Source organism: Narcine bancroftii, chromosome 5, assembly GCF_036971445.1.
Source record: "Narcine bancroftii isolate sNarBan1 chromosome 5, sNarBan1.hap1, whole genome shotgun sequence".
Taxonomy (NCBI): domain Eukaryota; kingdom Metazoa; phylum Chordata; class Chondrichthyes; order Torpediniformes; family Narcinidae; genus Narcine; species Narcine bancroftii.
This window is the reverse complement of record NC_091473.1, coordinates 9,292,661-9,364,749: the sequence shown is the minus strand read 5'-3', so window position 1 is coordinate 9,364,749 and position 72,089 is coordinate 9,292,661. Positions and strand designations below refer to the sequence as shown.

The 72,089-nt window shown below is 42.6% G+C and overlaps 1 protein-coding gene across 4 annotated transcripts; it reads right to left on the bottom strand.

Moving 5' to 3' along the window:
* Window positions 1–40,370: 40,370 nt before the first annotated feature.
* Window positions 40,371–71,883, bottom strand: ogg1 (8-oxoguanine DNA glycosylase). Of its 4 annotated transcripts, XM_069936735.1 has the most exons (9): window positions 71,792–71,883; window positions 69,216–69,256; window positions 65,826–65,959; window positions 61,963–62,405; window positions 55,016–55,195; window positions 46,599–46,777; window positions 43,764–43,911; window positions 42,910–42,959; window positions 40,371–40,841 (listed from the first exon to the last, which is right to left on the bottom strand). In XM_069936735.1, exons 3-9 carry the CDS (start codon window positions 65,933–65,935, stop codon window positions 40,782–40,784), a joined length of 1,170 nt encoding a protein of 389 aa, XP_069792836.1. In that variant the 5' UTR covers window positions 65,936–65,959; window positions 69,216–69,256; window positions 71,792–71,883; the 3' UTR covers window positions 40,371–40,781. The 4 variants fall into 4 exon arrangements, with proteins under 4 accessions (XP_069792836.1, XP_069792835.1, XP_069792838.1 ...); XM_069936734.1 differs by lacking the exon at window positions 69,216–69,256; XM_069936737.1 differs by lacking the exons at window positions 43,764–43,911; window positions 69,216–69,256.
* Window positions 71,884–72,089: the final 206 nt, after the last annotated feature.

Below are 72,089 nucleotides of genomic sequence, written 5' to 3'. Positions count from 1 at the left end.
TGAGGTGCTATAATGCAGAAGGCAGAGTGAAACAAGGTGGGGAAGACAGAAGAGGGAAGCTGAAAGACCAAATAACAAATCAAAATGAGATTGTGATATTCCCGATCATTTATTTAATCTACCATGTACCAAGAAACTGTATCCCTGCTTTTCTTAATACTCCAAGAAAAATCTTCCCTTATATTGATTAGGGTACATAAAATTGCTGAAACAATGTGGGCAGTTAGGTATTCTGGTTTGTACTGAACACTACCAACAGATGCATGGGAACATCGAAAATGGAAAGCGCATTTCATTTTTTAGTGTTTGCGGATTCAAAAGTTTTGCATCTCCTCAGACAGCTGTTCTATCAATCTCGCTTACTTGAACAGATGTGATTCATTGTGGGAAGATGGTATGTCTAAAATTAGTCATAGATAATATTACCTTGTGGTCACCAAGCAGCTGCGGGGAGTTCAGCACACATTACAACAAGAACACTCAAAGACGCTCTGTTGTTTGGCTGCAACTAATTTGAAGACTGGGTGGAAATTTGGATTGGACTCCAAATTAGAGGAGATCATTCCATTGGCCAAAAATTCAAATGAAGTCCACATCTGATATCCCCTCAAAATATTGGAAAGTTGAAACCATGGTCTTTCAACTCCTGCCTCAGTAGGATGTCATCCATATTCGTCACTCAAGCTAACAGCCCCTGTACAGTGGTTCTCAACCTTTTTCTTTCCACTTACATAGCACTTTAAGTAATCCCTATGCCATTGGTGCTCTGTAATTAGTAAGGGATTTATTAAGGTGGGATGTGGGTGGGAAGGGAAGGTTGAGAATCACTGCTCTAGACCCAATTGTGACTGAAATATTTTACTTGAGAAAAATTGTCATTGGCCCATTTCCTTTGGAATTACGAAACCATGCACATAACGAGTCAATGAGGTACGATTAAAACAGGGGTTCTCACATTTTTTCTTTCCACCCACATCCCACCTTAAGCAATCCCTTACTAATCACAGAGCACCTATGGCATAGGAATTACTTAAAGTGGGATGGGAATGGAAAGAAAAAGGTTGAGAGCCACTGCACTAGATATTCAAAGTTGACTGCTTTCTACCAATCACCATACATCTCCAGCTGACACAGAACAAGTGATAGAACCAAGTACTTCTATCTTTAAGAAAGCCTAATCATTAGCTGAAGACTGATGACTGTTTATCTTGGATGAAATACTCTCAGTTTCTTCCAAATAAAATATGCTGTTGGAGCTGTTGTGTTTTTTTCTTTATTAAATTATGCATTTTAAAATTAAACCATTAGTTTGGTTGGAACCCAAACTGGATGGGTCGTAGTCAAGCCAAAAAAAAACCCTGTGTAATTTAACTCATTGAGAAAGACTTTGTTGACTGTGTCATGCCACTTTGAGCAGGGAGGAGAAATCAGGTTTAGGACCAACTCAATCAGCTGCACCAACTAATGCTCAAAGGGCTTATCACTTTTAAAATTTCATTGACCATCAAGGAGTTGTGGCTAAAGGATGGATGTCATTGGAAGCTGAATGCTCAAGTGTATTGATAGGTCAGGCAGGGAAGCAGAGAGGGTTGCGTGGCTCTGTTAGTAAGGAATATAGATGACACTTTCGAAGTTACAGAATTTCTCAATTTCAAAACATGTCATCTTCAAAGAACATAAGCGACGATATTCCGAATTACTATCTCATTAATTCAATAAATCATTTTGTAGTTGCAGCTGTAAGTAGCTTTAATTCGTTGATAAAATGGTTAAGCATTTTGCATAACTTTGCATTGAGATTTTCATAATGATGAGTAAACAAAGCATTCTGTATAATAACGATATTCAACTTTAAACAAATAAAAAATAAATAAACAAAATAAGATGAAATAAGATTAAAATAAAATGAATTCAAAGAAAATTATCTCAAGTTTACGTCTCTGTCATGATTCTTTGAAGAATAAGATACAAACTATGACATATGATGTCATAGTAACTATGGTAACACTACAAATAACAATTTTCCTTAAAGGGATAGGCACAAAATTAGCAAAAATCAAAAGCACAGGATTTGAACCTTTACATGCAATAACACTAGATAGAGGTGACAATGGATCAGAATTATTGTCAAGTCACCTTTATTTATCATTCAATTCATGCTTACAAGGTAAAGACAAGATAACATTTCTCTAGGACCATTGGGGGTTGAATTAAGAAATAGCAAGGCCAAAAAGTTACATACAAATCTCCAAACAATAGCTGGGATGTGGACAACAAATTACAATAGCAAATAGAAAAGGTGTCAGAAATGTAATGACATGTTAGTCATGGGGGATTTTAATGTACCTAACCCTACCCCTAATGCTGACTAGATAGGTCTTAGAACAGCCTGTGGCTGAACTGACCAGGGAAATGGCAATTTTTGATTAGGTATTGTGTAATGAAGCAGAATTGATTAGGGAGCTGGAGGCAGTGATCATAAAATGTTATAATTCTCCCTGCAGTTTGAGAGGGAGAAACTAATATCAGAGGTGACAGTAAACGAGTAGAACAAGGGGGTACAAGAGAGGAACTGGCCAAAATCGATTGAAAATCGATTGGAAAGGCACATGAGCAGGGAGGACGCCAGAGCAGCAATGGCTGGAGTTTCTGCCAGAAGTAAGGAAAATGCAGGACAGGTATATTCCACAAATGATTAAATACAGGTTGACCCCGAGTTACAATGTTCCGACTTACAACACTCCAAAGTTATGATGGTCAGAATCCGTACCTTCGATTTTGAGATCCGATGTTTCCTCGCACTTGTGAAACGCAATGCTTTCCCCCGGCCGTCCACACATCAAGTTCGTGGCCACGAGTCCTATCCCCGGCTGCCCACGCGTCCCAGCTCCCAACTTCCAGTCCACCTGTGTATCCAAGCTCCCAACCGCGGATCTTTGCATCGGCTGCCTGTGCATCCAAATACAAAAATGACCCCACTGTGGCTGATAAGAGAAGTCGAAGTCAAAGCCAAAGGCAAAAGGCAGGGCATGCAAGGAAGCAAAACTTAATGGGAAGGCAGAGGACTGGGAAGCTTTTAAAAGCTGACAGATGATAACTGAGATAGTCATCAGGAAGGAAAAGATGAACAATGAAAAGATGCAAGCAAATAATATCAAGGCGGATACAAAATGCTTTAACAAAATATATTAAGAGTAAAAAAAGTGAGAATAGATATTGAAAATGATGCTGGAGAAATTTTAATGGGAGACACTTTAAGATCAGCCATGATCTCATTGAATGACAGAGCAGGCTCAAAGGGCCGAATAACCTACTCCTGCTCCTATCTTCTATGTTTCCATGAGACAGAGGAACCAAATAAGTATTTTGCATCACTGTGAAAGACGTTAGCAACGTACCTGTCAATGGAGAGAGGAGCATGCAATCATGATCACCAAAGAAGGTTCTTGGTAAGCAGTTGTGTGGCCTGTGGAGGGTTATGTGACCTCTGTCTGGAACCTGTTCAGAATGTGGATTGTGGAGGGTCATGTGACCTCTCAGGCCAGAACCTAATTGGAAGTCACCTCACCTGACAATCAAGGGTTAGATCTGCCCACCTGTGAGGCTGATGCATGATTGGTCCTCACAGGTCATGTGGATGGGCCCTGCTTTGAAATAGCAGCATGTGGAGATTCTCTGGTTTCTCTCTATTTTTGCTGATACAAGTCAGAGCCCATCACTGAACTGCAGGCAGAGGCAGCACTGGAGGACTGTATGCTTAATGCTGGGGTCATTTGATACACCTGTTAGTTATAATTAATTACTGTTTGTTAGTGTGCTGTGATTGCTGGAGTTAGAGAGGGGTGGCGAGTATTGTGTGTTTAAGCCTTACGTTCCCTATCAGGAATTGAGGATGTTTAGCAGCAATTTATTTGCACCTGATGTGTAGTTATTTGTGTATTCTCCGGGTTGGTCTGTGTGAGTGTATACCTTTTGTGATTTCCCCTGTGCATAATTAAAGACCACAGCTTGTTCATAACACATGTCTAGCCTTGATTCTCTTTGAACCCATTGAACTATTCTGAACACAACATTTCACACTGCAAGCAGAGTTCAAGGAGTTTCAACGGGACCCATGTAGTCATGATGTTTTTACACAATACTAACCAATGTAACATTTGCCTGTAATTATTATGTGTGTGTTGTCTCCCTATTGTGTGTGGGTGTCCTGTGGCGTACCCTTGCTGAGAGGTGGGCAGGTGGAGCGGCCCGTGGGCAGGTCGGGTGGTGCTTGGGCAGGTGAAGCGGGGCGTGGGCAGATGGAGTGGCCTGTGACAAGGTGGAGTGGCATGTAGTCAGTGGAGCAGCCTGTGATCAGGTGGAGCAGGCAGAGTGGCCTGTGGACAGATGGAGCAGCCTGTGGTCAGGTGGAGTGGGGAGTGGTCGGGTGGAGTGGAGCGGGCTGCGGGAATGACCAGTGGGCAGGTGGAGAAGGTGTGGTCAGGCAGAGTGGGGCGTGGTCGGGCAGGGAATGGTCAGGTGGAGCAGGTCGCGGGGGGGACAGAGCAGCCTGTGGTCAGGCGGAGCGGGCAGTGAGGAGATGGAGCGGGTCATGGGTAGGTGGAGTGGCCTGTGGATAGATGGAGTGGGCTGTGGGCAGGTTGAGCGCTGAGTCTCCTGGCTGGGAAAGGGGGAGGTTTGCAGCACACGGACAGGGAGATATGCAATGGGTGGCATTACCGGGAGAAATGGGAATGACCACACAGATTAACCCGGAGAGAGTGAGTTTCCTTCCTTGACCGGATGACATATCTGCGCGTGCTGGAAGCCCTGATGGTGGCCCTGAGCAGTGGTTGGGCATATGGCTGATGAATCTGTTGAGAGCCAACAACTTGAACCCCACTGAAGGACTGCTGCAAACACTGATCCCTGTCCACACTGAAAACAGAGACCCTGGTGAGGCCAACTGTCCAGCTCCACGGATTTCGACATTCCTGTGATGGGGAGGTCATGATCGCCAACCACCTTCGCCCCACACCAGAAACAGGTGGTGGGGCAGGTCTTTCCCTGTGCACAATCTGGCCAATACAAAGTCCTGACTCTCAGAGTGAGACCCCGAACTGTGAGCAGACGGTACAAGCAGCACTGCTCCAAGCAATCGGTGGGAGTGCGAGCAGCAACAGTATCCAGGCATGACAGGGTCTGCGGCTCACAGCCTAGCAAAGGTGGGTGCTCCCTGGGAACTAACTGGTAACTCCTGGGGGTGTGGTTTGAAGGCCACCCCTGATGGTACAGCGGCTGCTCTCTGGGATGCAAGCCACCATATGCCTCGTAAATGTGAGGGAGCACCAGAACAAATGGCCGATGCTGGGAAATGAGGTAGCACTTTGGCATAAGGAGGTGTCAGGGTGGCCTTGGACGAACTGCTCATGGACAGAGGTGGTACCGTTGCTGTTGTCGGTAAGAAGTGCAGCACTTGCATTTCGGGTCAGTTGGGGAATACCACTCACTCGTCACACATCTGAGTCAGCAAATAAATTAAACAAGCCAGAGACCAGTCCCTTGAACATAACATCCCATAGGGAAGCTGGGGAGAGGTTGGCCATTAGTGGGCATGGGCTGTGCATAATGTAAATACATCCAAGGGGTGTAAGCATGGCATGGTGTAGTGACTTCCCAGGGTGGAATGCAGTATGGATCGCAGAGGGTCAAGTGACCTCTCCATCGGGAACCTGGTGGGAATCTGGACTGTGGAGGGTCACATGACCTTTCTATCTAGATCCTAGTCGGAGGTTACCTCACCTGCCAATCAAGGGTTACTTCTGCCTGCCTGTGAGGCTGATATGTGATTAGCCCTTGTAGCTGATGTGTGATTGGTGCTCCAGGTGCCAATCAATAGTTAGAATCTACCCACAGATGAGGCAGACACACGATTGGTCCTCATGGGTCACATGGATGGGCCTTGCATTGAAAAAGCAGCCCAAGGAGTTTCTCTGGTCTCTCTCTGTTCTTGCTGTTAAATGGAAACCATCACTGAATACCATGCTGCAGGCCAAGGCAGTCCCAGATTCTGAGCCATGGGCAATTCTGGAGACAAGGTCTATTTGATGTACTTGTTAGTTTAAATTAACTCAGTTTATTAATGTGATGTGATTGCTAGAGTTAGAAAAGGGTGGTGGGTATTGTGTGTTTAATCCTTGCATTCCAATTGGGAGTTGAGAATACTTAGCAGCAATTTATTTGCACCTGATGTGTAGTTACTTGTGTATTCCCTGGGTTAGTCTGTGTGAGTGCCCTTTTGTGGATTCCCCTGTGTGTAAATGCAGACTACTGTTCACTAATAACATATCCAACCTTGATTCTCTTTGAACCCATCAAACCTGTTCTGAACACAACAGAAGTTGAAGGTGGATAAGTCTCCTGAAGCAGATGGAATGTGCCCTTGGGTTCTGAAAGAATAACTGTAGAGATTGTGGAGACACTAATAATGATCTTCTGACATATTTCGGAGGACTGGAAATTTGCAAAGGTCACTCCAATATTTAGAAAGGGAGGAAGGCAGCAGAAAGAAAATTATAGACCTATAGCCAAACATCGGTGGCTGGGAAGTTGTTAAGAGTTATTGTCAAGGATGACAATCCTGGACCCAACACAATAATAGCATCATGAAGAAAGCACGTCAGTGCCTCGACTTCCTCAGGAGTTTGTGGAGGTTTGGTTCGATACCAGAAACCCTGGCAAATTTCTAATGTGTGGTGCAAAGTGTGCTGACTGTCCTGGCATGGGAACTTCAATACCCCTGAGTGTAAAATCCTGCAAAAGGTAGTGGACCCAGCCCAGGACATCACAAGCAAAACCCTATTGAGAACATCTGCAGCAGTGGTTCTCAACCTTTTGCTTTTCACTCACATACCACTTTAAGTAATCCTTATGCTATCAGTTTTCTGTGATATGTGAGTGGGAAGGGAAGGCTGAGAATCACTGGTCTAGACTCAGTTGTTACTCAAATACTTTGCTTGAGAAAAATTGTTATTGGCCCATTTCCTTTGGAGTTATGAAACTGTGCACATAACGAGTCAATGAGGGACGATTAAAACAGTGGTTTTCAAACTTTCCACCCACATACCACCTTAGGCAATCCCTTACTAATCACAGAGCACTGATGGCATAAGGATTACTCAAAGTGGTATATGAGTGGAAGAAAAAGGTTGAGAACTATTGATTACAGGGAACGCTGCCATTGGACATCAGCAGCAATCATCGAGGATCCACACCACCCATCTCACGCTCTGTTCTCACTGCTGCCATCAGGAAAAAGGTCTAGGTGCCACAAGACTCACACGACCAGGTTCAGGAACAGCTGCTACCCTCCACCATCAGACTCCTCAACGACAAAGGCAATCAAGGACACATTTAAGGACTCTTACTTGTGCACTTTATTGATTGTATTTTTTCTCTCTGTTTTGCACAATTTGTTCACAGTTCTCTATTTGCTCCCATGTGTACAGTTCTTTTTTGCACTACAAATTAGTGGTAATTCTGCCGCACTTGCAGGAAAAGGAACCTCAGGGTTGTATGTGATGTCAAGTATGTATACTGCCAATAAATCGGAAATCTGAAGTTACGGAGTACCTGGAGGTGCATGACAAGACAGGCCAAAGTCAGCATGGTTTCCCTTAGGGCTATGGTTCTCAATTTTTTTCTTTCCACTCACATCCCACTTTAAGTAATCCCTCTGCCATCAGTGCTCTGTGATGAGTAAGGGATTTGCTACCACGGGCAGCTGTGGAGGCCAGGTGTATTTAAGGCAGAGATTGATCAGTATCTGAAGAGTCAGTATATCAAAGGTTATGGGGAGAAGGCAGGGGAGTGGGGCTGAGTGCGAGAATGGATCAGCTTATTATTTAATGGTGGACTGGATTTGATGGGCTGAATGGACAGCTACTTCCCCTGTATCTTGTGGTCTTATTTTGTTGGATACATGCACTTGGAACTATAGAACATTACAGCACAGAAACTGGCCCTTTGGCCCTTCTCATCTGTGCCAAACCATTTTTTTTGCCTAGTCCCAGTGATCTGCACCCAGTCCATGGCCCTCCATACCCCTCCCATCCATGTACCTGATCAAGTTCTTCTTAAATGTTAAAATTGAGCCTGCATTCACCACCTCAGCTGGCAGCTCATTCCGCACTCCCATCACTACCTGTGTGAAGATGTTCCCACTCATGTTCCCCCTAAACCTTTACCCTTTCACTCTTAATCTTTGTCCTCAGGTCTATATCTCACCTACCCTCAGTGAAAAAAATCTACCCACATTTACTTTGTCTAACCCCTTCATAATTTAAATACCTCTATCAAATCTCCTCTCATTCTTCTATGCTCCATGGAATAAAATCCTAACTGGTTTAACCTTTCCCTGCAACAGTTCCTGAAGTCCAGGCAAAATCCTAGTAAATCTTTTCTGCACTCTTTATACCTATTTACATCTTTTCTGTAGTTGGGTGATCAAAACTGCGCACAATTTTCCAAAATTTGGCTTCACCAATGTCTTGTACACCTTTCACATAACATCCCAACTCCTATGCTCAGTACTTTGATTTATGAAGGCCAATATGCCAAAAGCTCTCTTTACAACCCTATCCACCTGTGACACCACTTTCAGGGAATGATGTATCTGTATTCCCAGATCCCTCTGTTCTACCACACTCCTCAGTGCCCTACCAGTTCACCATGTATGACCTTGGTTTGTCTTCCAAAATCTCACATTTGTCTGCATTAAATTCCATCTGCAAGTTTTGAAAACCTTCTTCGCTGCCCACACCTCCAATCTCATCTGCAAACTTGCTGATCCAATTTACCACATTATCATCCAAACGACAAACAACAATGGCCCCAGCATTGATCCCTGAGGTACACCACTAATCGCAGGCCTCCAGAGTGAGAAGCCACTACTCTCTGGCTTCTTCCGTCTAGCCATTGTTGAATCCAGTTCATTACTTCACCTAGCGTCTGAACCTTCCTGACTAACCTCCCATGAGGGAACTTGTCAACGGCCTTACTAAAATCCATGCAGGCAACAGCCACTTAGTCAACTTTCTTGGTAGCCCCCTCGAAAAACTCTCCAAGATTGGTGAAACATGACCTACCAGGCACAAAAGCTATGTTGACTATCCCGAATCAGTTTCTGACGATCCATCATCTCATAAAAAGTCAGTTCACATTACACCTCCTTGAGAAATTGGCTCGACTGTAAAGAAATGTAGCCATGTAGGTATTTCCAAGAAAAGCAATGGCATTTAGATGACTGTTCTGACAAGTCTATGGAAATTCTAATAAACCCTTAGCCCCCCCCTCCCCACGCCCCCCCCCCCCAGTTTAATTTGGTCTTGATCACTTGTGGTTTTGCAGTGTCCTGAGTCACATCCAAACACATTTCAGATTGAGTCAGTATGTTGACGTGCTTCAAATTAATGTGAACTGCATGTTGTTGGGATCCTTGTACATATTCTTAAACTCTGTTCATAAAAGAGGAAATGAAATGCCTTTTAGTTGGGAACCTGATCTGCTCCACAATGAAGTAAGTTGTTGGAAAATCAGACCGGCAGATGTTTTGGAGATAAATAGGAGAGCAGATCAGGACAATAACCCATCACATGATGTCACCCTAAAGGTTCAAGCTTATTTTTCCCATGTGGATTCTGCCTGACTCAAAGCACTTTCAACATTCTGAACATGGTACTTCTGTAAAACAAAATGATCTTGAGGGCTTCGTTTACTTTCTCTCCAAGTATTACTCCAATATTCAAGCTTCATATAATCTGGGACAAATCTGCTCCTTTGGTGAGTGACTCATTCACATTTAGCCCCTCAAGGGACTAAGTCCTTGTCCATAGGGATGAGGCAGAGGTGGAAGGTGTTAGTATCTGCAAGTTCCTGGGAGTCCTTTCCTGGAGCCAGCACACCTATGCCTCTGTTTCCCACACCAGAAGAGATTTAGCACATCGTCAGATATCTAACTTCCGCAGGTGTATTCTGGAAAGTTTATTGACCGGTTGCATCACCAGCCTGGTTTGGCAATACACATGTCCAGAAAGGACAGAAGGCTGCAAAAAGTAGAAAACTTCCTCATGGGCTCTAACCCAAAGGCAGCAGCCAACAGCACCACAACCTTGTCTCGCTGCTAACTTTGGGCAAACATACAGAAGCCTGAAGTGCAGCAGTTTTTAACCCCCACCACCCTGAACCATTATCAGGCTCTTTGTATCTCCTTTTACTACCTGAATCATTCTTCATAAGACCTGCCTGCATTATTGAAGCACCTTTTCTATTCTTGCACCAACAGTGAATATTTATCATCTCTTTCCATACAATGGGATGATGCATACCATTTGAGTTGTATTTTACTTTTAACCATTTGGCTGCAACAAAGATTTTGCTGCACATATTGTACATGTATGACAATAAAATCATCATTAGGAGTGAATTAGAAAGCACGAAGAGCAGCCAAGTTTCAACAATTATCTCCCAAACCTGCCAACATCCTGTGGGGCCACAGCTGTAGCCATATTGAACTCAAATATTCCCAAGTCATACAGCATCCCAAATTCACAAGACACAAAGGAGAAGTGGGCCACTCGGCCCGTCAGGTCTACTTGCCATTTAATCATTAGCTGATCCTTATCACTCTGTCCTACTCCCCGTAACCCTTGATGCCCTGACTCATCAAATACCTGTCAATCCCTCCCTTAAATACACCCAACGATCTCTCACCTGTGGCAACAAGTTCCACAGACTCACGACCCTTTGGCTGCAGAAATTTCTCTGCATTTATGTTTCAATTTGACACCCTTTTATCCTGAAATTGTGGCCTCTTGTCCTGTACTTCCCTGAAAGTATTATTCTTCATTATTGATGCCAGGTCAAAAATGTTGGAACAACATCCTTCACAAACAAGCTTTCTTCTGGTACTTGATTCAAGCAACACCTCACCAACACAAGGTGAATTAGTATTGTGTTACATTAAAACGTTTCCGTTTCTAGAGACACCAGTATCATAAAGTGATTGGCTCCACAAAATGATGTAGAGGTCCTACGACTACATTGAATGCTAAATATTCACTCTCAGACCAGGGAGCATTCCATTTAAAACAGCTGCAAACTTTATTAGAGGTTAGTGAAATTAGGAATCCTCTACCCTGGTGGTAGAGTTGTTGATACATTTCTGGATACTTGATCTACCACAGGATATGGCAGGAAGGTAGTTTGCAGATCAGTCATGATCTTTATCAAATAACAACAGGTTCATCGGGTTAAATGGTCTACTATTCCTTATAACAACGTCCACATGCAGCATCCATGTGGGACAGACTCTCACTGAAACATTCCAATTTAAAATCAACTACGCTTAAGGAGGAAGAATAGCATTCTTTTGACTCAAAGTAATGGGAAGTTAAGTAGATCTACAGCTTTCCTCAGGATCCTGCCACATTGATCAATGGAATAGATATAGGTTCAGTCAGGCTGGTCTCAGTGATGTTCATTGGTTGGTGTCTATAAGGATGGGGGGGGTGGGGGGTCCTCCTTAGACCAGTGGTTCTCAACCATTTTTTCCCCACTCACATCCCACTTTAAGTAATCCCTATGCCATCGGTGCTCTGTGATTAGTAAGGGATTGCTTAAGGTGGTGTGTGGGTTGGAAGAGAAGGTTGAGAACAACTGCCCTAGACCATGGAGGACATTTTGCTGCAAGTCCATTTACCACAGTTCTCATCTTCAAACTTTTGTTTTCTTAAGTAAACCTGTCGTAAAAAACACAGAAAGCTTTCTTTGTCCAACTCATGAAAAGGGCACAGCTGTCGCCACATCCCGACAAAAAGACTTACAGAGATGTACCAATAGATGGATTAATGAAAGTAATTATATAGACACTTACCGGAAATGCCAACACCACATCCAGCCCCACTCTTTCTCTCTCCTTTTTTTCCCTTTCTTTTTGTTTTCTCTGTCTTTCCCTTTTTGGGGGGGGATGTTGGGGTGGGAATGGGAGGGGGAGAAACACCAAATATATGTAGATTACTGGGAGATATTGATATAATCTGTAACAGTCAGTGATGTTATGTTATCTCCTTGTTTATTGATGAAAAACAAAAAATAAAATATTTTAAAAAAAAGAAAAAAGCCAGGTGGGCATAGTAGTTGGTGCAACGCCTTTATAGCACCAGTGATCAAGACCAGGGTTCGAATCCCACGCTGTCTGTGAGGAGTTTCCTCATTCTCCCTGTGTCCGCGTGGGTTTTCACTGGGGGCTCTGGTTTCCTCCCACCATTCGAAAACATACCGGGTGTGTAGGTTAATGGGGTGTAAGCTGGGCAGCACGGACTTGTGAGCCAAAATGGCCTGTTACCATGCTGTATGTCTACATTTAAATTTAAAAACAAGAGCAGAACCCAAAGTTAATATAACCTCATCCCATTTCTCACACAAGTCCAACCTCCTCCGAAGTTTGATATTAACTTCAGCTAATCCAACTGGTAATACATTCACATTACAATCAAAACAGCATCTTCTAGATCTCCAGCTGGATTTCTGCAATATGGCTAGTTTCCAATTATTTTCCTCCTTTCAAATGCTAGCATTAAGTATATCCACTAAGCCAGTAGATCAAAGATCACAAACAAAAGTTATCTTTAAGCCTTAAGAAAAGCAAATTTCTTCTGCAAAAGCATTTATGTTGTTGTCAAAACTATTCACATTTCAGAATCAACTCTGCACATTCCATAATATCCAGTAAATCTCAAACCTCTTGAAACAAATCTGACAAACACTTTTCCTTTTCATTTGAGCTTCAGCCCCAAAGCCAGTGATGAAGTATTTTTTCATTGAAGCCTGTCTAATGCACTTTCTAATTGGTTACAATGAAAAGCAAGGCTAGATTTTCCTCTGACGAAATCACTGCAGTAGGATCAACTCAAATGATCACAGCAGCAAGGATGTTACTGACTTCATTTCAACTTTTTTTTTAGCTGGTTGGTTAAAAATGTATCATCTAATTTTGGCCAGATGGTGACCCAAGGTCTGGTTCAATTACATTCTATTACTTCACAAACCTATCATTGCTAGACAGTCCAGACAGACAACAAATTTGCCCAGAGTGCATCCTAAAGGGACAAGCATTGTGCTACTACATTCCAGGAAATATGAAATCATTCAAGAGTTTAAAGTCCTCAAATACCTCTTCAGCCATCTGTGAAATTACTGCAATCGAATCCCAATCTCTTTTCTCTTTCACCTATATTCTCCAAGTTTGACTTTGGTAGATTCTTCTGTCAGATTTGGAAAGAGCATTTTCTCAAAAATTGCCGGGCATCTACAAGTTGCACAAGAACCATAAAACACTACAGCACACAAAACAGGCTATTTGGCCCTTCTAGTCTGTGCCATCCACCATTCCGCTAGCCCCACTGGCCTTCTCCCACTCCAGACCTTTCTCATCCATATATTTATCCAATCTACTCTTAAAACTCAAGATCAAGCCCGTAATCACCACATCAAATGACAGCTCGTTCCAGCCAACCCCTCTCTGAGAGAACTTTCCCCTAATGTTCCTCCTAAACCTTTCCCCCTTTAGCTTAAAACTATGACCTCTCGCATTTATCTCCCCCAATCTAAGTGGAAAGAGTCTATTCACATCTACTCTGTCTATACCTCTCAATCTTGTAAACCTCAATCAAATCTCCCCTCAGTCTTCTTCGCCACAAGGAATAAAATCCTAACCTTGGATTTTTTTTTAATTTATTTTAGTTTTTCAAAACGAGCATGGTGTTACTTTTGAAAACAGTCATTCTAACACATTCTTTTTGCTTCTGAGATTCAAGTACAATATCAATTCACTTGGAATTCCCCTCTTTCCCCACTAAGCATCAAAAGAAAAATAAAACAAAACTACTAAAGAGATTAAGAAAAGAAAATAAAAATTTGGCATCCTAACCTGTTTAATCTTATTATTATGGGGGGGGGGGGTGGCGTGATGGCATAGGTATAAGACGTGGGAAAACACCTCCCCCTGGCAGAACTATTAAAAACCCGATTTTAAAGTTTTTATACTTTTTTTTAGAAAATATAATTGCTGATATATTCTGAAAGCAATTATGAGGAAAACAAAAGTACAAGCAGTTAAAAAACAACTTCTAAACTTGGGCCTACCTTTGAACTGGAGCCTCTGGAGTCGATTCCTCCCAACCCAAGACCGCAACGACAGTCCCTGGGTAAGATCCATTTGACTCTGGTGCCAACTTCACGCAGCGTTGAGGAAGATGGCGTCAGTGCCCGAAGACATCCTCCAGATCACAAGGAGCAAACGCGCATGTGCATTATGTCGAGTGCAGCCCAGGCTGGGGGACGACCCAACTTGTCTCATGCTGGGCTGATGGGAGGGGGAATCCAAACCCACAGTCGTGCTGAAATGCCATCTGCAACGACGGAGGAGGAAGAAGGTGATATTGGAGTGGGACTGGAAGAAGAAGAAATCTATCCAGGTATGGAGGAGGAAGAAACTGTTATATACAAGGGTAGGGCCATATCTAAATAGATTTTAACAAAGTTTAAATCTGACTCCCATTATTCAGGCCCACAACTCAAGTTGATATATCCAAATAGATAGAAAACTTGGCAACTCAGATTGAGGAAGCTTTGCATGACTTTAAGGACGATATGGAACAATATAAAGAAAAGATGGGTCAGATGGAGGATTCATTCACTGGTTGGGAAATTCAGAGAAGTGACTGATTGAAGAAAATTGATGCATTGGAGAATCAAAGTCGAAGGAATAATGTCAAAATTGTTGGTCTTCCGGAACATTTTGACAGCCCGGATCTGGTTCAATTTTTTCAGAAGTGGATTCCTGAAGTTTTGGGGAAAGAATATTTTCCGAATGATTTGGAATTGGATGGAGCTCATAGGCCTCTTCCTGGTCAAGCTCCACATTCCTTTGTGATTAGATGTTTATGCTATCAATATAGAGAATGGATTTTAAGAGTTATTGTTCAGAATGCGAGAAGTAATCAAGGCCCCTTGGTGGTCAAGGATAATAGTTTTCTTTTATGCTGATTGGAGGCAAGCTGTTATTAAACGCCATAAAAGTTAATTCTGCTAAAGCTGTTTTGTGGATGAAAGGATATAAATTTGCTTTCCGGTATCCTGCTGTACTTAAAGTTTTTTATGGAGACTTTCAATCTCAGTTATTTAGTGATGATGCTGAAACTCTCACATTTGTTAATTCTCTACTGGATAATAAACAGATGAAAATTCAAGAAAGATTTTTTCAACAGTTTGTTTCCGTTCAGAAGGTGAGAGAAGGAATCTCAGCAGTTGATTGATATTGATATCGATGATGATCAAGTTAGTAGAGATCTCGAGGAAGCATATCATACCTGAAATGATTTGTTGATTTTTTTTGTTCTGTTTGGGGGAGGTGGTTTGGCTACTGATCCTTCCAAAGTTGTTGGCCACTTTGTGGGGGATAATTGAGGGGGGGGGGGTTAATACTATAGTACAGACAGTATTATTGTTTATTGGGACTTTTTAAAATATATATGGGGTTTCTTTCTTTTCTTTTGAGGAGATTATTTAGTCTTTTTTGTGTGGTTGCCATGGAGATGAGTTTTATCATGTGTGGTAAGATGGTTTTTGAAATGAATAGTAATGATGCTAATTAAAATTTTCTACATTTAATGTTAATGGGTTTAATAATACAATTAAGAGAAAAAGAGTATTGACGTATATTAAAAAAATTGATGTTGCTTTTCTGAAAGAAACACATTTCTGAAAGGAACATCAGAAGTTGAAAAGAGTTTGGGTTGGACAAGTTATTAGCATCTTTGTTTAATTTGAAAGCAAGAGAAGTAGCTATTTTGATTAATAAAAAGTTATTAATCAGCTATTGAGTCAGTTGGTAGACTTTTGATTGTTAATTGTAACATTTTTTCTGAGTCTTGGACTTTAATGAATGTTTAAGCTCCTAATATAGATGATGAGAAATTTATGTTGGATTCTTTTCTTAATTTAAATCAAGCATATGAAAAAATTATGGTTGGAGGTCATTTTAATTGTTGTTGGATCCTGGTTTGGAGGTAAATCTCCAAAACCAGTAGTTAGGACTAAAATGACTAAACAATTGATGGTGTTAATGAAAGATATGAATTTAGTAGATATATGGAGGAAGTTAAATCCAAAAGAGAAAATTTTTCTGTTTTATTCATTTCAGCGTGATTACTATTCTAGAATAGATTTATTTTTAGTAGCACAATTGCAAGGCCAGGTTTTGAAGGCTGAATATAAGAGTAGGATTTTGTCTGATCATTCTTTGTTATTAATAACATGTACTGGTTCGGAGAAAATTGACAATATATATCGATGGAAATTTAATTTCTTGTTGTTGAAAAATGTAAAATTTTATAATTTTATAAGAGATCAAATACAGATTTTTTTGAAAATAAACATGGAATCAGTTAATCATAAATTTAAGGGAGGCTTTAAAAGCATATTTGAGGGGACAAATTATTAGTTTTACTGCTAAAATTAAGAAACAACATGTAGCTGATGTAGTTAGAGAAGGTTAGAGATTTTAGAAAAAGATTTACAGCAAAATTCAACAAAAATTAAGAAAATACATTTAACTAATAAAGTTATGTTATAATTCATTACAAACATAAATTTGAGAAGTTATTACAGAGAACTAGACAAAGATACTATGAACTAGGGGAAAGAGCTCATATTAGCTTGCCAGTTAAAAACAGAACAAGCTTCTGGAACAATAAATGCTATTAGACATGAATCAATCATTACATATAAACCTCAGGAAATTAATGATGTGTTTAGAAAATTTTATGAAAAATTGCATACTTCTGAAGCAGTGGAGTTCAAGGTTAAAAGTGATCATTTTTTATCTGATTTGGATTTACTTTTTTTGAATGTTAAGGATATTAAAGATCTGGATGCTTCCTTTACTATTAAAGAAGTCATAGATGCACTTTGATCTATACTGAATGCTAAGTCTCCAGGAGATAATGGATTTACTTCTGAATTTTATTTTAAAATTCAGGAATTATTAATTCCTTTATTGATGAAAGTATTGAAACAGGCAACAGAGGTTCATTCTTTTCCAGATTCTTTTTTCCAAGCAATTATTAGTTATCCTTGAGAAAGATAGGGATCCATTGAAAGCTGGGTCTTATAGACCAATTTCATTATTAAATGTTGATTATAAAATTGTGGGAAAGGTTCTGGCTAATAGGTTGGCTAAATATTTACCAGATTTAATTCATTTAGTCCAGGCGGGCTTTATTAAAAATTATTATACAGCAGATAATATAGTGAAGTTGATTTCTTTAATTAATATTTCTCTGGAGGGATCCAATGGTTATTTCATTGGATGCAGAAAAGGCCTTTGATAGAGTAGAGTGGAGTTTTTTTTATTTAAAGTTTGTGAGAAATTTAAATTTGACACCTTTTTATTGGTTGGATTAATGCTTTATATAGAAGTCCTACTGCTGGAGTTGTGACAAATGGACAGTTATCTTTACCTTTTACATTGACCAGATCGACTAGACAAAGCTGTCCTTTGTCACCAGCTCTATTTACATTAGTTATTGAACCTTTAACTCAGGTGATTAGACAAGATAGTAATGTTAAAGGTATTAACGTGAAATCTAATGAATTTAAAATGAACTTGTTTGCAGATGATGTTTTGATATATTTAACAGAATCTTAGAATTCTTTGAAAAGTTTACATAATAGATTGGAATAGTATGATGAGATATCAAGTTATAAAATTAATTGGGAAAAGAGTGAGATTATGTCATTAGCTGAAATGGATTATTCTTCATGAAAGCACATTGTGAAACTTAAATAGTTGGATCAGATTAAGTATTTAGGTGTTAAGGTAGACTGTAATTATAGTCATTTGCCATCCGTGCGGTACCAGATGTAAACAGCGTCTTCATTGTTGGGGTCTTTCATGGCTTGGTTCAGCATCATGCTGAAGAAGATTGAAAAGAGGGTTGGTGCGAGAACACAGCCTTGCTTCACGCCATTGTTAATGGAGAAGGGTTCAGAGAGCTCATTGCTGTATCTGACCCGACCTTGTTGGTTTTCGTGCAGTTGGATAATCATGTTGAGGAACTTTGGGGGACATCCGATGCGCTCTAGTATGAGGCGCCTGCAAGCTCACACCAAGACACAAGAGAAACTTGTCCGTGAACTACTCTTTGCAGACGATGCCGCTTTAGTTGCCCATTCAGAGCCAGCTCTTCAGCGCTTGACGTCCTGCTTTGCGGAAACTGCCAAAATGTTTGGCCTGGAAGTCACCCTGAAGAAAACTGAGGTCCTCCATCAGCCAGCTCCCCACCATGACTACCAGCCCCCCCACATCTCCATCGGGCACACAAAACTCAAAACGGTCAACCAGTTTACCTATCTCGGCTGCACCATTTCATCAGATGCAAGGATCGACAATGAGATAGACAACAGACTCGCCAAGGCAAATAGCGCCTTTGGAAGACTACACAAGAGTCTGGAAAACCAACCAACTGAAAAACCTCACAAAGATAAGCGTATACAGAGCCGTTGTCATACCCACACTCCTGTTCGGCTCCGAATCATGGGTCCTCTACCGGCACCACCTACGGCTCCTAGAACGCTTCCACCAGCGTTGTCTCCGCTCCATCCTCAACATCCATTGGAGCGCTTTCATCCCTAACGTTGAAGTACTCGAGATGGCAGAGGTCGACAGCATCGAATCCACGCTGCTGAAGATCCAGCTGCGCTGGATGGGTCACGTCTCCAGAATGGAGGACCATCGCTTTCCCAAGATCGTGTTATATGGCGAGCTCTCCACTGGCCACCGTGACAGAGGTGCACCAAAGAAAAGGTACAAGGACTGCCTAAAGAAATCTCTTGGTGCCTGCCACATTGACCACCGCCAGTGGGCTGATAACGCCTCAAACCGTGCATCTTGGCGCCTCACAGTTTGGCGGGCAGCAACCTCCTTTGAAGAAGACCGCAGAGCCCACCTCACTGACAAAAGGCAAAGGAGGAAAAACCCAACACCCAACCCCAACCAACCAATTTTCCCCTGCAACCGCTGCAACCGTGTCTGCCTGTCCCGCATCGGACTTGTCAGCCACAAACGAGCCTGCAGCTGACGTGGACTTTTTACCCCCTCCATAAATCTTCGTCCACGAAGCCAAGCCAAAGAATTATAGTCATTTATATGAATTAAATTATTTGCCGTTATTGTCTAAAATCAAATACAATTTGTATCAATGGAAAGATTTACTGATTACATTAATAAGAAAATTGTATTAAAATGAATATTTTTCCTCAAATTCGGTATTTGTTTCAATCTATTCCTTGTACGATTCCTAAAAAAATTTTAAGGATTTAAATGCCTTGGTAAGGAAATTTTTATGGAAGGATAAAATGGTAAGGGTATCATTACAGAAATTAACTTGGAAATATGAATTAGGTCTGCAACTTCCTAATTTTCAAAATTATTATGAAACAGTACAATTGAAATTTATTAATAGTATGTTTGAGATAGCTAAACCTTAGATACGGGCTAATAATGAACTATCTCAAATTGATGAGAAGAGGATGGATCTGTTTATTTATAGATGGAATCCTAAATTATTGAGTAATTATAATTTACCTGTTTTGAAACACTTAATGGATTTATGGTATTTAAAACAAATGAAGCCATAGGTACTCAAGGCAAGATTTCAGGTAAAACTCCTTTGTATCAAAATAAGCTTTTCCCCTTTACACTTAATAATCAGCTTTTGAAGTTATGGGATCAAAAGGGTATTAAATTGGTGCAAAATTGTTATGAAACAGGATATTTTATTTATTTTCAAAGAATGAAAGAGAAATATGGTACCTCCTCAAATATTCATTTTTCTTACTATCAAATTAGAGCTTTATTGTTGGGATAATTTTGGGCATACTCTACGGTTACCTAGATGGTCCAAGTTTGAAATTTTACTTACTGAGACTGGTAAGAAGGGTTTTATAACTGAGATGTATGCTTTATTACAGAATAAAATGCTTAAGCCAGATATTCATAAATCTAGATTGAAATGGATGAAAGATTTAGGTATATATATTTCTCAGGATGATTGGAAGAATTTATGTCGGGATAGTATGACAAAAATTAGAAATGTAAGGTATTGATTAGTTCATTATAATTTTATTCATCAATTATCAAAAATTAGAAATGTAAGGTATTGATTAGTTCATTATAATTTTATTCATCAATTATATTTAACCCTGGAGAAATTAAGGAAATATAATTTTATTTCTTTTGATTTATGTTTTAGATGTCATAAGAAGGTAGGTTCCTTTCTACATTCTACTTGGTCATGTGAGTCAGTTTTTTTGACAAGACTTAAGGAATTTTTAGAAGTTATTTTGAAAGTGAAATTTTCATTAGATCCTTTAGTATTTTTGTTGGGTAATATTAAGAGGATTAGTTTAGAATTAAAATTAAATAGATTTCAAATTGCTTTTTTGAGACTGGCTTTTTAGCTGTGGCTAGAAAATGTCTGGCAATTACTTGGAAAAATGAGACTGATTTGAGGATTCAGAGATGGCATATGGAGATGAGATCTTGTATTCCATTGGAGAAGATAACATAATTTACGCTATTATTACCTTTTTTAAATCGTAAAACTTAGAGCCCGTATTTGGATTATATGGGGTTGAATTATTAAATCTTCTCGTTGCACAGTAGTGGTGTTACTACAAACCATGGGAATTAACTGACAGATTTTGTTGTTATGGGTGATCTTTTTATTTTTTTTCTTTTGGGGTAGGTTGGGGGAGGTGGGTGGGTTAGGGAAGGAGGGTGGGGGTTGTATGGTGTTAGTTTTAAAATATTTTATTAATCCCATAAACCAAACTTTGTAGATGCAGCTTTGTGTAGCTTTATTTCGTTGATAAAATGGATAAACATTTTGCGTAACTTCGCATTGAGATTTTCATAATGATAAATAAAAAAAGCATTTGGTATTTAAAGATATAATGATATTCAACATGAAAGAAATATATAAAAGAAATCAAGATGAAATAAGACAAAATAAAACGATACAAGACAAATTCAAAGAAAAGTATCTTGAGCTCACGTCTCCTTCATAGTTCGTTGATGAGATGCAAGCTCTCGACCCGCTCGGATATTACAACACATGACATCATAGTCACTATGGTAACACTACAAACAATACTTTTTACCTAAAGGGATAGGCAGAAAATTAACTAATAATCAAAAACACAAGGTTTTAATCTTTATGGGGTGGGGGGGGGGGAGGGGGGTTGATGTACACTTGCTGAAACTGGGTGGACACTTCTATAAACTGATTAACAATAACTAGGTATTTGCCATATTTGTGGTTTAAGAATGAAAGCCAAAGAAATGAGGTAGGTGTGTGGGAAAACTATGCATCCATGTACAGGTCTCACGTTGTTTCTTCAGAGCTTTTCTGGAAGACTTCGTCACTCTCGCTTGCCCAGTGGTTTTCACGTCCATAGCCTTGACCACTCCAACAGCCACAGTCATGCACAGCAAACCACTGCCTGTAACAATCAGAGCTCGTTTAAATCTTTTCACAATCAGAAGCACAAAACGGCAAGAAGCAGCAGGCTATCAACATATGTAGAAAGAAAATACAATGAAATTTTACCATATTTTTTTTCTTCCAGGCCAAGAGGGGAAAGGACCAGTGTGTTCAGAATGACAGGAAACAAAATTCTGGGGTTCTTCCCAAGAAGGAGGATAAACAAGGTGTCCACACACGACCTTTGCTGGGACCATCAAAACAATGCCAATGTACACAGGTTTGTCTTCCAATTTCTTGCCAGATTGGTGGTCAATCTTCTACGTCAATGCAGACACCTGTAAGCAATGTCTGCCATGTGACAGTCCAGAAGAGGGGAGTAGCCGACACTGATTTGCCCAGGGTGGCTCAGAATGTTCACCTGAGAAGCAACACATCAAAGAACAAGGGGAGAAAATGAAACATTTCCAACGCTGAGGCAAAGGTCAATGCGGCCCACCTCAAGCTTTCATTTGTGAAACTGATTGACATCAGTGCATTGTTAAGCTGCTGACAAACTCACAGCATTCAAGTCTGTCCAAAGTTTCATTAACCAGTTTGCTTGCCCAAAAGTAATTTTTATGCATTAATATCCCACCCATTAGCAATTTTCTCATACCGTTGCCTTATCTCCAAGCTCCCTTGCAAAAGAACTCAAGAATGCTTCACTTTTTAAGAACAATATAAAATAAAATTTGCCACTTTGCCTGCTGGCGCCTTAGCTTTGCCATCAGGAGTTTGTCAGACATCCACCCTGAAGTTTCTGGCATTACTGTTTTGCTTGTTTAAGCACCATCATTCCCAAATTGATTACCTAGGCTGAGAAATTTGCAGATTCCTGAGGAGGATCATTCTTCAGCTACATTTCTATGCTGAATGTCCGTTAAAAGCTCATTCTTTAGATTGAACTTTAGATTGGACTAGAAGGGCCTAATGGCCTGTTTCCATGCTGTAATTGTTATATTATGTTAATCCAACATTATCCGCAGTACCCAATGGTGAAGCTCCATGGTACATCTTCATGGATTTCATTTCAGTGGAGAGACTGACAGGAGCAAAGATCACCACCATGGCATGCCTCGGGACTCCCATTTCCACTCTTCCCACTTGATTCAGTGCCAATTTACGACAGATTGTGGGATAAAGTTATGGTGATACAACCACAATACTGACCGCACTCCTACCAGCCTACTTCAGGGGGCAATAACTGTACCTGCAGGTAGGCAACCTGAGAGGCTGGCCCCACCTGGCCGGCTGTCAATCATCAGCCTGTATACAGACTCAAGCCGGTCCCTCCCGGGGTCAGTCAGACACATGGAGCCACCAAAGGACAGCTAGGCACAAGTGGAGCCAGCAAAGATATTAAGACCGACGAATACAGAGTTTGAGCTGATTAAAGCCTCTAGTACAGTCTTCTCGAGTTTTGTGTTTGCTTACTGGACCACAGCACATCACAAGGTTCAGAGTTCAATTATTTAGAAATGCAATCAACAAGTCAAACCACCTCCACTTTTCCAGGCATCTTGCAGAGAGGGGGTGAAGGGGCTAATCTGTAGGACAGGTTGGGGGTCAGGATAACATTAAAGTATCCAACAGTGGCATTATCGCCCTTCCAATCTATTTTCCAGTATATAAACTAGGGCACCCAGTGGTCAGGAAGGTGTCAGCAGAATCTGGTACATCAGACATCCTTCTGAAATCTGAATTAAAAGCCTTTCAGGAATTAGAATTATAAAAGCTTCAGGAATGTCACTTTGGGCCAGTGTTGTTCAGTTTTTATCTCCCAATAAAATAAATCTGATTTAAAGACAATTTGGGAAGCATTTAAGTCAGGCAGTATCTGTGGTGAGCAAAATGAAAGTTAACAAAAACTCATTGGGAATTAGTCACTTTTAACTAACAATTTATTTTTAAATAAAAAAAAATGTTTAATCCCGAAAGGTACTATGCCTGCTGGAAGAAATTATTCTGTTTTTAGCACTTTAATGGAAGAGGTCAAAAGTTTGTCAGAAAGGTATGGAGAATTTAATTCACAGGCAGCCAAAGCTAGTTCACCTTTGTGATCAGATTAGGAGGATAGATCTTCCATTGCTGAACTTTTCATGGACACCACTGTTTTTCTTGGACCATGGTAACTGAATATTTGTGATTTATCTTTTACATTTTATCTCTTTCATTGTAGTTTCTTTAAATGTTCGGCTGCAGCAAATACGAATTTCAGCGAATATGTAACGGGTTTGCATTGGATGTAGAAGAGATGATTCATGTCTTCCAGTATTTATTTGCTCCCCTTAGCAAGGTAACAGCAGTGTATGAGACAGGAAGGGAGGGCTCAGGAGGTGCACAAGAGGTGTGCACCGCCAAACTCATTCCCTCCAGAAACATTATTAAAATGACAATAAATATAAGTAATAAATTGAGATAAAATTCACAAATATAGAAATTATTAAAACCATTTCAACTCTGTTACACATATGTATACAGTGAGTCCCTGGGTTAAGAACATCTGACTTGCAGACAACTCGTACTTACGAATGGACTATGCATGCCTTCAGCGGATAGTTGGCTCGAGGAAGGAAAACACCATCCGCCATTTTAAGTCGGATCACATTGCCATTAACATTGTGTTGAGTGTATGACTTTAGTTTAAATTAGCCATCTCTCTATGTTACCTCACAAGGTATCACAATATTACAAGATAAAGGAAAAGAAATAGGCCAGTCAGCCCATCGCATATGCTCCACAAATCCATCCTGAGCTAAGATGTTCTCACATCTAGTTCCAAGTTCTGGCCTTATCCCCATATTCCTTGATACCCTGACTAATTCTATCAATCTCCCCCTTAAACTCCCCCAATGATACAGCCTCCATTGCTGGATGTGGCCACAGGTTCCATAAATCCACAACCCTCTGACTAAAGAAATTTCTCCTCATCTCTGTTTTAAATGGGTACCTTCTCATTCTAAGACTGTGCCCTCTTGTCCTGGATTCACCCAAGGGAAACAACATTCACATCTACTCTGTCCAATCCTTTCAGCATTCATTATGTTTCTATGAGATCCCCCTCTCATTCTTCTATACTCCAATGAGTACAGACCAAGAGCCAATAAACGTTTCTCATATGTTAGCCCCTGCGTTACAGGAATCATCCTAGTAAATCTTCACTGTACTCTCTCCAACATTATTACACCCCTTCTATGATAAGAAGCCCAAAACTGCACGCAGTTCTCCAAATGAGTTCTCACCAGTGCGTCATAGAGCCTCGTCAACACCTTTTTACTCTTATACACTATTCCTCTTGAAACGAATGCCAAGATATCAATGGAACAAGTGCAAGTATTAACTTTGCAATCAACAAAGTTGATTAAATTGGGACAAAAGCCACAGTTGCAGGATTATACCCAATCTTCTTAGTGGACATGTTCACAATTTCTTCATATCTCAAGTTACAATAGTTGGGCTCAGTGGAGTCCATCTTGTCAATTCCATCAATCAGATGCTTCACCCCAAAAGCGAAAGCCAGGAGTGTACGTTCTCTGGTTTCCAGTCCTACGAATTTGGCAACACCTGCAGCTACACTCAACACTGGCTTGTGAACACGGGGTGGTGGGGGGCAGGTGAGGTCAGTTAGACTGAAAAGGTGAGGAACAATGTCATTCTGGGTCAATAAGCAGCCAGGTCATATATCAAAGGATTCCACACAACCAGTAAAAAGTGTCAGTGATTCAGGAAAATAGAATCTCAGTGTTGGATATGATGTCATGTTCGTACTTGGACAATAAATCTGAACTTGAATCTCCACATCTAGACAAGTACTTAAATTACCAAGACAAAGCCTTTGGGGAGTTTTCAGTACTGGGTAAGTACAGATGACTAGCATGGCATGATGAGCTGAAAGGCCTCCTGTGCTGTACAACCAAGACATGGCAAAAGCTGCATTCCTCACGTTGAGAGGTGAAGACCTGTTCCCAAGCGTGCACGCGCCCTTCAGGTCTGAACCGGAAGAGAAGGTCCCACGACACCATCTTTGCCGTGGCTGCCACGGGGCCGGTTCGCCACAGTGTGGTTACATAGTGTTCTTTTTGCAATACCATTTAAATCTTAAAAGATATTTATATACAGTGTTTTTTAAAAATATATAAAATACATACATACAACACACACATATGGAAACTTATGACCATGTCCTCCTTTGGAATGGCACCCTAGCAAGACAGTAATCAAATCACGAAATTAAAAGAAAATGTGAGCAAGTTCCTCTATTTACGTACCATAAATTGCCCCATTTATACTGATTACTTGATCACAGGCACAGACATTCCCTCCCCAACCCCGATAATGAAAAAGGCACCTAGGGCATTGAAGATGAAGTCATTCATTCTTTGCTCAATTTAAGTTGGAAAAATTACAGACCTTGGAACTTAAAAGTATTTCTGGTGGGAAGACCATTTCAACTTTGGATTTGAGGGTAAAAGATCTATGAACTAAGTGGCAAGTAGACAGATGCTTAACCGTCAGACAAGCAGTTATTATTCCCACAGCAGAAAGAGGGATGGCGAATTCTTCACGAACCCAAGGCTGTTTGAACATGGCCCTGTGCACACTGCAATTTAAAGATGAATAGTTTTTCAGATAGACATTTTCAAGTTAACCATTCACAGATTTTATTTATATCTTAGATATCAAGTGAGTTCAAAGAAACACAAAGTTTCTGTATCTCAAAAGTTCCTTGCAAATAGATTATAGCCTCAACTTGAAATTTGACTAAAGAGAATTTTTAAAATCAGCTAAGTAGCCAGAAAAACAAGGGCATGATTTTAATTATAAAGGGTGGTAGATGTGGAAAAACGACCATAGATAGGGCAATGCTTGCAAAGAACTAAAATCTCTATCAAAGCAGCTCCCTCTGCAGCTTCTCGTTCAACCTTCTCAATAGTCCTCTTGTCAATCCCTCCACTCACAGACCAAGTGGCCGGTAATATCAACATTAATGTGGGTCTTCTCTTTGCCCGTGATGCCACTGCACAGGAAACATTGACAAGGCAGGTTTATTGTCATCTGATTGTACAAGTACAACCTGACAAAACAGCATTGTCCAATCCTCAGTGTAAAACACGCAGACACACAACCAGACGTAACACATACACAGACAAACAATACATATTCAGGTCAAATACTCATAGATAAAAATAAATAAATACATTTTGCTTTGTACGGCTGTGAGTCTCAGATACTTAGTGTGAGCAGCTCCTTTGGTCGTTCAGCAAAACATCACATGATACAGGAGCAGAAGTAGGCCAGTCGACCCATCGAGTCTGCTCCACTATTCTACCAAGAGCTGATCCATCCTCCCACTCAGCCCCACACCCCATAACCCTTAATGCCCTGACAAGTATTTGATTAGACAAGGCACAAACTCCTTTCCTATTTCAGAAGCCATTGCCAGCTAAAAAGCAGCCTTTTATATCATGTTACCTCTTCAACCATTGTGCTTCAGCGCAGAACAATGCTAGAAATTGGGATCATTAACATCAGTTAGAGGGCTATATGCGTGAGGTAAGGAAGGTTTAGTTTGTTCAGTAGGTTTACATATAACATCATGGGCCAAAGGGCCTGTCTTGTTGTGTAATGTTCTCTGTTCAACTGTGCATTTAGTTAATAATTTGGAAAATTAATCTTTAAAGGAATAGCACTAGAACACTTTAAATGACCAAAGACAATGAACACTGAAGTCCATTTTTTTTCAGAATTAGAATTCATTGTCATGAACATGTCACAAAATCCGTGTTTTGTGGCAGCTTACCGGTTAGGAAATTGCTGTAAATTGTACCTTAAAAAGTAAAATAAATAAATTAGCACAGAAGTGAGACTGGGGGCGTGTCTGTGCTTCATTCTCCATTTACAAGTCTGGTGGCGGAGGGGAAGAAGCTGTTTCTGTTCCGTTGGGTGTTCGCCTTCAGCCTACCTGCTTCCTGATGGTAGCAGTGAGACTGGGAGGTGAGGATCCTTGAAGATCTTAGGACACTGCCCCTTGTCGATGTCCTCAATGGAGTGAAGGGGGATGCCTATGATGGAGCAGGCCGAGTTCACAACTCTCTGTAGTCTCTTCCTGTCCTGTGCATTGGCACCTCCGTACCAGACAGTGATGCAGCTAGTCAGAATGCTCTCCGTGGTATACCTGTAGATATTTGCAAGTGTTCTTAGTGACAAAGCAAATCTCCTCAAACTCCTCATGAAGTATAGCCACTGATGAGCCTTCTTCATGGAGGCCCCAAGACAGACCTTCAGAGATGTTGACACCCAGGAATTTGAAGTTCTTAACCCTTTCCACTGCTGACCTCCTCAATGAGGACTGGTTCGTGTTCTCCTGCTTTCCCCCTTCTAAAGTTCACAATCAGTTCCTTAGTTTTGCTAACATTGAATGCAAGGTTGTTGTTGTGACACCACATAACCAGCTGATCTATCTCCCTCCTGTACCCTTCCTCATTGCTGTCAGTGATTTTGCTGACAACCATGGTGTCATCAGCAAATTTGTAGAGGGTATTTGAATTGGGCCTGGCCCCACAGACGAGGATGTATAGTGAGTAGAGCAATGGGATAAGCACACATCCTTGGGGTGCACCTGTGATGTTGGTGAGGAGGAGATGTTGTTTCCAATTCATACTGGGACAGATTATGTTATACTTTATATCGTATATAGATACATTTTAAAGGAGATAAATTGTGGGGTTTTTTTTTAAGTGTAGGTCACAAACAAACACAAATACTTTACAACTCAGATCTCATTTAAAATGCCAGAGCTCTGCTCAAGTCAGAGAGTCCAGGCTTCAAATGCCTTTGCAAAGACAATGCAAACTGCTTTGTTGAAGGACTTCACAAGTAGGTGTTAATTGGACATGCTGTGGAGTAATGGATTATTGTTTTGGAAAGCAACAGATGAACGGACTCAGAAGATTGGGTTTGGTGATGCAGTTTGAGTGCAGAGAGCTGTTCTAAGACGGACATGTGGTTTTCTCTGTTAGAGAAAGAGAGAGAGAGTGAGAGAGAGATTTCAGTTCCACAGTTCAGCAGCAGCAGCTGGGACTGGAACAGGACAAGCTGGCAAGCTTGTGGAAAAACCCCCATTTGGAAGACGGGGTGTGAGTTCTAAGTTCAGCTTGTTGAAAACCCTTGTGGTCCATACAATGGAGATGGTTGGCTGTATGATGTTTCACCTGAGCTAAAGGAAACAGAAAAGAAACTCTGTGGTGACCTGACCTGAAAGAAAGAGGTTATCATCTGGAAAACCCTGATGGGGCAAGTTTCTTCAGCAAGACATTGACGTGGCTGATCGGAAGGAATCAGTTTGTGTCCAACGAGCAACAAATCTCTCTCTGAAAACCGACAAGAACCTTCCTGAATGGCAACCATTTACCTTTCAAGCACCAAATCCTGGTGAAATTCATCAATGTTCAATTCTGTGCACAGTATAAGAATTGCCTGATACCGGTGAACTTGGAGGAGTGAGAAGTGAGATTGGACTGTGAATCAAAGAACTTTTCTGAACTTATATACACGTGCGCTTAGAATTAGAAGGGGGTTAAGTTAATAGTAATAAGTTAAAGTTTGATCCTGTTTTTATGCTTAAATAAAATTAAAAGTAACTGAAGTAATCATTTGTCTTGGTGAATTTCTATTGCTGCTGGGGTTTGGGGTCCTCTGGGCCCATAACATTACCGACTAATGAGGAAGTCAAGGATTCAGCTGCAGAGGCCCAGGGTTTGAAGCTTGCTCTCTTGTACTGAGGGTATGATCGTGCTGAAAGTTAAGCTGTAGTCGATGAAGAGCAGCCTGATATGCGTGTCTATGTGATCCAGGACTGAGTGGAGAGCCAGTGAGACTGCATCAGCTGTGCAGTGATTGTGGCGGTCGGCAAATTGCAGTGGGTCCAGACCTTTACTTAGGTATGAATTGATTCTGGTCAAAGCATTTCATCACATTCGATGTGAGTGCCATTGGACGATAGCCATTGAGGCAGCTCTCTCTGGTCTCCTTAGGCCCTGGTATAATTAGTACATAGAAATGCTGGAGGAACTCAGCTGGTCGCACAGTGTCCATACGATGTAAAGATATATCGCCAATGTTTTGACCCTGAGTCCTCCTTCTACCACCTTCAACCGAAATGTTGGTATTATGTTTTTAGCACCCATGGATCCTGCCAGACAGGTTGAGTTCCTCCAGCATTTGTGTTTGTTTTACGACAATCACAGCTTCTTCAGACTTTTGTGTTTCACGCTGGTATTAATTATGCCCTTTTGAAGCAGGTGGGAACCTCTGACTGCAAACGAGATTTAAAAGTCCATGAAGACTCCAGCTGGTTGGTTGACACAGATGTTCAGTACCCTGCCAAGTACGCCATCAGGGCCTGATGCCTTGCAAAGGTTTACCCTCTTGAAGGACATTCTGACGTTGGCCTCAGAGACAAATATCACAGGGTTGCCAGCTTCTTCAGGGATTCTTAATGGAATGGTTGGACTCTCCTTTTCAAAGTGAGCATAAAACGTGTTTAGCTCATTGGGTAGTGAAGCATCACAGCCATGTATAATGTATGGCCTCACCTTGTAAGACATAATGTCCTGCAATTCCAGCCATAGCTGGTGTGCATCTGACTGCTTCTAGCTTCCGTCAGGATCATCTCTTTGCTGCTGAGATAACCTTTTGTAGGTCACCCTGGACTTCCTGTAGAGATCTCGATCACCGGACTTAAACATAGAAGATAGGAGCAGGAGTAGGTCATTCGACCCTTCGAGCCTGCTCCGCCATTCAACGAGATCATGGCTGATCTTAAAGTTCAGTACCCCGTCCCTGCCTTCTCTCTGTAACCTTTAATACCCTTATACTGAAGAAATAGATCTAATTCCCTCTTAAATATATTTAATGAACCTGCCTCTACTGCCCTCTGTGGCAATGAATTCCACAGATTCACCACCCTCTGGGTTAAGAAATTCCTCCTCATCTCGGTCCTAAATGGTTTGCCTATTATCCTCAAACCATGGCCCCGGGTTCGGGATTTTCCCATCATTGGAAACATCCCATCTGCATCCATTCTGTCCAGTCCTGCCAGAATTTTATATGTCTCTATGAGATCCCCTCTCAATCTTCTAAACTCCAGGGAGTACAATCCTAATTTGTGCAATCTTTCCTCATAAGTCATTCCTGCCACTCCAGGTATCAGCCTGGTGAATCGCCTCTGCACTCCCTCCATTGCAAGAACATCCTTCCTTAGATAAGGTGACCAAAACTGCACACAATACTCCAGGTGTGGTCTCACCAAGGCCCTGTACAGCTGCAGTAAGGTATCCTTGTTCCTATACTCAAACCCTCTTGATATGAAGGCCAACATACCATTTGCCTTTTTAACCGCCTGCTGTACCTGCATGCTCGCCTTCAGAGACTGATGTACAAGTACCCCTAGGTCTCTCTGCACTTCCCCATCTCTTAATCTATTGCCATTCAAATAGTAATCTGCCCTCCGGTTTGTATTACCAAAGTGGATAACCTCACATTTATCCACATTGTAGTGCATTTGCCATGTATCTGCCCAGTCCCTCAATTTATCCAAATCACACTGGAGCTTCCTGACCCCCTCTTCCGTGCACACAACCCCTCCTAGCTTAGTGTCATCTGCAAATTTGGAGATATGACATCCAATCCCCTCATCCAGATCATTAATGTAAATTGTGAACAGCTGGGGTCCCAGTACAGATCCCTGTGGTACTCCACTGGTCACCGCCTGCCACTCAGAAAATGAGCCATTTATCCCAACTCTCTGTCTTCTACCTGCCAGCCAGTTCTCAATCCACATCAATACTTTGCCCCCAATCCCATGAGCCTTGATTTTGGAAGCCAGTCGTTTATGCGGGACCTTATTGAAGGCCTTTTGGAAGTCCAGGTACACCACATCCACTGGCTCTCCCCCATCTATTTTACCTGTCACCATCTCAAAGAATTCCAATAGATTTGTCAAGCACGATTTACCTTTTGTAAATCCATGTTGACTCAGTCCGATCTCTTCTCTGCTAGTCATATGCTCCGCTATTACATCCTTAATAATGGATTCCATCATTTTGCCCACTACTGATGTAAGGCTCACCGGCCGATAATTCCCCGCTTTTTCTCTACTCCCCTTTTTAAATAGTGGGGTTGTAGAGCTCGTCGAAAGAACCAAAGACTTGTTGATCCAAACCAAGGCTTTTATTAGCAAAAGACCGGAGCTCTTCACAGGTGGCCAACCAATCCGGAATGATCCGACCTGGCTAGGGACACAACCCTTTAAGGCCCAGACAATAGGTGTGGCTTAGCTCTCAGCCAATCGCTGTAAGCACAGTCTAGATACAGTAACTATATACACTATGTACATTGGTGATAGATCTGTACTATCACAGGGGTAACATTAGTTACCCTCCAATCCATGGGTACTGATCCTGAGTCTATCGAGTTCTGGAAAATAATTTTTAAAGCATCTGCTATCTGAATGCCACTTCCTTGAGTACCCTAGGATGTAGATTATCAGGCCCTTGGGATTTATCTGCCTTCAATCCCATCAATTTCCCCAAGACCATGTCCTTAGAGATACTGATTTCTTTCAGTTCCTCCCTTGCATTAGTCTCTATGTTTCCCAACATCCTTGGGAGGTTATTGTATCCTCTCTTGTAAAAACAGAACTAAAGTAAGAATTTAATTGGTCTGCCATTTCCTTATTCCCCATTATATATTCCCCTGATTCCGACTGCAAAGGACCTACTCTGGATTTCACCAATCTTTTCCTCTTGACATATCTATAAAAGCTTTTGCAGTCGGTTTTTATGTTTGCCGCAAGCTTACTTTCGTAATTTATTTTTGCTCTCTTGATTAATCCCTTTGTCCTCCTTTGGTGCATCTTGAACTGCTCCCAGTCTTTGGTTGTGGTACTTTTTTTGGCCAATTGATATGCTCTCTCTTCGAACCCAATGCTGTCTCTAATTTCCCTTGTTATCCACGGTTGAGTCACCTTTTTTGGTTTATTTTTATGCCAAACCGGTATAAATGATTTTTGCAATTTCTCCATTAGATCTGTGAATGCTTTCCATCGTCTATCCACAGTCAACTCCCCCATAAACACCACCCAATCAATCTTACTCAACTCCCGTCTCATACCATTGATCTCACCCTCAACAGGTTGCAAATTTTTTGAATCATTCACTGCTTTTGGTTGGGGTGCTCGCGCTATGTGTGCATGGGAACACACTGATTCACGCAGGTCTTGATGACGTTGGTGATAGCCGTGGCACAGTCATTCAAGTTAGAAGCTGGGTCCTTGTATATAGTTTCATCCACCGATTCAAAGCAGTCCTGTAGGTGTTCTTTCAGCTCTCCCAAGCAGACTTCCACCATTTTCACCACTGGTCTTCAGTCTCTGCTTGTACGCTGGAAGTAGAAATACAGCCAGGTTAGCAGACTTGCCAAAGTGCGGGTGTGGGATAGCTCGGTTGGCGTTCTTGATGGTGGTGTAACCGTGGTTGTGTTTTGGCTCCCATGCTTATGCAGATGATGTGTTGGTGGCAGTTTAGTCGAGACTTCTTCAGGTTCACCTGGTTGAAGTCCCCTACAATGATCAGGAAGGCATCAGGATGTTCTGTTCATGGCTGCTAATCACAGTTCTCAGCCCCTCCAGTGCTAGGCTGGCATTAGGCTGGGGCAGAATGTACACAATGATACTGATGAACTCTCTTGGCAGATAGATCGCCAGGTCAGGGATGCAAAACTGGGACATAACCATTCAACTAATAACATTGTCTTTTTATTTACTATGTTTGTGGAAATTGTTCCAGGGTGTAAATTAATTGTGTGTAAATTGGGCGGCACAGATTTGTGGACTGAAAGGGCCTATTACTACGCTCTATATCTAAATTTAAAATTTAAATGTAAAACCTCAAAACACTGGCATGGAATATGTAGAAGAGAGGCAACAAGTGGGTTGATTGACCCTCTCAGCCACTCTTTCTCTGGGGTATTTTGTGGTCAGGCCCAAGATCAGGGGAACCTTCAACCGGTCCAACTCACCTCACACCAGACGGGGCAGAGCAAACTTTCGTCAAATGTTGCTTCAGAATCAGGATTCATTGTTTTGCAGCAATATCAAATATCATATAAACCACCTTACAAAAATAAATAAAAATAGTCCTCAAAAAGTCAAAGTGATTTTGGTTCATTGATCATTCAGGAATCTGATGGCAGCGGGGAAGAAGTTGATCTTGTGCCGCTAAGTGCTCGTCTTCAGGCTCCTGTACCTTTTTCCCAGATGGTAGCAGGACGTTGGCCTGGGTGGTGGGGGTCCTTGAGCATAGAGGCTGCTTGTAGATGTAGATCTCCTTTTGGCAGGTTGGCATCACCCACAACTAGATTCAGTGTGGGCTTTCTACCACTGACCTCAGGAACTGCCCATAACCATCAAACCTAACCTTTTATAGGAGGACACGATCAACACAAAACTATATATTAAAAAAACCCAAGGAAATTGAAAGGTTAAAAATCAACATTTCTTCTGGCCATCCAGCATGATGGACAGAGAAGAAGGGATAGAGGGAACAGAAAACTCAGGTTCTTCATTATGGACACACATGTATGAAAGTTCCATAAATACACGGGCAAGGCTTTGCTTTGAGTCCGCACAGGACTCCTGAATCTAGTGAGGTATAGACTAATCCTCGATATTTCATGAGTTACTCCTTATCTTCAAATGACAATAACTCACAATATTTTGTGAGCATATTCATGCCTTGGTATTCTGGAGCAAGGATGCAAAATGAAGATTGCTACTGAGATTTTGGAATCCAAAGAAGATGCAGCTCACTGAGTCAACTGAAAGAATGCAACTGCTCATGGGTCAAGGATGTTGCATAAAACCAGTTCCCATCTGTCCCCGATCGCTCAGAGCCTCTCCTAACACTCCCAACATGCTCACCACTGATCACAGCTTCCTCAGATACAGGTCGTGAATATTATGTTACATTCTTCAGGGCTAACCACTCATTGTATATAAGGGTGTAATAGTCGAATTTTGCAGTCCATTTTTTTAGGGTAATATTTAGGGGGTCAACTATTACACGCATATTATTTTTGTTCTGCTTTGTTTGGGGTGTCTGGAGCTTGGATGGGTGGGCGGGCAGCCTGGACTGCGTGGTAAGTCCGTGGTCGGGTGTTGGGAGGTCGGATGGGTGGGCGGCAAGGACCTCAGTGAGAGTCCATGGTCATTGGATGGGTGGGCAGCCAGGGGAAAAAAATCAGGGATTGGGAGTCAACTTTTACATGGCATTGTAGAGCAGTCGCTACTGCTACAGCCAGGTTATAGCTCACGATTATAGCTCATGGGCAGCAAGGTTCACTGGTAGTTTATTCTACACTGAGTTTATTCAAGGGCACCTCTGCGTTTTATAGTGAGCTTGGCCGCATCACCACCGGGGCGTGGCTTAAGTGGGCCGACCACCGATTGGTCGGTTCCAGCATCCTTGTCCCAATTGGGCCCCCTGGGATCCGCCGGCAATTATTGCTCAGTTTCACCGTTCCACCAGTAGCCTATGGAAACAGACATCTCAGCCCGTGCGAGGTCTTGCCTGTCGCCACATTCAATGGCCATTTCCGGTGTTGGCCCGAGGCGCAAGCCGCTACAGCAACAACGATACACCCGTATATATGGTACTCACTGCTGCTGTTACTTCAATATGAAAGGACTGCCATTGCCAGTAATGGCCTTCACCATATGCTGAACACTCCATTCAAAAAGAGTTTATCCAAAATGTAATTTGGATGAGTGCTGACATGAATAAATGTGCGAAGCGCAGTGATAAAGGACATTGAAGCCCCTGGATGATGCAGTCAGATGGTTGAATGCAGTCTGGCAGTTGCATTTCCTCCTGAATGAATGCTTCATCTCAGCTATTCCACCATGGGTGGCCAAGGCATTCCTGAGCAGAGACCAGGATGGAACATTCTCAGCCATTGTTCACCCCAGCGAAGCCTGACATGGGTTCCAACAAACTGGAGGCGTAGTATTTCCATTGTGGGAAAATTGGAGGAAGGAAAGCTAATTCATAAATGTAGAAGAAATTGCATTTGCTGGGTCAAGGTGAACAAACTGCTGTGGAAAATTATATCTAAAATATCACTCCACTCCAATCTGAATGCTTTTTATTTCCAGTTGGTGTTCCCCTGACTGAGCCCCAGAAAAGTATGTGCCAAATACACTTTAGATTGATGATGTCTTTGCGTTGGTAAATCAGATCTTCACTCCTGGCTCCCACGGGTGTCAAAGCTGCACCTCTTAAATTACAGGGTAGCTTCAATAGCAGATGGACTTTGAAACAACAGTGCGAGCCTAAGCTTGCAACTGTACAGATGTTTTCAATTATCCAGCAGAAGACTGCACTTAACCATATAACCATATAACCGTTTGCAGCACGGAAACAGCCATTACTTCTTTGTTAAATCTTGCGAATATCTCCCCTCATTCGGGAGGGACTATAAAAGTCAATCATGGAAAACTATATTTGATACCCAATGCACCCCTTAATCATCTCCAATCAATCATCCAACACCCATGTGTTGGACTACCCTGTGATTCTGGCCATTGCTGGCAACAATGCATGAATGGTATTGGCTTTCCACTTTGAACTACAAAGACAAGGATGTTCAAAGGGGTCATTCGTGAGAGAAGATTTGGTGGCGATGTCTCTCATGGGCAAAAACACAGGAGGACAAAGCCAGAGAACTTCTGGAGGACAAAGAGTTGGAAGACATGTCCCAAGACAAGGCTGTCGAACATTTGAAGATGATGAAACATGGCTTTGGAAGATGTCGTACCCATGCAGTGTGAGATGTGGTGAGTTTGGGTTCGACAAGTCAAAGTTTGACTTGGACAAAGCTCCTTGATGCTTCGTTAAAAACACAATGCTCGGGAGCAATGCTCGCAAGTCAAACAGCGTACTTTATGTAGCAAAGATATGGACACGTAACCAACGTTACGGGCTTAAGCCCATCATCAATATATGAGCAAGGAATGGCATGGTTGGTGTAGCGATTAGCACAACACCGTTATAGCGCCAGCAATCGGGACTGGACTTTGAATCCCACGCTGTCTGTAAGGAGTTTGTATGTTCTCCCCATGTCTGTGTGGATTTACCCTGGGGGCTCCAGTTTCCTCCCACTTTTCAAAACGTACCAGGGATGAGGTCAATGGGTGTAATTGGGCTCGTGGGCTGAAAGGACCTGTAGGTCTAGATTTAAATTTAAAGCTAAATTTAATATGTGGGCAGACTCTGGAACAAATACAAAATCCTTGATTTCTCACTCAAATGCTTTCACCCTTACCCCACCTATTATGGGAGGATAATCCAGAACATCATTCCTTGGTGTAGTGCCCTTGGCCCGACCACCTTCAGTGGCTCCCACATTAGAAGATCAGCGGTGAGGTGATCACTGGTGTTTGCTCAATGTTCAATTCCAATCAAAACTCTACAGCAAATGAAGCAATCCAGATAACGAGATCGCGACCACACTCAGCCATGTCCTGATAAGCAGCAAGTAATAATCATGACCCAAAGTTGGGAATCTAACCACCGATCCTTGACATTCAATTGTTGAACTCCCAAATCACGTACCGCAAGGGTACACAATGACCACTGGCTCAGTTTTACCAGGGACAGAAAGAATGTGGTGACAAGAGCAGATTAGGGGCTGGCACATTTAATTTTACCCACTGGAAGAGTGCAGCTCAAACCATACTCAAGAAGCTCGACAATGTACAAGACAGCTCATCTGATTGGTACCGCATCAATCATCGTAAAGAATCAATTTCTTCCATTACAGCATACAAATGCTACTGAACAAAATGCATTGCATTTACATGACAGTCTACTCTGACAGCATCTCCCCAGCCCGTGATTTAATTTTTTTTTAATTGACCTCCATCACGGTTACAGATCCTTCCGGCCTATAAGCCTGTGCTGCCAAAATACACCAATCAACTATGATCCCATACACTTTGAGGGTGGGAGGAAACTGGAGCCCCCAGGGAAAACCCACGCAGACACAGGGAGAATGAACAAGTTCCTTACAGACAGCACGGGATTCCAACCCAGGTCGCTGGCGCTGTAACAAGAAAGAGAAACACTCTAGGTGGTTGGTAACACCACCTGCAAAATCCCCTTCATGTTCACACCATCATGAAATATTTTGCAGTCCCTTCCTCATTGCTGGATCCATATCCTGCAACACTCAACCACAGCACTGTGGAAACAACTTTATCTGAAGATATGTCGTGGCTTAAAAAGGCAGGTCACCACCGTATTTCACCACAAGAGTAGTTGGGGATGGGTCCCCACCAGAATTTCTGGCAGTCCAATGCCAAGATCCCTCCTCTGAAGCTTAGTTGTTGCTCATGGACCATTCTGCTTTAAAGGGTTACCAATGATGTCCAATTGTTCAAACCATTGGCGACACGGTTGGCGTAGTGGTTAGCATAATGCTTTTACAGCACCAGTGATCGGGACCGGGGTTAGAATCCTGCACTGTCTGGGACGAGTTCTCCCCGTGTCTGCGTCAGTTTACCCTAGGTTTCCTCCCACTGTTCAAAATGTACCAGGGGTGTGGGTTAATGGGGTGTAAAGTGGGCGGTACAGACTCATGGGCAGAAAGGGCCTGTTACCGAACTGTGTGCCTAAATTAAAAATATACAGTAGAAGTAATTTGAATGGATAAATATTTATCAGGCAATCAAGTCAGTTTCTTGCACCACTCTTTGTTGATGTTGTTTCTTCAATTCTGTTTTTATTTTTAAATTTAAATTTCAACATACAGCACGGTATCATGACCCTTCACCCTATGAGCCTGTAACACCCAATTAACCTACAACCCGCATGTTTTTTTGAACAGTGGGCGGAAACCAGAGCACCCGGAGAAAGCCCACGCAGACACGTGGAGAATGTACAAACAGCACCAGATTTGAACCCCAGTCGCTGTTGCTAACCAGTACGCTAGCCATGCTGCACATGCAAGTTCTGATCTAGTTATATTCTTAGTTATAATCACGTGAACCATTAGAAGAATCCTGTGGAGAAAATGTGACCCTATATAAATCAGATTGCTTCGCTGTGTACAAATTTTCTTAATGACAACAGCCTGCTTCAAGATTACATAATGGACACATAATGGACACTACTTCAGAGTTGAGGTCCAGGGATTCCGAAGTATTAAAAGCCTATTCTTATCACAAAGACAGTTGCTAAAAATAATTGGTCAGATAAAGTGAACCCACCACCTGAAGAGAACTTAAAACTATTGCCTACAAGTTTGTCTGGTGGAAGGAGTCCGTCTGCAAGAGAAGGACTGAGTGGAAGTGGCGTATCACAACAGCATTTTGTGTGCTGCGTATCGGGTGAATCATTGCATAAACTTGGTGGAATATTTGGTTTCAATCCACTGTTTACCAAGGACACATTCCAGAACTTGGATTATTTACCAACAATAAATACCATTTGACCTTCACTCTTGTAACTAGCTTCAGCTATTCACAGTCCATTACACATTGGCCCCAAAGTAGATGGTGTAACTTCCTTAGTTTTGAAAGGATCCTCTGCTTTTATTGTGGTTTGATAAAGCGGACCACTCAAGTAGCAGAAAGCCCTGGATCATTTGTTCTCACCATGTGGGCTGGAGCTACCATGGTAACCATTTGTTGGGCACTAGATTCAAACCTTGCAGCTTTTAAAATCCTTACCTAATGAATTCAGAAAAAAAAGTGTGTAAACAGGGATGAACTTCAAACTGAAACTGTTCCTGGCCCTAAATTTTAAAATCTTCCTGCCTGAGCACTCCCTTCCCTGCGGCTGAGCTTAAAGAACTGCAGAAGTTCTTCACCAGGGTAGGAGGAAGTCTCACTCTTTGGGAGCAGGTCTAAACGTTCCTAAGGTTGTTATTTACCCTGTTCTGTTGATTGAATTCCTGTTCTTAGCCAGCGTTCCTTTCATTTTACTCCAAAGGTATGAACATTGAATTTTGCAGCACACCACCACCTCATATTCCAATTATGGCCCCCACTATATTGGGGAGACCAATTATAGCCCAGGCTACCATTGACTTGCACTGTGTCTGCTAAGGGCATCTGCCATAAGTACATCACCCGGACAGCGATCCTTCTTGATTTCTTCTCACTTGGTCTAACTTTCCTCTCTCCACCCCACCTGCCCATCAACCCTACCTTATCTGGTTTACCTTCCTGCCTCTGCCTCACCCACCCCCCTCTCTATGCCATCGGTGCTCTGTGATTAGTAAGGGATTGCTTAAGATGGTATGTGAGTGGAAAGGGAAGATTGAGAATCACTGCTCCAGACCTAAATGTTACTGAAATATTTTGCTTGAGAAAAATTGTCATTGGCCCATTTCCTTCGGAGTTATGAAACCGTGCACATAACGAGTCAATTAGGTATGACTAAAACAGTGGTCCTCAAACTTTTTTCTTTCCACTCACATTCCACCTTAAGCAATCCCTTACTAATCACAAAGCACCGATGGCATAGGGATTACTTAAAGTGGAATGGGAGTTTAGGGAGGCAGGTTGAAAACCACTGGTTTAAAAGTATCAATGTATTTAACAACTGAAGTAGTTCTAAATTGTGTTCAATATTGCATTCTAGGAAACAAGGCAGTCACATACCAACCTTCCACAAACAATGATTTGATGTGATCCAAATGTCCTGCTTTATTGCTGATGAGTGTGGGATAAACATTGATCAGAACATGGGCAATAACTGCCCTAGCCTTACTCAAAGTATCTCATACATCCACTTGTCAGGGCAGATGGAGCCTTGGTTACTGTCTTATCTGAAGGATAACGTCTTTGGAAAGCAGTGTTTCACTGGAGTGCCAGATTAGAACTTGGGGCTGTCTGGAGCAGCACTTGAACCCACAAGATCCTGAGTCATATGGGTATGTTGGCCATGCTGATATTGGTTCATGGGCATGGAAGGTAAATGGAACCAGTCACAAAAATGCAGTGTAGTAATTGTAGACTGTAACACATTGTCCTCTGCGCTATGTTGGACAAGCAGTGAGTTCTGCTATCAACTCCTGGGTCTTATTGCCGTGCTACTGCTCTTGAGTGGATTTGTAATCTTGGAACTTCTTCAGATCTGCTGAAAACAGAACCTAGAGTAAAGAGAACAAACGATTTTGTTTTGGAGAGATGGACAGAGCACACTCAGTGCTGACAGGAAACTGTCAGTACTCACTCTCTAAACCATACTTAAGTTTGTTGCCGGGAAATTAGCCATTTATCTTTGGTACTCTTTGATCTTATACCAATGGATGAACCAAGTATGCATGCAAATTGATACAAATTATACAGCAGATTTACCCCAGAAACATTAATTTTTTACAAGACACATTTATAATTCTTCCAATATTCTATCCAAACCCTTCAATTACAGCAAAATTTGTAACTTCTGTTGCATCGTCTCCCTCCAAGAGAGCCCATCAATCATAATACAATGCACAGATTACAAAGATATTCATGGAAACAAGATCCCCTTCACTCAACAACTATCCACAGCCACTGGTAAGGAGAAGGTGCTGTGCTTTTATTTGCTTGATTGAATGTAGTTCCAACAGGAAATAAAAAGCTTGTTGCAGCTTCCTTCTGTAGACCTTGTGCCTCACAGGACCAGTGACGCCAGTTTGGGTTTGTCTTCCAGCGCTGCCCACACGGAGTTTGCATGTTTTCCCTGGGACTGCGTGTCTTTCCTCTTGGTGCTCCAGTTTCCTGCCTCATCCCCGAGCCAGGTGGCTCGGTTGGCAAACTGACCACTGTAATTTGCCCCTGGCAGGAAAGTGAGTGGTGGAATCGTGAGGAAGTCAATGGGAGTTTGGGGAGAAGAGGTAATAGGGAAAATTAGTGGGAGAATGAGATTGATGTGAACACCGTGGACTGAATAGGCTTTCTATGTGGTGAGGAATTACGCAGGGACAACTACCTGCTTGATTGAGGAACTAGTACAGCATGGTAAACATCCCCTCCGTCTTTGGCAGAATCTCTGAATCTGCATAGGCCATGAGGTGCATTCACATAGCGCCACCTGCAAATTCCCGACCCCATCACAGACCATCTTCACTTGGAAACACACCATTGTAGCTGGGTTAAAACCATGGAACAACCTTCCCAAACAGCATGATGGATGTGTCTGCACCAGAAAGAGAGCAACAATGCAAAGGGGTGACTCTTCTCGAAGGCAACTTGGGGGAAAAAACCTGACGTCCACTTCCCGGAAGAAAGTTAAAATGTTTGCCCTCCATCAAGCAAATAACCTAGGTCATAATCCCCATATCTTTACCCTGATAATAAGGACCATGGTCACAACATCCTATCACTGCTCCCTTGGGGAAGAAAGAAGAGACACCTGAAGTCCCGCACATCTAGGTTGAAGAACAGTATATTTCTCTCCAATGGTTATCAGGGTCTTGAACCTCCCCTTACTACCCTGACCAGAAACTACTCTGGCACCACAAAAATACCTGGCTGAATTTTTTTCTTAGATAAACAGGACATTTCGGCCCATGAGTCCATGCCACCCAATTTACATCCCATTAACTTACACCCCCGGTACGTTTCGAACGGTGGGAGGAAACCGGAGCCCCACCCTAGGGAAAAACCCTCGCAGACATGGGGAGAATGTACAAACTTCGCACCCCAGTCCCAATCTTGGCACTGTAAAGGCGTTGCGCTAACCACTACGCCAATCGTGCCGCCCATATCGTACCGTACAAAATTTAATTTAATGCTTATTTTTAAATGTAGAGGTCAAGTCAATCCTCTCATTGAAGTCTAATTAACGAAGGTTCAACACTGGCATCACATCTCCTTGGCTCAAAATTCACGTTCGGGTAATCAATGCAGATCACTAAACTCAATACATCTCATTTCATGAGACAAATCCATCACAGCCCTGCTATTAGTCATGGATAAGATCTAAGAAACATTATTTTTCTAATAAAAAAGCAGGTTTTTAATATTCTTCCTTCACTTCTGTCCATCATCGTCATTCTTCTAGTGCTTTGTGAATTCTATATTGCTAATGACACTACATTTTCCATTTCTGTTTTATTACTGCACCACCCTTTGTATTTAAGCATGGGTTACCTTGTCTGGATAGCTCTCAAAACAAAGCTTTCTATTGTATCTCATTACGCATGACAACAAATACAACTTAATATTACTCACAGCGTGTGCCCAGCCAGCAAAAGGACCCCAAAGGCTGCGATAAAAATCACCTGTAAGAAAAATATACATTTCTATGTATTATCTTTAACCTCCCTCATGTTGTGAAGTACAAAGGGCCAGAAATTCATTCTTGGAGTGGAGCTGTAAATGTTTCTGCATTTATGGTAATCTCCCTCTGAAAGAGGGCAACATCCTGACACTAATATAGAATTTAATATGTTTGTGCTGGTAAGAATTTCTTGGCAATAACACATGTACCACTTTTTTAGTGGTTTTCAACCTTTTTCTCCACTCACATCCCACTTTAAGTATTCCCTATGCCATAGGTGCCCTGTGATCAGTAAGGGATTGTTTAAGGTGGGATGTGGGTGGAAAGAAAAAGTTTGAAAACCACTGTTTTAATCGTACCTCATTTACTCGTTATGTGCATGGTTTCATAACTCCAAAGGAAATGGGCCAATAATAATTTTTCTCAAGCAAAATATTTCAGTCACAATTGGGTCTAGAGCAGTAATTCTTAACCTTCCCTTCCCACCCACATCACACCTTAAGCAATCCCTTACTAATCACAGAGCACCGATGGCATTACTTAAAGTGGGATGTGAATGGAAAGAAAAAGGTTGAGAACCACTGCTTATAGAGTTGTTTACAGGTCAAAGATGATACTGTTAAGGGAAATGCTCTATTAACCAGATTCTATATAGAGTTTACAACTCTTATTTTACAGTAAAAAGGATAATTAAACAACCCAGTGGAGAAGTGATCCACATAAAAGGCTACTCATTCAAGGTAACTTGTTATCTAATAAATGCAGTTTATTTCTCACGAATATCCCAGGCTGACGATGCTCTTACCAATTTCTTGGTACACTTTGTCAGTGAGGCTCTTCCGTCTAGCCCCCAGGCAGGAGAGGTAATCACGCTTCGTGATCTGCCAGACATGAGTGTCCACTGGGACAGCACCTGGCTTATCCAGAGACATCAAACAAACGCAGTCAGCCACCTGGAGCCAGAGGCGAGAGAATCAGAAAGTGCAGGTCAACAATGTTTCCTGAAACTCACCTTACAAAGGCAAGGCTGTGTTCAATTGGTTTATATTCCTCATTGGGAACATTGAGTATGATGTCCCTGAAAATACATACACCACTCCCTCTGGTTAAGGGATGCAGAGCCTGAAAGGTAAACCTTTTTCATTTAGGGCAGTGGTTTTCAACCTTTTTCTTTCCACTCACATACCACTTTAAGTAATCCCTGTGCCATCAGTGCTCTGTGATTAGTAAAGGATTGCTTAACATTGGTTGTGGGTGGAAAGAAAAAAGTTTGAGGACCACTGTTTTAGTCATACCTAATTGACTCGTTATGTGCACGGTTTCATAACTCCAAAAAAAATGGGACAGACAATCATTCTCAAGCAAAATATTTCAGTCACAATTGAGTCTAGAGCAGTGATTCTCAAGCTTCCCTTCCCACTCACATCCCACTTAAGCAATCCCTTACTAATCACAGAGCACTGACAGCATAGTGGAAAGAAAAAGGTTGAGAACCTCTGATATAGGAATTAAATCAAGAAATGTTTACAAAATATGGGGGAAACTTTTACAAGGCAGTGAATACAGGGTGAATTCAAATATTCAAGGAAGGCATTGATATGTTTTTGTTTAGATATAGCTGAATACACACTGATGAATGACTATAATGGTAGAGCAAGCTCAAAGATGAAGTTGACTTGCTCCCATGATATTCTGCCATGTAATTTTTGTTTTAATACAAAATGTGGGCAATACTGGCAGGTCAGTTGTTATTGCTCATCTGTTCCTATTCTGGAGAAGACAGCAGAGAGCTGCTATCTTCAAGCACTGCAGTTCATACTATGAAGAAGTTCATACAGGGCTGTGCAGAAGAGAGTTCTGCGGTTTTGACCCATATTCTTTTCAAAGTAATGCCAACATGGTCAAACATAAGTGCAATGGAATGGAATGTAAATGTCCTGGAACATGCCTCTCTAGCCCCTTTCATACCGCCAATTCCACATGGGTTAACCGGCTAATTTTGAGGGTCCACTGCCAGTAATCGTGTGGTGTGAAACGTCCCAACCTGGCGGGGTGAGTTAAATTTAACCGGCTCTGACTCCTGGTGGGGGAAAGTGTCAGACCACGGACGGGCTCTGACACCTTCTGGTGATGCGAAAGCACCACCTGTCCTCGCACTGTCATCATGGAAGGTGGGACCCTCCCCCCCCTTTAAAATGCCAGGTTGACGAGTATCCAGGTAGATCATGGTGCAGTGGGTATAAAGGTTAAAACCTTGTGTTTTTTTTTGATTTTTGTTAATTTTGTGACTATCCCTTTAAGGATAAGTATTGTTTGTAGTGTTACCAGAGTTACTATGATGTCATATGTTGTAATATCCGGGCAAACTGAGAGTTTCTATCTCATTCGAAGAACCATGACAGATACTTTTCTTTGAATCTATCTCAATCATTCCTTAACATCTTAATTTGTCTTTATCATCTTATATCGTTGTCTTTAAATATAAACAATGCTTTGCTTTACTCATCATATGAAGATCTCAATGCAAAGTTATATTCATTCATTTTATCAACAAATTAAAGAGCACATAAAGCTGCAACTAGCAAGTTTGATTTAGTTGGATTAATAAGATAGTAATTTGGAATCTCATCAGAATAGCGACATGTTTTGAAATTGGGAAATACTAGAAAATGGAAAGTTTTGCCTATAGTGGGAAAGGCTCCCCGAGTGCAGCATGCCTGGTAAGTTTACCTGCTTCCTGGGTGGGAGGGGGTTGGCAGTGTGGGAGGGGGTTGGCAGTGTGGGAGGGGGTTGGCAGTGTGGGAGGGGGTTGGCAGTGTGGGAGGGGGTTGGCTGTGTGGGAGGGGGTTGGCTGTGTGGGAGGGGGTTGGCTGTGTGGGAGGGGGTTGGCTGTGTGGGAGGGGGTTGGCTGTGTGGGAGGGGGTTGGCTGTGTGGGAGGGGGTTGGCTGTGTGGGAGGGGGTTGGCTGTGTGGGAGGGGCTTATAATGCACAAAAGCAGATGTTGGAAATCCAACCTGAAACAGGAAAGGTGGCAGGTAAAACATAGAAATGTTGGAGGAACTCAGCAGGTCTCCAAGCATCCATAGGAAGATATATAGCCAACATTTCAGGCCAAAGCCCTTCTTCATATCTTAAAGGATTCAGGCTAAACATCCTTCCCTCCAATGGACCATGAAAGACCTGCTGAGTTCCTCTGGCATTTTTGCATTTTTACTCCAATCGCAGCGTCGGCAGACAATCGCGTTTCTCTTTTGAACTGAGTTTGATGATCTGTGATGGGCTGGTGGGCAAGAGAGATTATACAAATTCTGGAGGAGTCAGCAGAAAAGGGGGGTGGGGAGAGTCAATAATAAAAGGTACATCTTGATTAGATGCAAACTCTGAATTCTGCTGTAGATATTTGGACAAATATTTTAAATGGGACAGATTTTATCCAGCACTGTCTCTCAGCATTGTGAACTGCAGGACCAAATGATGAAAGATGTTAATAGTACGTCTCTTTTGGCTTGACCTCAGTCTATTGGGGTCATCAGAAAGTTAATACGAATACTGTAAATTTCTCTCAGTTTAGGAAAAGCATCAGCTGAACAATTTAAATATCAGTCTCATAAATGAGCCAGGCTGAAGTGAACTGCCCACCTTTGCCCCCACGCCAGATAAAGTGCGGAGAGCACGCTTTGCTTCTTCATATGGTGACTCCCGGAGAGAATTCAGCCAATCAGGGCCATGCTCTTCCAGTAACATTTTGGCAGTCTGGCTGATGAATTTGGCTCTGTATCCAAATCCCAGTTCCTGCAGCTGCTTCTCCATGCCATTTCCTGTGACCATAAGAGGTTATAATCATCTTCTCAAAGTACTGCTTCTCCAGAGCTGCCCACTCTTACCTCGTCTCCATCAGCCCCTCTCCACTGATGCGTTACTGATATAATTCCCATCCTCACTGAATTCCTCCCTCTTCATTCCCACCCATTCCATCCCAGTGACTCTCCCTCCATCTCCAAACACCTGAATGCTCACCCCTGATCCTCCTCAATGTCCATCCACCCCCATTCCCCAAATGACTCTTACTTCTGTCTTCCCTCCTTGCCACCAGCACGACCCTTCCTTCTCCCATTCCTCAGCCTGGCTCTAATCAGATCCATCCTGCCCACCTGTCCATGTCCTGAATCCCTTCACATCCTCCCTCTGTCCCACAAGGAACCTCACTCACTCACCCATTCTAATCTCCTCATTTTGATTACAATCCCCCATCCTAATCCTTGTCAGTCCAAACCCTGATGTTCTTTTCACCATCATCCTACCCTATTTCTCTCAAAACCCACACTGACCAAATTGTGATCATTCCTAGCCCACTTTCTCCTGGTTGCCGCCCCTCTACTGCTACACTCTGAGACCCCCTTTCTCCTTCCTCACATGATCCCTTCCTCCTCACACTTACCCTTCCTCTTTCCAAACCCTCCTACCTCACCCCATCCCCTACCCTGGTCCTCTGTCTCCATTCCATTCCTTATCCTTCTCCCCAGACCAATTCTCCTCACTTCCTTGGAAAAGGAGACCAACATTGTACACAGTACAGAACTCCAAATCTCTGGATGCCAGAAATCTGAATCACCTGAGAATCCAGACTTCTTGAAAACTCTCAACATTTTAAATTTGGTGTGCTTCTGTGTGCATGAGCACGCGCACAATTGCCACAGACGTACAGCCGCGACAAATGACCATGCTCGTTGACCTTAATTTTTCTTTAAAGTGCTCGTTGTGATAAATGAAGCACGCAGTATTCGCTAATGCATAAACTATCAGATTTTTACCAGTTCATCTCTTTATTCCTCCTTAAATTTGAGTTTTAAAAGTACTGCCCGAGAATCCGGAAAATCTGAAAATATGGACCAACCCAATCCCGAGTAGACCATATGTGGCCTCATCAAACATAGGAAACAAAACTTCCCTACTTTCCAATTCTATTCCCCAAGCTACAGGTGCTCCTCAATTAATATGGGGTTACCTTCCGGCAAACCCATCATGTCGGAAAAAACAAATCACAAGTCAAAAAAGACCTTTTTGTTTATATAATTAAATTTTGAATAAGTTTAGTAGATGTGATAGGTTGTTAACAGTGCACTTGTTCGCGAAATCGCTGCAGAGACTGCAAGTGTCGTTGAACCAGCATCGCTAGAAAGTTGGCTGTATAATACTCTCGCGCAATGGTGACATGGCCCAGCATCACGAGAGGATTGGCTGTACAATACTCTCATGCAATGGTGACATGGCCCACTATCACGGGAATACGCTGTGATACTCTCGTGCAATGGTGACACGGCCCAGCATTGCGAGAGGGTTGGCTGTACAATACTCTCGTGCAATGGTGACATGGCCCACTATCACGGGAATACGCTGTGATACTCTCGTGCAATGGTGACATGGCCCACTATCACGGGAATACGTTGTGATACTCTCGTGCAATGATGACATGGCCCACTATCACGGGAATACGCTGTGATACTCTCGTGCAATGGTGACATGGCCCACTATCACGGGAATACGCTGTGATACTCTCGTGCAATGGTGACGTGGGCCACTATCACGGGAATACGCTGTGATACTCTCGCGCAATGGTGACATGGCCCAGCATCTCTAGTTTGCTGTACGATACTCTCGTGCAATGGTGACATGGCCCAGCATCACAAGAATATGCTGTACGATACTCTCACGCTATGCTACCATTGCCCAGCATCGTGAGAGTTTGCTATACGATACTCTCGCTCAATGCTGACATCACCCAGCATTGCAAGAGAGTGGCGTACCGCATATTGCAAGGGCGGGAACAGATTGGAATTTGAAATTGAAAGTACAGATTCGAACCATCGTATCTACAAAAAATCGTAAGTTGGACCATCGTATGTAGGGGAGCATCTATGAGCATTACCATTCTCTTTGCATTCCTGATTACTTTCGGTATCTACTTAATGGCCATTTGTAGCCCAAGCCCCAGGACATCCATATCTCCCTACAACTTTGCAATCTCTCACTATTTAGAAAATATGCTTACTTTTTCCTGCCAAAGTGGACAATTCTGCATTTTCCTACAGCTTACCCCATTTGCCAGATCCTTCCATATCCACCTCTTCGTCTACATCCCACTGCAGCTTTCTTGTATCATCTTAACAACTTATGGTTCCATCCAACTTTGTGTCATCAGCAAACCTACCAACCCATACGTACCTTCAGTACATTCACCCATCAGAGATATAAATTGTGGAAGGTGAAGGCCTCAGGACCATCCCTGTCTCTGCCACTATTGTTACATCTAGCTCAATAGAAAATTAAAATTTTTAAAATTTAGACATCCAGCATTGTAACAGGCCATTTTGGCCCATGAGCCCGTGCCACCCAATTTACACCCAATTAATCTACGCCCCCGTGTAGGTTAATTGATGGGAGAAAACCGGAGCCCCCGCGGAAAATGCAGAAACAGGGAGAACATACAAACTCCTTACAGCCAGTGTTGCAAGGATGTTGCGCTAACCGCGACACCAACTGTGCCATCCATAAAATGACCCACTTATTCTAGAGGTCTGTCTCCTGTTGGTCAGCCAACCGGCGACCCGTGCCAACATGTTATAACATGAGCATTTATTTTCCAAAATTGCTACTGATGAGACCCTCATCAAATACACATTCACAGAAAATATTTCATCGAAGAACTTCAATAAATTGGTCAAATATGATTCCTCTTCCACAGAAGTATGTTGACTGCCTGATTACCTTGAAGTTTCCCAAATGCCCTACTTTATTGTTTTAAGTCAGAACAAGTTTCTTTCAACAGATATTAAGCTATGAGCTCTCAAGTTTCCTGCTGTCTGACTAACCCTTTTTGAATAAGGAAGTTATATTTACTATTTTTCAATCAAATTGAACCTTCACTGAATCTGGGGATTTTTTGAAATCCTAAACAGATGCATCCACTGGCCATTATCTTTCAGACCCTGGGATGAAGCCCATCAAGACCTGCTATCTTGTCAACCCAACAGTTCCATCTATTTGCTTGGAACCACTGGCTAGTGTCTGTAATTTTCCTGAGTTCCTCCCTCGCTTTCAATTACAGGGCATGTAAATTCCTGGGAATGATATGTGTATACTCTCTGGTCAAGAATGACACAAAATACTTGCTTAATTCAACTGCCATCTCTAGTTTCAACTAGTAATTCCCCAGATTCACTACCCATCCCATCCCACTTTAAGTATTCCCTATGCCATCGGTGCTCTGTGATTAGTAAGGGATTACTTAAAGTGGGATGTGGGTGGAAAGAAAAAGGTTGAAAACCACTGTTTTAATCATCCCTCATTGACTCGTTATGTGCACGGTTTCAATAACTCCAAAGGAAATAGGCCATTGACAATTTTTCTCAAGCAAAATATTTCAGTAATAATTGGGTCTAGAGCAGTTCCACTCACATCCCACCTTAAGCAATCCCTTACTAATCACAGAGCACCGATGGCATAGGGAATACTTAAAATGGGATGTGAGTGGAAAGAAAAAGGTTGAGAACCTCTGCATTAAATTTAATGATCCATAAAATTCCTTCTTAACTTTTTCTTAAGGATTTCAGACCTGAAGCAAAAAATTCCAAAGATGCATTGATTGAGTGTTTCGATCAGTTTCTGATTTTATTTTTAAAATACTACATTTTACTGTTGTGTAAGTTACTGATTTTACATCATCTATGATTCAAGATCAACAATGCCTATTCCATTTGATTAAAATCTCCCACTTGAATCTCCTGCGCTGGTTTAAAAGAAAAGGGCTTCCATCAATCTACCTTTTGATGCTAGTCTGTCTTATAGTGTGATTTAAAAGAAATTAATTGTTTTTATTTTGTGACTGACATTCTACAGGTGTACCGTGGAGAGCATTCTGGCTGGTTGCATCACTGCTTGGTATGGAGGCACCAACTCTCAGGACAAGAAAAATCTCCAGAGGTTGTTAACTTGGCCTGCAACATCACAGGCACCAGACTTCACTCCATCGAGGACATCGACATGAGGCGGAGTCTTAAAAAAGTACCCTTCATCCTCAATGACCCCACCAAGCCCTCTTCACTCTGTTACCATCGGCGAAAAGGTACAGGAGCCTGAAGACGAGCACTCAGTGGCACAAGGACAGCTTCTTCCCCACTGCCATCAGATTCCTGAATGATCAATGAACCAATGAATCACTGTCTTACTTTGGCTTTTTCTTGCATTATTTTAGTTTTGTAAGGTGCTTTATATCGATGTTTGCCCTGTGATGCTGCCACAAAACAATAAATTTCATGACATGTTCATGACAATAAATCCCAACTCTGAAGTGCAATAATTTTTGAAATGCAGCAAAGCATATTCTGATTTGGAGTGCAGTCATTTTCCACAATGACTCCAATGGCTAGATCATATTTTACAGGTTGCCTTGCAAACCGGTAAGTGAGGAATTATTTAGAGGTGAGATCACTATGGCTGTGAAATGGAGACTTGGGGGATTTTCCATAATTTTCCAATCAAGACATAAACAGCTGAGTCTGGTGGCTAAAGGATGAAAAGGAAGCCACACTCATGCAAATAGAAATGGCACCAATTGCTGATTTACCCATGGAACAATGAAACACTGTCAATGACACCCCAGTACTAGATTCCCAATTAAACAGGTTGATTTATAGGACTAGGTGTTACAATCCCGGACGTTTCAGTATTGGTTAGATTGATCCTCTCTCTCATAGAGTTAGTACAGTCAGTTGTCTCAATTACAATAATGGTGGGTGACCACTAGGGCATATTATCTGGTGTCGGACACATCTTCAGTTGTATTCCCTGGTATAACTGGGTGTTTCGGCCTTTTAAACATAATACTCTCTGCTGAGGCATGTCTACCCCAGGTCAATCAGACCTGGGTGTAAGTCCCATTGTAGCGGGCTGAACCACGCTATACAACGAACCGGCTCACGGAGGTTTGAGTCAGCAAGGACAGGAAACCCTGAAGTACCGGTCTTGCTGCCAATCAGCAGGGATGATGTCATTTCTAGGCCGAGCATCAGGAATGAGGGTGTTGAATAAGGCAGTTGGTCTTATCTCAATTATGACTGGCGAGTTTAGTTCCTCACTAGATGACTACAGTGGTGACCTCGACGGGCCCAAACAGCAATTTGGACCCAAGATGACCAAAGAAAATGTTCAGAACACAGTAGCCCTTAAACTGCCTGCCTGTGGTCTGGTTTCAGCCCATTTCCACATTCATAAGATCACAATGGGCTCCACCAAGAACTATTTCATGGTCTGTTCACTGGTCCAGACATGGCAGGAAGGATTATCGATTTCTTGAGTCAATTCCCTGAGGATAACAGGTACGATGCCATGAATCCACTACTGATTCGCACATTCGGGCTCTCCCGTCGCGAATGAGCATGAAGGCTGTGCTACGGGTGGATGGCCTGGGTGACCGGACACCGACTACCCTTATGAATGAAATGCTAGTGTTAATGGACAGCCACAGGCCCTGTCTGCTTTTCCTGGAGCAGATACTTGAGGGTTTTGATGACCCCTGTGAAATGGCCGCCTGCGCCGATATCTGGTGCTCAAAACAATATGGTGAAGCCAGCGTGGATTTAGTTGCTGCACCACGTTAGAGTCCTCAGCGGGTGAGGCGTGGGGTTCAGGATTATGGAGAGGTTCGGGTGAGGGATGGGGTTCGGATTCAGGTGAGGCATGGGGTTCTGGTTGGGTGAGGGGTTAGGGTTAGCTGAAGGGTTCGGTTTTGGGATGAGTGAGGGGTTAGGGTTAGAGTTAGCTGTAGGGTTCAGGCTTAGGGTGAGGTGTGGGCTTGAGTGTAGTGTGACGTGTGGGGTTCGGGTTCAGCGTTACGTGTGGGGTTCGGGCTCAGCGTTACGCGTGGGGTTCGGGTTCAGCGTTACGCGTGGGGTTCGGGTTCAGCGTTACGCGTGGGGTTCGGGTTCAGCGTTACGCGTGGGGTTCGGGTTCAGCGTTACGCGTGGGGTTCGGGTTCAGCGTTACGTGTGGGGTTCGGGTTCAATGTTTCGTGTGGGGTTCAGGTTCAACATTTCATGTGGGGTTCGGGTTCAACGTTTCGTGTGGAGTTCGGGTTTAGCATTACGTGTGGGATTCGGGTTCAGTGTTAGGTGTATGGTTTGGGTTAGGGTTGGGTTCAGGTTGGCCTTTCTGAGGACCTGCCCTGTGATTCTTATATTCCTCAGAATCTTGGACATGCATTTGGCAACAAATCCTCTGCAACCGATTTCAACTGGGCACACCCTCACTTTCCAGCCCTGATCTTCTGTTTCTGTGGTAATATTAGTGTAGAACACAGATCTAAATGCATCTCATCCACACGAGTCCCCAGTAGATCGTGCAACTGCTTCAAATAAAAGGAGTACATGGTTTGCTGATGTAATATCACCACCTTTTGGTCGCAACGAAGCATAACAGCAGAACTACATTTCGGGAAGAGAAGATAACTCCATCAATGAAACACGAGAACGAGTTGCTGTACTCTTCAACAAGCAGTAAGCAATCGGAGAGAGTCAGTGGGTCAGACCACATCCGTGAAGAAAAATGGACAGTCCAAACTCACCAGCTCTTTGCTATCAATAGCCAAGCTTGTTTCAGCTGGGAATGACCTGGTTTCCCCAACTTACTGGCCTTTTTGATTGTCTCACTATATTGTCAATACTCAGTAAAGGGGGAAGCATGACATTTCATTTGTTTTTTTTCTCCAAAGAAGCAGCCTGACCTTCTGAGCATGTTCTGCTTTTAGTTGGCAGTGCACGTGATTGAGCTGTCTCCAATAGGGTTTAGATTTGCCCAATTTACACCCCATTACCCCACACCACCCCCCCCACCACATTTTGAACTTTGGGAGGAAACTGGAGCTCCTGGGGAAAATCCACGCAGACACGGGGAGAACGTACAAACTTCTTAGAGCGGGATTCGAACCCTGGTCTCGATCGCTAATGCTGTAAAGGTGTTGCGCTAAACCGTGTCACCCAGGGGTAACATTGAAGCACCCATATACAAAGTATCCTGAATGAAGCTGTGGTGAGAGACCTGAATTGGTTGGTGGATGGATTAAATGAGATCAATGGTGGACGAGGCAGATGGTTGAGGTAGAGTGAGTGAACAGCCGAGATGACATGTGGCAATGGTTTATAAAGATGTTTAGAGAAGAAGAATTTCCATCATCAAGTATTAAAGGACTATTCAACTTCACAGAACATAATGCCCAAACTCCAGTCCTAATCTCATCTTGAATGCACCCTTGAGAATTAGTTCACACACAAGGCTGCAAGGAAGACTCAGATCCACAGCTAACAGCACTCTCCAGCAACATTAGGTCCACATGGTCTCCGGCCAGCAGCCAGCTGTCTGTTTTAGACAATAAGTGCTGGAGTAGGCCATTCAGCCCATCGAGCCAGCACCGCCATTCATTTAGATCATGGCTGATCTTCCACTATCAGTATCCTGTCCCTTCCTTCTCCCCATAACTCTCAATTCCCCTGTCCACAACAATCTTATCTAACTCCCCCTTGAATTTATGCAGAGAACTAACCTCTACCACCCTCTGCGGCAAAGCATCCACAGACCAACAATTCTTTTGTAAAAAAAAATTCTCATCTCTCTCCTAAAGGGCCTTCCCTGTATTCTTAAGTTATGGCCTCTACTCCTAGTCTCCTCAACATTGGGAACATTTAATCAGTTTCTATCGTGTCCAATCCCTTAATAATTTTATATACCTCAATTATATCTCCCCTCATCTTTCTAAATTCCAACGTATACAACTCCAGTTTATCCAACCTTCTGGAATACGTTGATCCCATCCCAGGAACTAACCTTGTGAATCTACCTGCACTCCCTCAGTTGCGAGAATGTCCTTCCTCAAATTAGGAGACCAGAACTCGACACAATACTCCTGGTGTGGTCTCACCAGGGCCCTGTACAACTGCAGAAGGATATCTTTATTCCTTTACTCTATTCCCCTTTTTATGAAGGCCAACATGCCATTTTCCACTCACCTGCCAGCACCTGCAGTGTGGGGAACGTGTGGTAGTCACAGGAGTCCAGTGTGCACAGCCTCTCCCCGAAGGTCTGGCACAGGCGCTCAATCATTCCGGTGATGCGCACGATGTTGTTGTTGGAGCTACAGATGAAAGAGAAAAGACACTCAATTGGATCTTGACGCAGGATGCGGACACCTGAAACAAAGAATGCAAGGACAGTTACTCCCTGCAGATCTAAAAAACTGTCCAAATAGAACCTCAATTTAAAGCCTAAGAAAAATTTTGAATTTAAATCTTAAGGGAGTCAAAAGATGATGGGGCAATTACACTGGACAACAATCTTTTTTCCTGAAAAAGATTATAATGGACAACTTCAAACCCAACATAAAGATAATTTAAGATTCGCTGTATCACATTGGAAGTTAGAGAAACACTAAATGAACTTTTATTGAATTTAGCATGTTTAATTGCATAATGACGCTGACACATTGCATTAGTTCAACTGACCTAAAAATGTTTTGGCGCTGATTTTCATTTGTACTCAGCATCTGATGCCTCTCGCGTCAGTCCAACACTAGTCAGCCAGCACTGATGGATTCCAGTTGCCCGGATACCACTTTTCCAATATCCCGGTGAAACCTTTCACTGTGTTTGTCACTGACTGCACCAAGATCAGCAGGGAAGTGCGACTGCAGACAATGACTTGTTGCAGTTCATGGTTTTGGATGCTGGAAGCATGTTGTCAATCAGTTGGATGTAATTTGGTGCTCTGTAAATTCTCAATAATATTGTTAAATGCCTCCCATCCTATTTTCTCCAGCCTCATCAGCAGATCTTCATACCACCTGTCATTGATGATGTGTCTGATTTGCGGACCAACGAAAGTGCCTTCCTTAAACTTGGCATTAGTTACTCCTGGAAACCTGACTCAAACTGGAAAGCCATGACCTTCATTGCTTTCACACAACTTCTCAACAATCCGAGTTTCATATGAAGGGGAGGCAGACAAATCTTTGGTGGGTCGACAAGTGGTTTAAGTGCCATGCTTTTCTGAATGCTTATGGGGCGACCAGTTCTTTTTAGTGTAACATGACTCTCCCATTTACAAATGAAACAACAGTATTTGGTGCATCCGAGGTGTATTCCTAGAAGTGCCAATACTTTCAAATCACCACAGATGTTCCAATTGTAAATATGTGTTTCAACAACAGTTTCATGTTGCTGCAGGGACGCTTTCATGTGTACTGCGTGCCAATAGGTACTGAAGGGTGGTCAATGCCATTGTGTAACAGCTTTTCGGCTTAACTTTGATGAAACTATAAAAAGACATCATTTTTGTAACTCATGCACACCACCCACAGCCTATCAAGGCCAGTGCAGAAACAGAGGTTGCCAACCTGTGTAATGAAATGTGTCAAGTATTGCTGACGGCTCTGAAAGCCAGACATTTTTTTTTAATACCCAGGGACAGCAAACCCCATCCTTGGGAGTCTTGAACCAAATAGTTCTGCTTTTGCTTTTGACAAACCCAAGTCCCTGACCATGTCATTGCTGTGTTATCAGATGGTAACCAGGCATAAACAGTTCAACATCTGGATCAGTCTCGTTTTCTACATCTGGATCGTGCATTGTGACACGTTCATCTGGGCTCCATGTGCTCCATGTGGCACTGGCAAACTATTGTCACGGCTGAAGGCAGATTGGGGTATTCAATATATTCCTTATTTTTAGTAGAGAAGCCAGATACATAATTCAGACAAAAGTACAGTCCCTCACGTGATCCTTTTGTTCTCGCCAGATCACCAGGACTGCAAATGCCATTGACTTCCAAGTACCACTGAGCCAAGCTCTCGTGTTGACTACACATGCTGCACAACAAATGTGAGGAGCCAGGGTTTGCCTTGGTCATCAATTTTACAACCAAAATAGAGCTCATAGGCTTTCTTAATAAGTGCAGTCATGCTGAGACTTAAGCATATACTCGCAACAAATGTAACAGAACGTATCGCAGCTGTTTCAACATTGATGAGGCATTTCTGCTGTATTGAAACTTCCTGAACTATTGCTATATACACTCACTGCTATTGCCTGAAGAACATGTGCATCTATAATCAATGTAATGGACAGCATCTGCATATGTGAGCTGTTTTTTAAAGCCTGTCTGCATTTATCCTGACTTAAGCCTGCCTAGGCCTAAGGGAACATATGCACAGTACCTGCGCTGAGTGCATGTCCAGGCAAGCTTGGACTGACCAAAACAGCTTGCTTTGTGGGCAATATTCTAGAAGACTTAAAATATGACAGGAAATCACAAAAATAGGTTACATCTTCTCATGATCTGATAACACAGCAAGAATTTGGGCCACTGATCACAAAAACCACCTTAACATGTTCTTATCACATACCAGTGTTTAGATACAACTTTTTTTGTGAATTCCTGTCATTTTTTTAAAAAAACAAATTTATTTGTTTACAGTACAACATAATAATAGAATTGTAACCAAACGATACTTACAATTATCAAAATAGAATAAAAAATAAATGGTTGTACTGTGCATAAAAGTAAGAGAGAAGCAAGTATAAAAGAAAAAAGAATAGATATATGTGCAAAGCTACTGTGATAACTACCCACCTCCCAAAAAGGAAAGGCAGGATATTAATAAAATAGAATTAAACCAACATTAAATTCAACCATAAAGATTTTTAAAAAGTGGCGGTGGGGTGTAGAGGAGAAAACATTAGATATCCAAACCCATAATATCTAAATGTGGTTTTCATATTTTTAAGTATGTATCACTCCCATTTCTAATATTATAAATCACCTTTTCTAAGGGAATACAATTTTGCATCTCCCTCTTCCAACAATCAATTTTAAGACGGGATTCAGATTTCCATGCAATTGCTATACATCTCCTGGCCACCGCCAATGCGACTTTAAAAAATTTTAATTGATATTTTGACAATTTCAGTTGGGGTTCCAAACCATATACCAAAAGAAAAAACTCAGGTGTTAATGGTTAATGCATTTTTATGACTTGTTCCAAAAACTTGCCCACATCTTTCCAAAATAATGTCACCTTAGTAGATGACCAGGTAGAATGTATAAACAAACCAATTTCTGTGCCACATCTAAAACATAAATTTGGAAAACTTGGATTAAATTTATTTAATTTATGTGGGGTTAACTACAATTGATGAATAAATTTATAATTAACTAACCTATAGCGAACATTAATTATATCTCTTATCTTCTTTTCTTTGGCTTGGCTTCGCGGACGAAGATTTATGGAGGGGGTAAAAAGTCCACGTCAGCTGCAGGCTCGTTTGTGGCTGACAAGTCCGATGCGGGACAGGCAGACACGGTTGCAGCGGTTGCAGGGGAAAATTGGTTGGTTGGGGTTGGGTGTTGGGTTTTTCCTCCTTTGCCTTTTGTCAGTGAGGTAGGCTCTGCGGTCTTCTTCAAAGGAGGTTGCTGCCCGCCAAACTGTGAGGCGCCAAGATGCACGGTTTGAGGCGTTATCAGCCCACTGGCGGTGGTCAATGTGGCAGGCACCAAGAGATTTCTTTAGGCAGTCCTTGTACCTCTTCTTTGGTGCACCTCTGTCACGGTGGCCAGTGGAGAGCTCGCCATATAACACGATCTTGGGAAGGCGATGGTCCTCCATTCTGGAGACGTGACCCATCCAGCGCAGCTGGATCTTCAGCAGCGTGGACTCGATGCTGTCGACCTCTGCCATCTCGAGTACTTCGACGTTAGGGATGTAAGCGCTCCAATGGATGTTGAGGATGGAGCGGAGACAACGCTGGTGGAAGCGTTCTAGGAGCCGTAGGTGGTGCCGGTAGAGGACCCATGATTCGGAGCCGAACAGGAGTGTGGGTATGACAACAGCTCTGTATACGCTTATCTTTGTGAGGTTTTTCAGTTGGTTGTTTTTCCAGACTATATCTCTTATACTGTCCCAACAAATGTCAGACCAGCAAAAAGGATCAATTTCAGTTCCCAAATCTGATTCCCATCTTTCTTTTGATTTATTCAAATCTGGTTTAGGAGATACAATTTAGAAATAAGTTTCTTTGTAATTCCCTCATGAATCAATCTCCACTCCAGTAATCTGCGGTGAAATTAATTCTGGGCCTAATATGTCTCTTAAAGAAGATCTGTCGTTTTTAACATGCTTCAAGCTATGAAATGCAACATGTTATTGAAAATTCATGTTCTGCATTTGCACTTGGACTTCTTCCCTGCTGATCTTGGTGCAGTCAGCGACGAACATAGTGAAAGGTTTCACCAGGACATTACGACCATGGAAAACCAGTATCAAGGCAACTGGAATCCATCGATTCTGGCCGACTATTGCTGGACACTGGCATGAGAGGCATCAGATGCTGAGTACAAACAAAAATCAGCGGCAAAATATTTTCAGGCCAAATGAACGAACGCAATGTGTCAGCACCATTGTGCAATTAAACATGATAAATTCAATAAAAGTTAATTTAATGTTTCTTCAACTTCCTTCGTGACACAGCAAATCTGAAATTAGCTTTGTGTTCAGCTTGAAGTTGTCTATCATAATCCTCTTTTTTTCAGGGAGCTAACATTTTGGAAAAATATTGTTGGCTAGTGTAATCACCACTAACACCATATGTTACTGCTCCTTCACTGTAACTATAAAACCAACACACTGCTGCTTTATATATCGGACATTTTGTCTATCATATCTAACCAAGTTATTGGTTCTACCTGAAAGAATCTGTGCAGTAGCAATGAATATATCTCACATTTAGATGGTTCAAAGGGTTAATAGTCCCACAACACTAGTTCTGTACACTAATGCAAACAGGAGGAAACCATTCTGCCCCTGTAAGCTTGTTCTGTATACAATTAGAAGGTAGCTGACAACATAGAAATGTTGCAGGAACTTAATCAGTCTCGCAGCATCCATAAGACTCGGTACATTACCGATGTTTCGGGCTGAAGGTACGAGTGAAAAAAGACAGGTGTCTGTATTTCAGGCTGGGAAAAGGGGGAAGAATGGGAGGGGGAGGAGTACAGACCAAGAAGCGGCACAAGGTGCTAATTGGATATGATCAGGAGAGCTGAGAATTGATGTTGGCTCTGTGAAAGGAGAGAAAGGGGAAGACAGAGTGAGAGGAAAGGTGACAGGGGAAGAAGATTGGGGGAGGGGAGGGGTTTAACGGAAACCGGATGTTAATGCCATCCGGATGGAGGGTGCCTAAATGGAAGATGAAGTGCTGTTCCTCCAATCTGTGGGTGGTCTCAGTCTGACAGTGCATGAGATCATAGACAGACATGTTGGCAAAGGAATGGGACAGGGAATTGAAATGGGTGCCCACTGTGAGAAGCGGACAGAGATGAGGTGCTCAACAAAGCAGTCTGTGTCCAGTCTCACCAATGTAGCAGAGGCCACATATAGGGAGATGTGAGGGGAAAGCCTTTTATGTACAGTGGTTAATATCTGGAACTCACTGCCAGAGGAGGTGATCGACTCATATACAGTAACTATGTTTAAGTGATACTTGAACAGCCATTTGAATTGGCAAAGGTGTGGCAAGAATCACACCTAATGAAGGTAAATGGGATGAGTATATTGGGCAAAAAAAAAGATCAGCATAAAAGTGATGGACAGAAGGGCCCATTTCTGTGCAGTACAACTCCTTCTCTCAATGATTACAATTATTAATGATGATTAAACGTTCTTGTTCAGAAACATTAACTCTGCTGCATTTCCAAAGATGCTGCCTGATTTGCGGAAAGCTTCCAACATTTTAGACATACAGCACGGCCACAGGCTACAGGTCAACTCCGATTATCCAAAATGGTCCGGACCGGGTCCTTGTCAGTTAAATGTGGGTTTTGTTTTCGGAGAACTGGTCATTTATTTTTATAAACAGCCCCAGTTGCAACAGCAAATTACTTGTAACAGTGAGATAAGATTCACAATCAACAAAGGGAAGGCTTTTTAAGCATTAAAATTATGTTTAATTCTTACCTAAAAAATGCTGGCCATTGCCAATCACCGAGACCTCCCAACCACCGCCGATCCTCGATATTTACGCACCGCTGCTGGACCAGTCAGCGGGCTCCTGTCTCCCCTGGTCACCGGAGCTCCCAACCCCGACACCCGAGTCCCGACACTGAAACCTCCACTGCCAGGCCTACCGCAGACACACACAGGGTGTCTGGTGCGCAGATGTAGTAGGCGGCCAAGGGGAAGTAGGGAAAGGGAGGGGAGGGAACGCCACTGAGCCAGAGGTCCCGCTCCTGCCTGGGAGGCCACTCTCCTTGAGGATGCCGGGTCAAGGGATTCTTCCGACCGCTTGTGGCTGGGAGACAGTGGCACACAGTTTAAGGGAGAGTTGGAGAGAAAAGTCAAAAGGGGAAAGTAAAGAAGAAATGGAAAGAGAGAGGAGAGGGAGTTGCGTGAAACGAGGACAATCGTCGTTCTCATTTCATGTCGAGCGAATTTTTTTCCCCAACCTTTGAGGTCAGTTCGGCTCCGAAAAAATTTCAGATAAATGAGGATTTCTGATTGTTTTGGATATCCCTATTTATTCAAATTTTTTTTAAAAATTTGGATAAATAAGGATTTCTGAAAATCTGATTTTGGATAATTGGAGTTGTAATGTATTTTGGCCCTCTTGTCCGTGATGCCCAATTGACACCCCATTAACCTACACCCCCGGTTCATTTTTGAAGGGTGGCAGGAAACCAGTGCCCCCCGGAAAACCCTACGCAGACACGGGGAGAACATAAACTCTTTATGGACAGCGCGGGATACAAATCCCTGTCCCGATCGCTGGCGCTGTAAAGGCGTGGCAATAACCACAACGTCAACCATGCCGCTTATTTGAATAATAATGACTGATTTAACTGCTTTCTTCAGATCGTATTTCAATTTATGCAGCATAAATGGGAAACCTCTTTGTCAGGAAATACCCACCATGGAAATTCTGCGCCACTCGCTCGAAGTGTTTGTCAGCCTTCATCCAGTGAGCATATAGGTCAGAGAGCTGCACACGCAACTGAAAATAGTCACTCAATATCCTGCTCTCTTCTTGATCCAAATCTCCGGATTCCCTTTTCAAAAATCCAGGTGTGGTATCATTTGTCTGCTGTGTGCACTCCGCTGGTTCCATTTTCATTTTCTCAGTTTCTTGCAGTGTCCCATCTTCACATTTAATTTCACTTTTGATAACATTTTCCTTTTTAACAGTTACCAGACGTGTAGATGGGTCACTCCTCCTTCTGTAGCCTGTTTGTTTTTGAGGGCTGTCTGCCTCCTTGCAATATGTTCGATACCAGATGCGATCCCGGGTCTGCGTCAGTGTCCACACGCGATCGGCCAAGACCCCTGTCCAGTGTCCAGGGTTCTTCTCCTGCCATCTGCAAAGCAAGCCATCCATGAAAGTGAGGAATTCTATAATGCTGAACAGAAGGTGATGTTCATCAAGCTGGCACTGAGCTCTGCTGAACAGTGCAGGAGGCCTCCATCACAAGGGGAACGGGATGGATAATTACAGTGACAGCTAAGTGTTGGGTCACGAAGACTGAACAAAACATGGGGACTTCATCACATGCATTGAAAGCGATGCCCTGGAATGAAAGAAGTGAATCTTCCCTACAAAAAGTTGAAAGGGAAGAGAGGTAAAACTTGCCCGGTGGAGGAAGTGATGGAAATTGTAAAGGATCATCTATTCGATACAGAGTGGGGTGCAATGTGATGACTGCGGGGCTATAGTCCTTACTGTAGCATGTGAGAACAGAGGTGCAGGAAATCAAGAAGATGTGGGCGAAGGATCCGCCAATACGCTACAGTTCAGGATAAAGGGTAGATATCTCAGAAGCATCTGTATGGAAAGCCTTGCCATCAGAACAGATGGGGGTCGCACGGTTGCGTAGCGGTTACCGCAACGCCTTTACAGTGCCAGCGATCGGGTCTGGGATTCGAATCCGGCGCTCTCTGTAATTTGTAGGTTCTCCCCGGGGGCTCTGGTTTCCTCCCACCATTCAAAACGTACTGTGGAGTGTAGGTTAATGGGGTGTAAATTGAGTGGCCTGACTTGTGGGCCAAAATGGCCTGTTACCATGCTGTGTGCCTTAAAAAAAAAAGGCTTTTCATACAGATGCTTATGAGGTTTCTACCTTTTTTCCTATTGATGGCCACGTCTTGTTTATTGGAGGCAAAGGAATGGGGAAACTGAAGTGGAATCCTTACATGAAGCAGGGTGGGAAGAATTATAGTCCCAATGGGGAGTCTGTGAGCTTATGATGCTTAACAGAGGTAAAGAGCCGCAAAGGACTGAATAAACAAGTGGCTCTCAACCTTCCCTTCCCACTCATATACCCACTTAAGTAATCCCTATGTCATAGATGCTCTGTGATTAGTAAGGGATTGCTTAAGGTGGGATGTGGGTGAAAAGTAAAAGGTTGAAAACCACTGTTTTAATTGTCCCTCAAGTGCACGGTTTCATATCTCGAAAGGAAATTAGGGCCAAACACAATTTTTCTCAAGCAAAATATTTCAGTCACAATTGGGTCTAGAGCAGTGGTTCTCAACCTTCCCTTCCCACTCGCATCCCACCTTAAGCAATCCCTTACTAATCACAGAGCACCGACAGCACAGGGATTACTTAAAGTGGGATGTGAGTGGAAAGAGAAGGGTTGAGAACCACTGGAATAAACAATCTGCTGGAAGAACTCAGCCAGCCAAGCAACATCTATGGAAGGAAAAAAAAGAATGGTCATCGTTTTGGGCTAGAACTCTTCATCAGCACAGAAGGGAGAAACCAGTCTAATGTGGACAGGATGAGAGGGATTGGATAGGAGCCAGTGAGGGATTGGTGGGCCAGAGAGGGGTGAAGGTTGACAGGCAGAGGTACTTGACTGCCTCTAACACAGACAAAGGAAGAGAGAAACAAACGAAAGGAGTGAGGACTGAGCAAAGTCAGTACCACATATCCCACAAGTGAAAGATAGAATGGAGCTCAAGTAGATTTGCACGCTCTCACCTCTGACCTGGAACAGCGTAAGGAGGAGAAATTGCCGAATCTGAGAATGCATCGTTGGAGGGGAACTGGTTTGTTTTCCGTTCGAAATAAAAAAGGCAAAAGGTCCTGAGCCCATCCTGGTATTGACTGGAGGCTTGAAGGACTGCATGCCCATAGTAACGATGAGGAAATCAGAGACCACAGCACGTGAGACGCGCCATGAGTGGAAGTGAAACTGGATCAAGAGATAAAGGAAGGAGTCGCAGCAGAAAGAAATGAGCTGGGTGGGGCAAGAGGAAAATGAAACACCGAATTGGTCTGGTATGAGGACCACATATTGCTGGCTTATCTTCACCAAATGGAAAGAAATATCTCTCCACCAAGTGTGGTGATGCAATCTGTTCATGACAAAACCAACCAGTGGCACCTTATGTATGAGTATAGAGCATTCAATGACATACAGCAAGCAATTCTCGACGCTGCTCAGGTGGATTGATAAAATCAAAGTGTAAAAATCTGCTACAGGACCTGGGTTTCTACATTTTTTGTTTATATCACTTATGAAACTGTTTTTCAAATACCACATAAATGAACTTAGTTGGCGTAGCAGTTAGCACAACACCTTTGCAGGGCCAGTGATCGGGACCAGGATTCAAATCCCATGCTGTCTGTAAGGAGTTTGTACGTTCTCCCCATGTCTGCGTGGGGTTTCTTCCAGGGACTCTGGTTTCCTCCCACCGTTCGAAACGTATCAGGGGTGTAGGTTAATCGGGTGTAAACTGTGCGGACTCATGGGCTGAAATGGTCTGTTACCGTGCTGTATGTCTAAACTTAAAAGAAAATATAAAAGAAAGTTAAAGACCATGATGTCATAGTGATACACTAACCTATTTTATTCTCTCTGCTTTTAGATCAATTCCGCCACTCACTGAATGAGGGAAATTTGCAATCGCCAATTAACCCTACTGAATTGGACATATCTGAGAGAAAACTAGACCTCCCAGAGGAAACCGACTCAATCAGAGAGAGAATGAGCAGACAGCACCATAAGTGACGATTGAGCTGAGATGCCTGAACCGGTGAAATGATAGCTGCACCACCCAAGTTGTCTCCTCAGGATTTGCATTGCCATTTTGTTGATCTGTGAGCCACCTTATCTAGCTCTCAACCTAACCCTCTGCTTCAACACTATCACACTAACCTTAGTCCAAAAATACGGCTGCCTGCTTAATCCCACCCCTCGTCCCAAATCAAACAAGATTGTATGGATTCAGTACTTACAAGAACAGGGCTTCCACTTTCCACTGTGTCCCTAGCCTAGGCTTACAACTGGTACAATTAAGGAGTTTGCTGGGCCTATTCAGAGACCATATTGCAATGTAACTTATGGATCAGAACTGGTGAAGGAAGCGGATTTCTTTTTTGTTCAAAATATTGGTGCTGTTTGGGTGGCACAGTTGGCGTAGCGGTGAGCGTTTTGCCTTTACAGCGCCAGCTATCGGGACCGGACCAGGGTTTGAATCCCGTGCTGTCTGTAAGCAGTTTATACGTTCTCCCCGTGTCTGCGTGGATTTTCCCTGAGAGCTCCAGTTTCATCCCACCATTCGAAACATACCATGAATGTATGCTAATGGGGTGTAAATTGGGTGGCACAGACTCGTGGGCCAAAATGGCCTATTGCCATACTGTATGTCTAATTTTTTTTACAAAATGCACCTTAATGCACACAGGAAGTTGATTCTAATTAGTTAAATTAAAACTAATTCTACAAATGAAGAAATACTCTAATCCAATAACAACCAAAGCCAAACCTTACCGGAAAGACTGTCCACAAGAGAGGACGATATCCAGCCTCAGTTCCAAGGGAGTGCAGGGGATTGAGTGCCAGAGTGAAGGGCAGTCGGACAGTATACTGTGTCGTTGCATGATTTGGTTAACAATAGATTATCCCTGCAAAATTAACAAAGTACTTTATTGCTGTGAACAGTCTGTTTCAGACAGAAAAAAATAACCATATTCAACCGCATTGGTGAGGAAGGAATTTAAAAGTTAATTCCCACATAAATTACCCCCAGTTTAGGTGGCTGGCAGGAGGATTAAGGGTGGCATTTATAACATGTTACAGAGATAAAATTACCAGGAAATTAATGTGGGAATGAGACCGAGGAGTGCTGGCATAAACTCGATGGGCCAAATGTTCTTTATAGAGCAAGTGGACATTTTTGGGAAGGCCATTATTTATTGCCAAATCCTAATCGCTCTTGAGAACATAATGGAGGGCTATTTTTTGATCTGCAGAATAGTTTTTATTAAGACCATGTGCAATATAAGTTGAATTGCAAAATCATATTCATATTTAATAACGTTGGTATAGATCAGTGGTTCTCAACCTTTTTTGCCAGAGGCCCCACTTTAATTTTTCAAAAAACGTATGCCCCACCATTAGTGGAAAAAACATATATTCAAATGAGGTTTTAATTAAATAATTTACTACAAGTGTATTTCAATGCAATTAAGGTCGGGAATACACTGGAACACATGCTTCATATTCAACGACTACCTCAATATGTCAACCATCTCAAACAATTGTAATCACTTCATTGGGAACCTTGCCCCTGACTGCAGATTTTTTTCGATTCGAGGAACTAATTTTGTTGGTTTCAACCTTAAATCTCCACCTTTTATAATTTCCAATCGGTTTCTCTTAGCTTGTAGCAAATCACCAACAGCACTGAAGCCACATTCTACTAAATAAGGTGATGGAAAATGTCTCAATAGTTCCCTTGCTAAAGTAGTGGAGTTTGGGTATTTCTTTTCAATCTCGTTAGACAGCCACATCATGGTTCCTTTCACTTTGAACAGAGTTTTCACAGATTCATCATGTTGCAACTCGGATAACTCCTCTTGGTATTGCACTGGAACTTCAGAGAAGTCCACCAGCAATGGCTGAGCTGACCAAGAAGGAAAATCAATTGCCTTCAAAATCACAAAATCTATCATTGAAGTCAGTAACCAACATTTTCAAATGGTCAACAATGACATTTGTAGCAGCATTAGTTACCTCACATTTATTCAACCAATAGAATTGACTGAAATTTCTTGTTGAGATCATTTGGAATCCTTGTCGCAAATGAGATCATTTGGAATGGATGATAATAAGACCGGTCAGAAAAAATATAATTATAATGTTAACCAAGGATAACAGCAGTTAAAATAAGAGATACAACAGAGAAACATCAGAATAGCAAAAACACTTTAAGAAAATAAAAAGAACAAAGTGATTTTACTTGGAAGTTACCACACTTGTGCCGTACTGACAGTGTTGCCAAGTCGCATCTTTCACACCAACATAACAAGCTCATTTTTTTCCAAACCAACTTTTTGATTATTTCCCAAAATATTCCTACATCCCACTAAAATATTCTTAAGCACCACGCCCCACCAAAATATTCCCACACCCCTCCTTGAGAGTCTTCAGCATAGATGCTCACTTTGTGCAGTCGTGCAAATCAAATACAAGCTAGCCATACACGTCCCTTATGATCATGGCAAATTTTCTACTTTAATTGCACCACCAGCAATAACCACGGTGACGAAATTGTGCTACGATTAATCTTTAGTTTAACGTTAAACTATTTTTCATTATATATGTCTTAGTAAGGTTATTTTGTGGGTTTGGTCTCAAGGGTACAAAGACTAAACACATTTGCATTTTAAATGTACAGCGAGAGATTGAAGATGGCAGCTGGTATCATCTTAGAGACTGAAGTCTGCTGTGACTATGGTTACAGGGAGATGATGGTTTTTGAGATAAGGTGCACAGTGGACTGAACAAGAAACCATTTTGCTGGTCCATACCAGGTAGCTCAGAAGCAGGAGGGAAACATCAAACAGAGACAATTACTTTGATTTTTAAAATCACGCTTTTTAGCATGAAGATGTCAAAGGGTTCAGAAGAACTCCAAAGATAGTTATGATGTCATACCATGCGACATGAGAGATTTGCAAGAAATAAAGTATCAAAATCAGAGACATTTTGGGTCAGTTGAAGAGAAGGCCATCCTGTATCAACAGGATGGGAAAAGCAGCCACCAATTCCTTTAAAAGGACGACTGCCTGCGTTCTCCGTAATAAAAGGAGGAACACCAGAAGTGGTATTTTAAAAGAAATAGCCACTACGACTGCCTCGAAGAAAAGAGGGCAGCCTCGCGTGTCCACGGGAAAATGGTTACTTTGATTAAGAAAGAAATCATCGAGGAAAACAGACTCCACAACCCTTCGGCAAGATAAGAGTGAAATCACTCGTATGAAGAGATTATCTCTCTGAAAAACAGCTCATCAAGAAAATTTGTGAGTCCTAACAACTTAGGTACAGTGAGGTTTTCCCTGAATGAATGACAATTTTATGTTAGTTGGGTACCTTGAGTGTCATCTGATGCAATCCAAATTAATTAATATGTGGTTATGATATTACATATTTTAGTTATGGGATTAGATTAGGGTTGGGGGCTGGTGGGAGCGTCGAGGGTTTTTTTTAGTTTTTGTTTCGATATACTTTCAGCATATATTTATTAACATTGTAGTATGGTTTCCTTACCATTGCTGTTATTATGATCTTACACATGTTGGTTAAATAAAATTTCCAAAAAAAAAGAAAATTTGTGAGTTTAAAGAGGACTGAAGACATGATATTTCAAAATGGTCCGTGATTACTTCTGAACTGCGATTTTAAAATAGTCAGGTTTAACATAACATGTTCGATGCTGAAATTGAAAATGGACTTTTCAGAATGATGCCTAAACTGTAATCATTTGGGATTTGGCCACACATACACACACATTTTACATTTGCGCATAGTGGGGTTCACTTTGGAGTTAAGTAAGAAATGTTCTGTTATTAATAGTTTAATAAAAACTATTATTTTGAATTTACCATTGTCTGGTGAATTTTCCATTGCTGTTCCTGTGTTAGTTCAGAACAAAGCCTAAGATTTCAAACCTAAGTGTCTGTAAGTCACCAGCTGCTATACTCCTGCAAGAAGTCTGGTATCTTAAATGTGAAGTAAAGTTTTGAATTATAGAAACCCTTTTGGGATTTTTTTTTTTAAAAGGAACAAGCGTGAAGTACTGTTTAGTCCTACTTGTGCTGCCCATCATCAAACTTCACCCTTGTTAATTAATGTTCAAATTTTGACAGAGTTATGTACCTGAAACATGCTGACGTGGACATTTTACCCCCTCCATAAATCTTCGTCCGCGAAGCCAAGCCAAAGAAAAAGAGAAAGAAAAAAAAATGGATACCATGGTTGAGCAGTGATTCTATCCCAGTCTGATGACCCAGTAGCCTGAACCACCAATCCAGATTTTTTAAAAAGTCAACCTTCCAGAACTCAGAGAGTCAGGCAGCATCTGTAGTGGGAAATTGTTGATGTTCTGGCTTAAGACCCTGTATCCCACAGGGGCGGCACGGTTGGCATAGCGGTGAGGGCGACAACTTTACATTGCCAGCAATGGGGACCAGGGTTCGAATCCCACGCTCTCTGTTTGTACATTCTCCCTTTACCCTAGGAGCTTCAGTTTCCTCCCACTGTTCAAAAACGTACCGGAGGTGCAGGTTAATTGAAATGTAAATTGGGCGCCACGGACTTGTACGCCGAAACGGCCTGTTACTGTGCTGTATATCTAAATTTAAAAATGTAAAGATTTACCGTAGTTCAAGCAACAGAAACATTTGACAAAACATTACCAAATAAATTGAGGTACAGAATAAAATTTGATCTTATAGCATCAGTGTGAAAAAATTTTTAGTCAATTTTTGCCAAGGACTTGTATTCTAGAGCATCACAAGCTAGATGGTTGGTATGTTAGCAAAGTGAAACTCCGCATAACAGAGGGGGTGTACTGTACAGGTATTGCTAATCCTCTACTGTATTTCATGTGATCTACTAAATAGAATTTTTAAAAAAATTATGAGCTAGGCTAGGAAAAAATACTCAGGTGACCTTGAAGTACTGTTTAGTCCTACTTGCGCTGCCCATCATCAAACTTCACCCTTGTTAATCAATGTTCAAATTCTGAGAGTTATGTACCTGAAACATTAACAGTTTCAGATGCTTCCTGACATCCTGAACGCACGCAGCATTTTCTGCTTTTATTTCAAACTTAAAACACCTGTACCATGGCCACCATTACAATCGCCCCACACCAGATGATCTATCACTGGCTCTCCACTCAGCCTCACCATCAGATTTCTGGATAGACAATGAACTCCACTACCCCACTCTCCCTGATTTTTGCACTAAAATTTATTTATTTTTAATTGTAATTTTATTCTAATATGCTGCAAAGTAATGAATTTCGTTACATTTTCAAATTTTGATTCAATTCTTTTCCCCAAACTCTCACACCAGTCTGTCATGCATCACTTTCTTGCCCTCTGTCAATCATGGTTCTTTAACCCACCTCCTATCAATCATTAATCAAACACCTTGTCAATCATGGTGCATTGGCCCTTCTCTTTCTGGTTTGGCTTCGCGGACAAAGATTTATGGAGGGGTAACGTCCACGTCAGCTGCAGGCTCGTTTGTGGCTGACAAGTCCGATGCGGGACAGGCAGGCACGGATGCAGCGGTTGCAGGGGAAAATTGGTGGGTTGGGGTTGGGTGTTGGGTTTTTCCTCCTTTGTCTTTTGTCAGTGAGGTGGGCATATATCATATTTCTCTTTGGCTTGGCTTCAGAAACGAAGATTTATGGAGGGGTAACGTCCACGTCAGCTGCAGGCTCGTTTGTGGCTGACAAGTCCGATGCGGGACAGGCAGGCACGGATGCAGCGGTTGCAGGGGAAAATTGGTGGGTTGGGGTTGGGTGTTGGGTTTTTCCTCCTTTGTCTTTTGTCAGTGAGGTGGGCATATATCATATTTCTCTTTGGCTTGGCTTCAGAAACGAAGATTTATGGAGGGGTAATGTCCACGTCAGCTGCAGGCTCGTTTGTGGCTGACCAGTCCGATGCGGGACAGGCAGGCACGGATGCAGCGGTTGCAGGGGAAAATTGGTGGGTTGGGTGTTTCCTCCTTTGTCTTTTGTCAGTGAGGTGGGCTCTGCGGTCTTCTTCCATTGCTGCCCGCCGAACCGTGAGGCGCCAAGATGCACGGTTGGAGGCGAGATCAGCCCACTGGCGGTGTGGCAGGCACCAAAAGCTTTCTTTATCCCTCTTCTTTGGTGCACCTCTGTCTAGGTGGCCAGTGGAGAGCTCGCATTGGCGCACCTCCTGTCAATCATGATTCAAAAGCTTATCAAGGGCACTCTCTCTTGCCAATCATTGTGCACTGCCCCTTCCCCTGTCAATCGTTGTCCAAACGCCCTGCCCCCATCTCACGCCAATCATGGTGCAGAGACCCGTCTGCAGCTGAGTTTCTCCAGCACGGGGTGTGCAGACAGAGGAAAATCGAGTGGGGGGGTGGGGGCTGCAGGTCTCCCCTCCCACCAGCAGTGCACCGCGGGCTGACCCTGTCCGTCACTCGCAAGGTCTCCCCCCCTGCCTTTGCTTTGCCCTCCGCCAGTCGTGCCTCCCCGTCCCGGGACCTGGCGCCGCAACGTCCTAATGAACCTTCCGCGCAGTCTGCGCCGCCTCCGCTCGCCCCTGCTGGCCGGTTCCGCTGGAGCTGAATCAATGGTTGCTGCACTGGTCTCAAGACAACTGCCCCAAACAGCCGGCTCGGATCAATGCAACCATTGACAAAGAGCCCAGCGGTTACTTGCAATCCCGCAGGAAAATAACTTTTACCTCGGGGTCTCCAGGCTTTCCTCGAAACGTGGCAGTGGCGCCCAATGCTCGTCTGAGTGTACAGACCGGAGCTCCGCATCAGCGGAGGAAGAGAGAGGGGAGGGGGGGGGGGGGGGGGGGGCGAGTCGCGGCCGCTTCCTCGTTCCCACTCCAGCTCGGGTGTGGTCCCAGGTCTGAAAGAAAAAGAAGAGACACCCCACGTGCAATTTCTCAAAGAACAGACTCGGTTCAGGGTTATTCACTTTCATGGCGTGTCCAAAAGTGTGAATGAACCAGAGAAAAGTTGGCCAGTCCCATT

What these genes read in the sequence shown, in the direction of transcription:
- ogg1 (XM_069936735.1), bottom strand. Translation starts at nt 65,935, where the DNA reads ATGCAACGACACAGTATACTGTCCGACTGCCCTTCACTCTGGCACTCA. An exon ending in CACACTGCAGGTGCTGGCAG is followed by an intron (nt 46,778 to 55,015) that starts GTGAGTGGAAAA and finishes TTATGGTCACAG; the next exon opens with GAAATGGCATGGAGAAGCAG. An exon ending in CAAAGTGTACCAAGAAATTG is followed by an intron (nt 42,960 to 43,763) that starts GTAAGAGCATCG and finishes TTTTTCTTACAG; the next exon opens with GTGATTTTTATCGCAGCCTT.